At 38.2% G+C, this 72089-nt stretch overlaps 2 protein-coding genes and 1 long non-coding RNA gene across 4 annotated transcripts; 1 reads left to right on the plus strand and 2 right to left on the minus strand.

Annotated features, from left to right (window-relative positions):
* Positions 1-2498: 2498 nt before the first annotated feature.
* LOC137813749 (nudix hydrolase 12, mitochondrial-like) lies at positions 2499-6980 on the minus strand. 2 transcript variants are annotated; one of them, XM_068616163.1, is made up of 6 exons: positions 6640-6980; positions 6420-6495; positions 4580-4694; positions 4408-4491; positions 3334-3483; positions 2499-3115 (listed from the first exon to the last, which is right to left on the minus strand). In XM_068616163.1, exons 2-6 carry the CDS (start codon positions 6488-6490, stop codon positions 2831-2833), a joined length of 705 nt encoding a protein of 234 aa, XP_068472264.1. In that variant the 5' UTR covers positions 6491-6495; positions 6640-6980; the 3' UTR covers positions 2499-2830. The 2 variants fall into 2 exon arrangements, with proteins under 2 accessions (XP_068472264.1, XP_068472265.1); XM_068616164.1 differs by lacking the exons at positions 6420-6495; positions 6640-6980 and adding an exon at positions 6090-6357.
* Positions 6981-11854: 4874 nt separating this feature from the next.
* LOC137815468 (uncharacterized) lies at positions 11855-12795 on the plus strand. The gene is made up of 2 exons (XR_011081757.1): positions 11855-12191; positions 12532-12795. It is a non-coding gene; the product is annotated as an uncharacterized lncRNA (long non-coding RNA).
* Positions 12796-41529: 28734 nt separating this feature from the next.
* On the minus strand, positions 41530-47352 carry LOC137813750 (nucleoside-triphosphatase-like). Its single transcript, XM_068616165.1, has 9 exons — positions 46606-47352; positions 46349-46477; positions 46192-46248; positions 46025-46117; positions 43380-43585; positions 42425-42516; positions 42122-42336; positions 41846-42035; positions 41530-41751 (listed from the first exon to the last, which is right to left on the minus strand). Exons 1-9 carry the CDS (start codon positions 46843-46845, stop codon positions 41609-41611), a joined length of 1365 nt encoding a protein of 454 aa, XP_068472266.1. The 5' UTR covers positions 46846-47352; the 3' UTR covers positions 41530-41608.
* Positions 47353-72089: the final 24737 nt, after the last annotated feature.

A 72089-nucleotide genomic window follows, 5' to 3' on the forward strand; every position in this document is an offset into this window, starting at 1 on the left:
AGAAGAATCAATTGAACATCAAGTAGTTGGCATTAAAATTATCAAACTTGCACCAATCTCCCAGGAAACTAAGAGATATGACCTTAATCTAAGTATATCTCTAATGTAGTTCTTGTCAACTCTAAGAATAAACCAAATGTGAAGTATACATGTGTTTCATATTTTTTAGAATATACATAAATTTGTTGTCCTATATCTTATTTATTTTGGTTGTAGTTTGATATGATTGTATTTACTGAGTTTATTTTGGATGTAAGAAGAATTATGATTATATTTTCAAAGTTTATTTTGGTTTAAATATGAACTATGATGTCATATTTCGGTAGGGATGGCAAAGCGGAGCGGGCCATGCGGGCCGGCCCGCGACCCGCTGGTAAAAAACGCGGGGTGGACTGACCTTTTCAACTCGCTAACCCGCATTAGCCCGCAACCCGCGCGGGCCAACAGCGGGGCGGGGCGGGCTGGCCCGCTAACCCGCAAGAAAAAAAAAATTGGCACTTAGCAGCAAGGCAACACAATTAGGTTTTCACAAAATTTCAAAGAAAGAAACACAATACAATCGCGTCAATAATGTTTATGTTTAATGTTTTTGAATTAATGTTTATGTTTATGTTTAATGTTTTGGAATTAGGTATTTTTAATGTTTTGGAAGTGGAAGAATAGTGATATTTGATATTTATCTTAATGTTTAATGTTTTGATGTTTGGTTATGTTTGAAAAGGAAGAAAAAGAATTTAGGTTTGATAGTACATATATAGGTTTAATTTGACAATTTTTTAAGAACAAAATGTAAAAAAAAAATATTTAATTTAAAAAAAAAACGTGGGCTGGCCCGCAAACCCGCGGACCAGCTCTTATGCGGGGCGGGTTGAGAATTCTAACCCGCAATAACTTTGCGGGACGGGCCAACCCAACCCGTATTTTTGCGGGCTAAGCGCGGGATGGGCCAATGCGGGGCGGGCTAGCCCGCTTTGCCACCCCTATATTTCGGTAAAAAGATGCCCCAAAAAAATCAGTTACCATTCATTATGATTTTTCATAAACTTTCTTATAATTCATAATTTATTGTAATTAACACTTTTAGTGAATGATTCAATTTAAATTTATGTCTAATTTCAATTTATGTTCTCTTACAAAGTTTCTACATACTACTTAACAACTAAAGCCACATTTATATTACTTGTTAAATAACAAAATAGTTACAAATAATACTAAACAACAATCCAACATAAAATGTAGAACATATTTAATGCTGTTTGTTCATTTGATAACGAAGTTATTAACGAAGAGTGACAAGGATAAATATATCAATGACATTAAATTATAAGGAAGTTACCTACCTAAAAATAAGAAGGCATGGAACATGGGTCATGCTTTCCTTATCTCTTTTTAGTACATTTTCTCCTTGCCTCCTCTTTGCATCTATTATTTTCTATTTGCCCTCATTCTCCTGGCCGCACCATTTAATCATATTTGAGCTAGGAAAAGCCCCACTAAGACTTATTCTAAACATTGCTAATTTCACCTAAAAATACAAGGATTAATTTATAAAAATTCCAATACAAATTTTAAGTGAGAGAAAATAAAATGAAAATAAAAACTAAAAAATTACAATCAAAGTAAATTTTATTATAAAAATAAAAGCAATTTAATATATGTATTAATAATAAAGATCTTTTTCATCATTGCACTCATCACAACATCTATGCTTTTTATAAACAAAAATGGTAACTTCGCATTTAATTTTTAACGCTTACAACTTAGATGACATCAAGTAGAAGTGAAAAAAGATGACAACATGACATTCAATTAACGAGGTGAATATAACTTAACAAAATTATTTGCAAAAGAACTAATTTATCAACAAAAGAAAACTTTTGAGACCAAAGTATTATTGAAATTCTTTCAAAGACCAATAAAATATCGCTAATATCTTGTAATTAGGACGCGAATAATACTTAATGTTTGATACTTCATATAACATCTTCTGTTTGTGAAAATAAACCCTAAAAGACTTGCGCAAAAGCTAATTATTTTAGTTTCAATGTTATGTTCTTCAATCTTGCTTACATGTGCATCCACACAACATGATAAAAAAAAGACATGCGCATGAGAGGACACGTCAGAGTTGTGATATAAAATCATTCGAGTGTTTTCACTTAACAGGACAACTAACATAGGAGACAACTTTTCAATCACATTTTCTTAAAGTAATTTGCTTAATTTTGTTGTAATAAGATGAATCTATTCATTTTAGATATGCTATTCTAAGCTTGTTCGTTAGTTCGTTGTCTCATATGATGTTTGATCCTTAGCAAAGTCTTTCGTTCTTCACCGTGATATCAAGTTTTATTATCCTGAAAATTTTATCAAAAAAGCAAAAGGCACGGTTTTTCATGGGTCAGAGAAACGTGAACTTCACAGAAAACACAGCCACTGAAACAGGTAACAAAGGATAGTGCACATGCCCAAAAGAATTTTGAGAAAGAAATCAAGGGTGCTGTCTGAAAAGTGACGTGTTAGAAGGTTATAAATTGAAGGTTGTCAAAAGCAGCATAGTTTTTGCCCTTTGTGACACTACTAGTTTTCACAAATGATGCTATTTTACAAGCCTTCAGTTTCAGTGGGGGTGAATCAAACAACTGTTAAGTCCATATACAATTTCACCACCACACTTTTACATCACAATCACATCGGACAGAAAGAAAAAAACCCGACAAAATGAGGTTGATGATTGCATGTGCATCCAAGTCATAACTTCACAATTTGAAGAGTTACAGCACAATGTTGATCCAGTAGATAAACATTTTAGCAAAGTGTCATGGTGATGTCAATAACCAAAGTGGATGGCTATCTCTTGAGTAGCACGTGACAGAAGAGTGGCCGTAGGAGGCATGCCATGGTGCTGCATGGTAGAGGATCTTTTATAGCAGTTAGATGACATACTTTGGCATTCTGGCACATCTGCTACTGTAATTGAAGGTGGTTCAAGTTCAATATTCTGGTCTTTCTCCTCATCAAGCTTTCTGTCTTCTTCCATGACTCTCAAAAACGCCTCAAGGGCATTAGACATCCAGTCATATCTGCTGAGTCTGAATGCCTCTTTTATGTTTAACTAGGAAGACAAAATATGAACTTTGACTCGGTTTAAGTTGTTCTCGGAATGTGAAAGCATTATCATGCTTCATGTGATGTCGAAAAATACAAATTTATTGCAATATATTTATGCAGGTTTAGTAATTGTAGCACATTTAACAATTTGAAACTTGAATTATGCACTTCTCCTAAGGGTGTGTAATTCTTTAGGGACTTATTCATAACACTAACACATACCCATTGGCGAGCACGATTGTTCTGCTCTGGCCATGTCTCAAGTTCTTCAGTCACCTCCAAGGCAAACATGTATCCTCTGCAGCCTCCTTCCATGCTACACAAGTCTTGACTGCTTTTGCTTCTGAACTCCCATATTCCTAATGGAATTTCCTGAAAATGAATGCAACGCAATTAGATAAAGAAGATTCATAAAACTCAATACCATATTTTGCAAGAATGAACATCATCTCATCATTATCCCAATTGTTACATCGAAGAATCATTACCACGTTCATTCAGTTATTTTTTATTAACCAAAACAAAATGATGTACAGGTAATGGACCATTACCTTGATTTTCAATTAGTTATTCTTGCAGTTAATGCTTCATGATATGGAAGCAAGTTTCATACATGGATTGTGATGTTTATGTGGAACAGTAGAAGAATAATCTGTATCCTACCCTTTTAAACTGCAAGAAGGGTGATTCAGGGGGACTTAGATTATTCTATTACTAGTTTGGGGCTTAACCAGGTGACTAGAATGAAATTTCATGTAAATATATGCTACCAGAGATGGGTATTTTCAACAAGTCCAAGACCAAAATTTACTCCAAGTACATAATATCAAGTGGTAAATCTTTTACGCATCATGCTGAATCAAATCTGAGTTTCACATATACATGGAATTACAGTATAAGTAAAGAGTTTCCATGCAAGCAAAGAAGTTAGCAGCCAATAAAGGTTGGTTTTGAGAATATTTGAGCACTAACAGCTTTGCATCATTGTTTGAGCTCAGAGAAAGGTTTCACCGCATCTAAAGAGCTGGAGTTAGGTGTGATATCTCATATCTTCCATAGATGGTTAAGTTTTCTTAAAGATATAGAAAACTTACAATATGAAGCTGAAAGCGATGAGAAATTTATGGCATAGGCAAAATGTTTGGATGATATCATCATAATCATCATTTCATACACAGATTATTGAATACTATCGATTCTTCCTTTTGTTATGTCATTCTAATTAGTATGTTTAAACATTCTATGATGGAGATGGATTTTAACCAATACTTCAACAACCAAGAAGGATGAACCTACTCTCAGTATTCCTTTAACTCCTGCTTCCTCTAGAGCTTCGCGGCAAGCAGCTTCTGTAACAGTCTCATCATCCTCCCATCCACCCTTGCAAGAGAAGAAATAGAAATTTTCAATATAAAGGGTTTCATGTTAATAAAGTTCATTAATCATTAGTGCAAACAATATGAAGTACCTTTGGGAATACAAGGTCATCACGTTTTGGTGAAGAAATCATTAGTACTTCTATTATCTCCTCAGTTTCTCCCATTAGATCTGTGTTGTCCTTTCTCCATCTATAGGGAATACATCTATTAAAATGCATAAGAAAAAATAATTAAAATCACATTGGTGATAAAATTCTGTAGTAACTAGTATTAGATGCTAGTCCTTAAAACTCTACTAGAAATAGTGTATTGCTTGAAAGGGGTTCTGCAGTCTCATTTCAAAATCTATATCTGTAAGCAACAATGGTTACTGTTCAAAATAAGCTCCGAATATTTATCTCAGTTAGATGTTACCGACATCCAGAAATCCAAAATTAAGATTAAGACAGGTTGGCTTTTAGCTTCTTATTGTTCTTCTTTCATAAATCACTGGTTGTTTATTACCCTTGAGTAAAATTTTCTTTTGGGTAGAAACCTATAGTATGAACACGTGATCTTTGTTTTTTAAAATAGATTCTTCTTCTGGGGAATATATAATTATGGTGTTATAGAATTTGAACCTGTTATCCAACTAGATATCAAGGCATGGTTTTCAATTTAGGAAAAGAAAAAAGAAAGGAACAGTAAAAGTAACACGTTTTCATGCTGTAAGAGAACTGTTGTGGTTTTCATGTTTCCTATTCAGTTTTGTAATACCAAATTTTTAGAATCCATGATATATGTTAAGATAAAAAGAAAAATGTTAAAATGTCCAAGTGAAACTTTAAATTATTTCTTTTACCAAATCCCACCGATTCATTGTTTCTTTTTGTGTAGCCAAAAGGTTTAAAAATTTGATGAGTGGCTTTCCCTAGTTTAATCCATTTTTGTGTTTAATTTATGGCCACTTGGATCAATGATTCCATCCTGATAAAAAGGAATAGATCCGAAATTTCCCTGCAACTGCTAATAGCAGGCTGAATCCAACCTTCAACCACAAACATGTTTCCCATGACTTGCATGGAAAGTTTTATTAGTTTTATAAACAACACCACTACCCCAGTTAACTACTCTGCATGCGCCACAGTGTTGTTACCGATAACTCTCGAGATTGTCCCGTTATTATATTCAGATAAAGCCAAAACAGATCACGCAATTTGAAGCATTTTATTATGTAGACATTAAGTCAATGTCATGGCCCACTATTTTGATATATGATTGTAATGGACACATCCGCATGAAAATAATAAAATAGTTTAACATCAGACAGAGAAGACAATTATGCATAAACAGTTTTAAGATGCCCCTCTTCTATTCCATAAGAAAAAACCATTTAGATTTCTACAACTGAATATGACTTTATTTACGAGACAAGAGCAGAGAAGGAAGGGAGGAAAAAGATAGATTTTAACCATCAAAGACACAGATGCAGAATTGGAACCATATTTTGAAAAAGCACCATAAAATGCATGGCTATAACAAAAAGTAGCGATACAAGTCAAAAAGGGTGGTAAGGAACAGAAGGGAAAAAGATGAGATTTTGAAGGTTGTTAGATATACCATCTTAGATTTGATCTGTAAAGGTTCTTAACAAACATCTACAGCACCTCCAAAACATCTAAACCACCTCCAAGTAATTGAAGTAAGCATGTGGAACTTTCCAACAATTACTTGATGCATTTTTTCTTGGATATGCATATGGTTGCAAACAAGACTAATATCCTTCAAGGATCTGAAGCACTCAAGAAATTTTCTCCATAGAAAAGTGTTAGGAAAAAAGGGATGAGATTTAAATACACGTTAGGTACCTTAAACTAATGACAATTGATTTTGAGATGAAATCTAAGAACGGTAAAGAAGCCATGGCCTTAAAATAAAATAAAAACTTACCCAGAGACAAGGCGCAAATTGTCTTCATAACGCTGTCTTTGTCGCCCTGTTCGTGCTGGCACAGACGACATATGTTCTAGCAAAAGACAAAAAGCAGTGGAAGCAGACAAAGGAAAACAGGGGAGAATCAAAACCAAGGTTGTGAATTGAGAATATGGGGGTGGCTGAAATGGAACAAATGAAACAAAAAGCGTGGAAACAGTAACAGGTGAGGCTCAACCCTGAACACAAAGAAGCTCTTGAATGAGAGAGGCTTTATGGTTGAGGTGCTGTGTTGGTCAACACTTGGTTTTGTGTTTAGGTTGAACGATTGCTTAGATGAAGGTTCAGATGTTAAAGTTTCAAGAACCCTTTCATGATAATGGTTTTGTTTGTTTTCATAGCATAAGGTTACTACAAATAGCCGAATGAAAGCGTAAATGGTAGCAACCCTTTATCCCTTTTGCAAGGACAGAAATCTAGAAGAAAATATGCTTGTTTTAGCAGAATGAATGAATGAAAAAAACGACAAAGGAAGAAAGGCTTCCACGGAAAAAAGGGAAAGAGAGTGATAGAGCTTTCACCGGGTGCAGCAATGGCATCCTTTTATATAGCAACCATCTCTTCAGCTTCATATACAATAGCCTGTTTTTCTTTTTAAAAAATAAACTGGTCATTGTGTTTAATTATTCTTTATTCTGATTCTGGCAAAAACAATTTTCTTTCTTAATTTAATTATAAAATACTTACCTTATTGCTAAGTTTAACCAATAATACAATGTAACATGATTGAGAAATTACCAATTCTTTTTAAGCATAGGATCTAAAAATTACTAACAAAAATGCATAACCATTAGCAATCACTTTCAAAAACTATGCTTCTTTTCAAAAATATTTTAATGTGTAATTTGAATTTCTTGAGCATAAGATTCACCAACACTCTAAAAAGGTTTTATGCTTGCTTTTATGAAGTGACATGATGCTTGATGAATGTTTTTAATGTGGTTTTTAATTTATTCAAAATTATTAAATAAGATGTAAAAATAAAACCATAGGAAAGCATATATATATTACTAATCTTAATTAGATTTCCGGTTTCCAAGTGGAACTATCTCCATGAGTTTCAACACTTTTAAACCAATAATAAGACTATATTTGATCCGAGACTTAGTCATATTTAACATTCCCCATCTTCTCCAATATAAAAATTGAAGTCAGGTCTGTCATAGAAATTAAACATGTGTTATCAATTAAGTTACTATTATTATGATTTATGTTAAGAAAAATAAAGGTGTACATTAACAGGTAATTTCATTCATTTATTTAATTTCCTTAAATTAATGTGCTTTTTTATTTAATTTTTAAATATGAAGAAGTTATTATATAGAATATTTTTTAAAAGAAATTTAACTAAAGGTTTTTCACCATTAACAAATTATGTATTTCTTTTTAACAAAATAAAAGTGATAGAATGGGAGAGTAGAAGTCCCACCTTGAGGATTATTGAAAGATTTAAAGTAGAAGCAGTGAGTCAATTCCAGCCACTCAACAAGTCCACGAGATGTTTAACAATTAAATGTTAAGGAAAAGACAAGGGTTTAGTATTTGAGCCCTTTAACATAATGTTGAGGTTTGATCTCCGAGTAACATAGTATTTTAAGGTTTGATCTTCCATTTAAACATAAAGTGACCACTAGACTAGACGTACCACTCTACAGGCAAATTCCATAAGAGAGTGACTATTTTGTTAAATATACATCCTAAATTTCGTCTAGTTACAAGCAAAAATAAAGGTTTTTGACTGGGAGTTCATAATGATAATAATTATTGTTTTCGAACGGAGTTGGAACTAAGAGAACTATTGAACTACTTCTTGGTCGGTCGGTCTGCACCTCACTCCTTTCTCTCTGACGAACTCCTGCAACTCTCACTATCTCACTCCTCGACTCCATGGACTCCGAGTTGGGATGATACCTGCAAAAGGCACTCCGACACTCAAGTCAAACTTCGGCATTCGACACTCAATGTTTAGTATTAGATGATTGTGTCCCTAATCTTTTGGGATTTGTGCTTATTATATAATTAATGTGGACTCTTTGTCGTTATTGGGCCTAATTAAAGCAGATTAATTGATACTAGATCATTGATTAGTTTCGTCATTAGTCATGTCAGTCGGCCTAGACCGAGTGCTGAGTCTCATGCTCGGTCGAGGGGACTCGAGCGATACACTTGCCCCCAGGCTTGAGGATGTTGAATTCGAAGAGTCTTCATCTGAAATCTTTGTGACGGTTGGGATTCCCGATATGAGATGTGACGCTGGCGGCACCGAATGCGTGACCTGACGCGTAATGATGGCTTAGGTTTTTTGGTGCCATCCGTCATGGATCGTTGGATCGAGGAAGATCCAACGATTGAGATGTGAGGGACACTCAGTCTTCCTCTCTTCTCTGAGACTATAAATAGTGGTCCCCTACTATTTCGTCTTACTGCTCCCTTACTCCGACTTTCAAAACTGAATCATTATGGCGAGGTGTTTTCCCTTCATCTCGAAAGGTTAGTCATGTCTTCCCTTAGCTCTTCGTCTTCTCCTTCATCTTCGTCTCTGTCCTCTTCTTCTCCTGATTCCTCCATGATTGAGTCTTTGTCGGTCGGGGCAATTCAAATGTTGCCCCCCGTGGAGACTTCTGTGAGGGTTAATGATCCGGAGGATGTTGCCAATCAGGCAAATCATGTCAAAGAGTCATCCCATTGTTTGGGATTTGATTGGGTTGATCCCAAGGTGACTGAGTTCATCTCTGTCTATAGGGACTCGTGCTCCATGGGCTCCTTTATGGATAACCATAATCTATTGAAGCTGGATACCGCTAATGACATCTTGACTATTGGTTATTGTCGTCCGACTGACACCATTTGTATGGGTCAGGCTTCCTCGGAGGGTACATTCTTCTTTGTTTACTTTTGTCCTTTTCTAGACCTGCACATTGCTTTGCCTTTCGATGATTTCACGATGGGTGTCCTTCAGGCACTCAACGTTACTCCTTCACAACTCTACTAAAAAACATGGGCTTCCCTCTAAACCTTTCGGCTCATTTGTGATATGTTTTGTCTCCATGCAACTCCATCCATTTTCCTCCATTACAATACATCCCACTCGGCCGACCCTGTCAGCTGCTTGTCTCTTGTTAGCCGCCCGGGTGACACACTATTTCCCCCCTTCACATCCTCGTACAAAAACTTGAAGTGGAAATTTTTCAAAATTTTCATTAAGCCTGAGGGTAGGGAGCTTTTCTTTGACGAGGGCGGCCGATCCAATTCCCCTTGTATTGGACCAAGACCCCCACTCGCTTCAAGAAATGGCCTCGTTCGGCCTCCAACGCCGAGGAGCTAGAGGTCTATGCTTTATTTGATAGCCTCTCAAGAAGGTTTCCTACCCGGAAGCTCTTGTCTGTTTATAAGTCATTCCAGCGATAGATTAACTTTCATGGTATATTTTTTTATTTTTTATCATTCCTCTCCTCGGTCGACCTATATTGTTAACTTACAAATTTTTCCTGTTGTAGGCATTATGACGAAAGAAGCTCTACAACCCTTCCCCTATCGGGGCGGCCGGTCCTTCCACCGTCCATAAGGAGAAGAAAAGAATGATGAAGGACATTGCCACAACCACCCGGTCTCCGCGCGACACTCTACGACGACCCCCTCAACCCTCTCCCATTCGGCTCGAGAGTCCCTCGCCGACCAGGGCCCCTTCGACCAATGTTGCTGCTGCTAGCCACCCTTTGGTGCTCATTGGAGGAGATTTTAAGTTCTTCAGGGGCATTCAAATTGAGTTGCATCACTAAGAGGTCTCAGCTATCCGCTAATACTCGCAACCGGAAGGTTGAGGAGATATCTCGGCTAGAGCACGAGCTGTCTGAGGCCACCACCTCCTTGAAGTCGTTGTTGGAAGCAATATCGACTTATGAGTTGAGGGTGGCCCAAGCTGAGACCGAGCTCGAGGTGAGCAACATTCGGTGCGCCGAAGCTGTGGCGCGGGAGAATAAGGAAAAGAAGAAGGTGGTCGAACTCGAGAAAGCCATGGAGGAGCTGAGGCTGGAGAACTTGGCCTTAGAATCTAAGAAGGTGTTAGTGGAGGACAAGCTCGACACTCAGCAAGGTAACATCTTATTGATGTTGGGTTAGACCTTCAACCAAGCCGTCCGACAAGCTTACCTGTTGTACAAGGGTCCACCTCCAGAAGGTGCCTTTGACGTCAACAAAGACGTTTATGAGGGTAAGATGGTCATCTTTACCGAGTTGGACGACCTTTGGAGCTCGATGTCGAGGACTTGTCTTATGTAATGTTTAATGCAAAAATTGTCATAAATTCCACTAGTTGTGTTTTTGAATTTTTTTTTTTAAATTTTCACATATATTAGAGCTCTTGAATGGTTTTAACTTTTATCTTTGAGTTCTTAAATTGCTATTAGATCATTAGCAATTTTCTTTAGAATTAGGTTTCCATTATCATCTTCTTCAAATTTCAGTTTTGAAAAATTTAGGAATTTTTCCAAAACAATTATGTGGTGCGAAAAGAAATATAGTGATGTGAACAGTAATCTAGATATATTTTCCAAATGTGATGAGATATGTGGTGCAAATAGAAATTCTAGTGGTGAACATATCAATTTTTCCAAAATTGTTTTTTAAGGGTTTCAGTTACCTTCATCCAGTGTTTGAGTTTTTGGTGCGATTTTTCAATATCATAAGCTTTAAAATCCTCTTCCGCTCCATCTGAATTGACTCAAGTCTCAAACTTCATTCGGAATAGTTTGTGGTGATAAGAACAGTGCTTCCTGTTGGTGGTTCTTGATAGCTTGAAACCTCATGGATTAGCTTGGGTCTTGGCTTGATGGAGTGATTGGTAGTAGCAATGAAGAATGGAGGTAAAGGAGGAGCTGCAAAGAGCTCTTAGTTCTTAGGAGTGTCAAGAAGGTGTGAAGAGGGTGTGAAAAGAAAGATCAAAGAATGAGTCTATCCACGGAAGGGAGACAAGAAAAGTTTTGCTAATAATGTTGGCAGCATAACACTATACATTTTTTTATCTGAATTTTCCATACCCAAGCACCTCCATTTATAGTAGAACGACTGACCAAGGATACAAGGAAAAAGAGTGGGAAATTTGAATGAAAATCATTCGAACTTTGGCGTCTATTCTAAGTCACAAAGTAAGTGTGATAGTACGTGGATAATGTGATGTGACTAAATTAGGTCTAACGATCAACCTAATATTTAATATTGACTATAATTAAGCCTAATATATCTTGGGTAGATTTTAGAAACCTAACTCTAATCCTAATTTACTTAAAATAAAGCCAAAATTTTGTAACTTTTAAGCAAGAAATTTCAAATCATATTCTTTATATTCCTACGTCATGACTCCTTCAAATATGTATAAAATTTTGTAGTTTAAGCAAGAAATTTCAAATCATATTCTTTATATTCCTAGGTTATGACTTCTTCGTATAAAAGAATGTTTCTATTTGAAGTAACTCAGTTCCACTTTTCTTAAATTCTCCTGGCCATTGCCTAGTGGTTAAGGGCTCTGTCATCAGTTCTATTCGAAATTCTTCATTTTTTATTCGAACTTTGAAGCAATTCATTTTGCATGAACGACAAATTATTCCAGTAATTGAAGCTGGAAGCGTTGAATTCAGTGAAGAATCAGTGAAAATCGATTTGAGAGGCAGTGAAGGACTTCTGTTGTGTGCTGAAATGGAACATCTGTTGGATTTTTTTTGTGCGTGATTGAAGGTATGTGGTGTTTCTGCATGTTTGTACAAAGTAGAAATTGAAATAAGTGAATACCAGTAAATCATAACAATCAAGTTTTGCATTTATCATTTAATTTTGGTGCGTGTGATTTGTTGTTCGTTGCAGTGAAGATTTGTTTTTCTCAAACAGTTTAGCGCAGATTTCATGCATATTGGCTTTAATCACTTAAATTTTCAATGTACGGTATCTGTTTTGAATTTAAATGCCATTTCATTTTGTGATTTGATTCTTTGGTTGTGTTTTTGGTATTGATCGGTGGTGTTGTTCGTGAATTTGTAATTGGAATTGATTTAAACGTTTTATCAAACACTTTGTGCAGATATATGATATTTGAATTGTTCAAATTGACACTGGAACATCACCAACATGGTTTGATTTTCTTGATCAAACAAATGTGCCGTGGTTGAATTTTGATTTGTGAGTTGATGAATTGGTGCAGTAGACGTTGGAGCCATAATTAAGTTCTGCAAAATTGTAAACTTTGTTGTTCATTTGATTCAAAGGGTGCAGAATTTTCTGGTTTATGTGCTGCAATTACATTGATTCAATTATGGTTTAGCAATTGGTGCAGGTTAACGTTGAATTGTGAAATTGGATTAAAAAAAGTCACATAAATTGCTGCTGGAGTAGGTTTCAGTGCTAACTCTTTTGGTACAGATTTGGTGTAGCTTTCAATTTTAATTTCAATGTAGTGCTGGCTGAAATTGGCAAATAAATTGAATACAAAGTGGTGTCCCTGGTTGTTTGAAAGCTGAAGCATGAAAATTATAGTGAGCAGGAGAGTTAAACAAGCAAAATGCTGTCAATTCTGATTTTGCTATTCGTGAAAATAATTGAGCAGTGGCTGAGGTTTTGGTTCGGTGATTAGTTGGAGAATTTTATTTGAGGCAATTCACTTCAGAACTTGCGTGATAAATTGGCAGCGTAAATTTGATGACAAATTGGTGTGCAAGCAGCGTGAATTGAAGTAAAAGTTTGGCAATTGGAGATTTCTTGGTGTGGGGCCCATTGAACACTGCACGTGATAGCTTGTACAATGGATCAATTTGTGCCATTTTCATTATTGGGCATTGCAGCATTTTGGGCCAAACCGTGGTTTAGCTGCACTTGGGCTGCACAAATTCTAGCTGGCAATTGCTTCCTACCTTATCACTGCACCCGATTCTAGCGGAAAAGACGAAACCGTCTTTAAAAAAATTTCCGAAATATGTGTTTTGGATTTTTTTTCCGGAACGAAATTTTATATTACGGATTTTTTTATCTGGAATGGGTTTTTCATTTTTTTTCTGGATTTTCATTTCCGAAACAGAATAATCTCTTTCTGGATTTTTTTTTTCTGGAATGTATTATTTTTAATTCTGGATTTTTTTTGTCCGAAATAGAATTTTAATTTTAATTTTCAGATTTTTATTTCCAAAATTAAGGGCATTTTTGGAAATTAAAAAAATATGTTGGGTGCAGGTTAAAAATGATCGGGTGTAGGGAGCATTTGCCATTCTAGCTGAATGACACTTATTACATGGCAATTTTTTCCTCCACATTCGTAGTTTCTGCTGCACCTCAATACTTTTAGTGAAAAGTTAGATTTACTCCTATCGAAATTAAAAATTAAGTATAAGTTTTTATACCCTCTGTAGGGATATCGTATACTGAAGCGTGATAATTTAAACAAAAGATTATGAGAAATTAAAGTAATAAGAAAAAATGAGAATGATACCAGAAAATTTTAGGTGGAAAACTCCTTTGAATAGAGATAAAAAACCACCGACCAGAGAGCCAAAACTTCCACTATAATGGTAAGCACCAAAACAAATTCTCTCTATATGGGTTAAACACTTACACCCAAGAGAAGAAATAGAAAGTATAGGAAAAGAGAGAGGAAGTGTGTGTGTTGTTGTTTGTTGTGTGTTACATTGCTTGAAGGAAGCCACTATATATAGTGGTTATAGGAGACAAGAATAATAAAATCAATTAATGGTAAGTAACCTCCCTTTGATGACAATTAATTGTAGTAAGAAACCTCCATTTGATTACAATTAATTGTGGCAAGTAACCTCCAAATTATGTCAAGAAAATGGAAAGGTGAGTCATAACCCACAAATCTCCACCTTGTTGATCTCAATTCCTAAAATTATCTTGGCAGGACCTAAGTCCTTCATGTCAAATTCACTACTAAGCTGGGTCTTTAACTTGTTAACTAAAGATTTATCTCTTGCGGCAATCAACATGTCATCAACATATAACAACAAGTATATAAATGACCCATCGGATGTTTTTTGAAAATAGACACAATTATCATAACTACTTCTGGAACCAACCATGAAAGAATCAAACCTCTTATATCATTGTCTTGGTGATTGCTTCAAGCTGTAGAGAGATTTCTTCAAACGATATACATGGTTCTCCTTTCCAGGAACAACGAACCCCTCAGGTTGCTGGATGTAAATCTCTTCCTCAAGATTACCATGAAGAAAAGCAGTTTTCACATCTAACTGTTCCATCTCCAAATCATACAAGGCAACTAAAGCAAGTAATATATGTATTGAAGTATGACGAACAACAGGAGAAAATACTTCATTAAAGTCAATACCTTTCTCTTGATCAAAACCTCTTACAAAAAATCTTGCTTTATTCTTTGTACTCTCAACACCAAGGATCCCTTCTTTTCTCTTAAAGATCCACTTGTAACTAATGACTCATTTTCCTTCTGGTAACTTCACCAATTCCCATGTTTCGTTTTTGAGAAGACTCTCAACTTCTTCTTGCATAGCAGCAATCCACTTTGTTGAGTCGTCATTGGAGATAACTTCAGAGTATTTCTTGGGTTCATCTTCTTCACCCATCTCTTGTCCAATGGTTAAAGCATAAGCAATGTTGGTAGATTCTGCAATTAATCTTTGAGTCGGTTTTCTTGGTCTCTGTTGTGGAAGTTCTTGAGCCATAGACCACGACTCTGGTAACCCTCGTCGTTGAGGTAGACATTGCTCATATGGAGTCACATGTTCATTTGTACCATCAATAGCAGTGGCTTGATCATCTTGAGTGCTAGAGGAATTCGGAACGTTTTCCTCATGAACGGGTGTTTTAATCTCAAACTCCACCTTCTCTCGAGCATCTTCCTGGTCACCTGTATCAATTGAGGAAATGACAATATCTTTTACAGAAGAGAGCATAGCATTTTCATTAAAGGTCACATTCCGACTGTGAATTACTTTGTGAGATTCTGGGTCATATAAACGATAGCCTTTAACCCCTAAGCCATAACCCAAGAAAATGCACTTCTTAGCACGAGATTCTAATTTTCCCTCGTTTACATGAGAATAAGCAGGACAACCAAATATTTTAAGATTAGAATAATCAACAGGGTTACCTGACCAAACTTCTACTAGAATGTTGCAATCAATTGATCTGTTAGGAGAGCGATTTATCAGATAACATGTCGTTGAAGCCGCTTCAGCCCAAAAAGATTTGCTCAAACCAGAATGGGAGAGCATGCAATGAACTCTCTCCAGGATAGTTCTATTCATTCTTTCTGCAACCTCGTTCTGTTGTGGAGTCCTTGGGATAGTGAGGTGTTTGGAAATGCCTTCCTTATTGCAGAAATCATTGAATTCATTCGAACAGAACTCAAGGCCATTGTTTGTCCTTAGCCTCTTTATCTTCTTGCCAGTTTGATTCTCAATCAATAATTTCCACTCTTTAAAAGTGGAAAATGCTTCATTCTTATGTTTGAGAAAATACACCCACAATTTTCGTGAGAAATCATCAATAATTGTCATCATATAATGATATTTACCTTTGGAGGGAACTTTTGACGGACCCCAAAGATTCGAATGAATATAATCCAAAGTACCTTTGGTTCTGTGTATGGCTTTAGAAAAACTAACCTTTTTTTGCTTACCAAAAATGCAATGTTCGCAGAAATCAACCTTTCTAGTATAGTGGTTACCAAGGTGACCCTTCTTCTTGAGGATTAGAATTCCCTTCTCACTCATGTGGCCTAATCTCATATGCCACAACTTGGTGTTATCTTTGTTGGGTGAGGCAACAACTGCAGAACCTGTAACTGTTGAACCCTGCAGCACATACAAACTATCACATCGAATTGCCTTTAGTAACACAAAAGCTCCTTTAGACACTTTTAAAACTCCACCTTCAGTTGAGTATCTACACCCATGAGATTCAAGAGTGCCTAAGGAAATGAGATTCCGTTTCAACTCAGGGACATATCTGACACCTGTGAAAGTTCTAACAATTCCATCACGTGTCTTGATTTTGATTGTTCCTTCACCAATAACTTTGCATTGAACATCGTTTCCCATCAAAACAAGACCATTATAAACTGGTTCATATGTGGTAAACCAATCTCTATTGTGAGACATGTGAAAAGTACAACCAGAATCAAGAATCCATTCAATTTTAGACCTTTGTTCAGTGTTGGAAGCTACAAAACAATCCCCATCAGATTCAGTTTCAACAATACTAGCTTCGGCAAATTTTTCTGGTTGCTTACCATTTCCCTTATCTTCTCTATCTTGCTTATTTTTCAATTTATAACATTAAGAGATCTCGTGTCCCTTTTTCTTGCAATAACGACAATATTTGGAGTTCTTGCCTCTAGATTTTGACCTAGATTTATATTTACTGTTCCTACCTTTCTCTTGGTTTCTCCTTCTAACTACTAATCCTTCACCAGAACTTTCAGAATGAATTTGAGTATCAAATTTTTCTTTGGCTAGTAAATTAGTCTTGACATCATCAAAGCTTAAGGTAAGATAATTACCGTATAACATAATTTCTTTGAATTGTCGACGCGAGGGTGGTAGAGAAACAATAAGTAGAACGACTTTATCCTCATCATCAATTTTAACATCCAAATTTTCCAAATCAATTATGATGGAATTAAATTCATCAAGGTGAGATTGGATGGGAGTACCTTCGGACATTCGGAGTGTAAAGAGTCTCTCCTTTAATCGGAGCTTGTTTACAAGACTTTTTGTCATGTATAGACACTCCAATTTACTCCATATGCCTTTTGTAGTTTTCTCGTTGATGACCTCACGCAACACCTCACGGGACAAGCATAATTGGATTGCAGACAATGCCTTTTCATCCATCTCATCCCACTGCTCCTCCGTCATAGTGGCTGGCCTCGTCATTTTACCTGCCAGAACTTTCTTTAAACCATTCTGGGTGAGAACAGCTAGCATCTAGACTCGCTAGATAGTAAAGCTGATTTTACCATCAAATTTCTCAATATCGAATTTCGACATTGTTGAACAACAGATCCTGGTTGAATTATCGAAAAAGCTCTTATACCAATTTGTAGGGATATCGTGTACGGAAGCGTGACAATTTCAACCAAAGATTATGAGAAATTAAAGTAACAAGGAAAAATGAGAATGATACCAGAATTTTTTAGGTGGAAAACCCCTTTGAATAGAGGTAAAAAAACCACCGGCGAGAGAGCCAAAACTTCCACTATAATGGTACTGGGAGTACAATGAATTCCTCTCAGGCTAATAGATAAATAGCCCCAAAACAAAATCTCTCTATATGGGTTAAACACTTACACCCAAGAGAAGAAATATAGAGTATAGGAAAAGAGAGAGGAAGCGTGTGTGTTGTTGTTTGTTACATTGCTTGAAGAAAGCCACTATATATAGTGGTTCTAGGAGACAAGAATAATAAAATCAATTAATGGTAAGTAACCTCCCTTTGATGACAATTAATTGTAGTAAGAAACCTCCATTTGATTACAATTAATTGTGGCAAGTAACCTCCTAATTATGTCAAGAAAACAGAAAGGTGAGTCATAACCCATACCCTCCATCATCTAGTATTATGAATTTTACAATTTGGGAATTGTAAAATTAGGAAGTCATTTCTCGAATTATAGAATTTAAAATACAGGGTTGGTTTCCAAATTTTACAATTCGAAAACCATATTCTAGATTCAGATTCTATAATTCGAAAGTCATTTCTAAGTCTAGAAAATGACTTTTGAATTGTAAAATTCGAAATACAAATTTGAAAGGGTATTTTTTGGAATTTTAATAATCATGGAGGTGCAAGAAGAAATTGCCTTATTGGATACATATTCTTAGTCTTTATTTTTTAAAAATTTTGTAATCCAATTATACTGTCTATCTTTAGGTGTTTCTTTTATTGCCTACTTCCTTGAATAATTTAAATTACAGTTGTCATAATTTTTGGATAATCTTTGTGTCCTGCTCTAATCTCTTGAGTTTAACTTTCTTAATTTTGAGTTTTTCTTGATTTTGAATTTTCTTGGTCTGTGGAGATGAAAATTATCTTTTAGTGTGTGTTTGCTTTTGGGGGTGATGGAGGTTGAGGTTGAGGGTGAATGTGTGTCACCCTTGTTTGCTTCTATGAGAGAGGGAGGTTGAGGGTGAGAATGAATGGAAAGTTTAGGGTATTTTGGATCCTCTCATAATTGAAGAGAAATGAGATGAAAAGACCATGGTGCCCTTACTTTCTCATACAATAATATTAATAATGGAAATTATTATTAATAATAATTTTGTGTATATATATATATATATATATATATAACATAACATAATTTAAAGAATCATAAATAATATTAAAATTATCTAAATAAATTAACTTAAGTAACAAAATTAATTTAAATTAATAAAATGAAAAATAATAAAATTATACTTACATTTAAAATTATATTTAATTATTTCTTTGAATTTTACATTTTTTTCTTTTATTTATAAATAAAACTTTAAATTATTTTAATTAACTAAAATATGCACAAAATTAATAATTATTTATTCTTTTTTTATATATAAGGGTAAATTTGTAATCTTATAATTTACACTATTCAAAATAATTTAAAATACTCTTAGAACCATCACATCACTCACGTATCTAATAAACTTTCTTCACACATTCACTCTAACATACCATAATCTAAACACACTAACTTTTTTCACACTTTCTTCTCACACTCTCACTCTCCCACACCCTCAACTTTTCACTCCCCAATCCAAACAAAACCTTAGTTATAATCTTAGGAAAATGCTGACTAAACTTGTTAGGTAGCATATTGGAAAAGAAAAAGAACAAGCTAAAGATGATCACTTTTTAGAGAACCAACAAGTAGAAGTTCAATCTTTATAGTTGACATTTCTTTGGTCTTTGAGACTCTCTTTTTTTTTCATAAAAGCTTTCATGTTAGGCATCAATATGCAACTTGACATTGTAGCTAGGCTGACACCTCAGGTACCAACAATCATCTACCATCACATGAAAAAAAGTATTATTAAAAAATAAAAGAAAGAAAGAAAATACAATAAAAAAATATGAAAGACTACACCAAAACCTATATGTTAACAAAAGCGATACATATGTAGATGTACTGGACATGAGTGCTCGGGACCTCGGTCTAAGCACTTTGGTAGGGTCAACTCGATTTTTTGGCCAACATGGGCCCAAAAGGTGGGCCATGAAATCGGTCCAAGCACTGGTAAGACAACTAAAAAAGATAGTTAAAATAGAAGGAATTTTTTTGTTTATTTATAACACATGCAAATTAAATGTAAAATAAAAGTTGTTAAGAATAATGTTGTTAGCACCCGAAAATAATGGTGCACATGTAAACATAATATTTTCCTGTTGTTAGCACCCGAAGATAAGAGGTGCACGTGAACATGTGGTTTTTTTGTTATGATTATATGCTTTCTGTTGAGATTATCTTCTCATTAGTAGAAGTTGTTGAAGGAAAATCTATAAAAGGGGCTTGAGACCCCTCGTAAAGGTACGTTGTTTCTGAATACCTAAGACTGAAACTGATTACTTATTTTGTATGTTCTCATTGACTTGATCTTCGAAGTGTGATCAACAAGTAGAGCCCCCTCTGTCCCAGTGGAGCGTTGTTCCAGTGCACCAAGAGGAGACAGACCAGAAGAGGAACTCTCCATACAATCCAATCGAGGTCAACCGACAAGAACAATAGACTATACCTATTCATAAATAATTCTAAGAACATACTAGATGGAACCCTATTATATCAATGAAATGATTCTATAGGAATAAATCCTAAATTAGCCAACTTATCAACACATGCATTCCCTTCACGAAAAATATGAGTAACCCTAAACCTGATTTTCTCATGGTAATTAAGACAAGTATTCCATCGATTATGAAACATCCACAGAACATTAGTTCTATCAGTAAACACAACACAAACCAAGACAAAATCACATTCATGCCAAACATTAGTAAGCCCCATCTTTTGAGCTTCCTCCATAGCATGTATAACTCCTAAAACTCAACAACCATAACAGTCTGAACTTCAAGAAACACAGAGAAAGCACCAATAAACTCCATCATACTCCCACAAAAAATACCTCCACAAGTAGCAAGACCAGGATATCCCCTAGCAACCCCATCAATGTTAATTTTAACCCAGCTGGTGAAGGGAATTCCCATCTAACAGGAAGAGGATGAAGAACTTTACCAATACGAGTATTAATACAAAAAAAACTTAATCACATTGAAATCCAACATATCATTCTTCATTGAAGCTTTAGCCGAACTACCCATTAGACAAGTTAAATCTTTAATTACCGAAATAGCCCTAGAAACCTCAATCTTATCCTGAAATCTAGCATAATTCCTCATACGCCATATCATCCAAATAGAAAAAGGTATCACATCAAGCTTAATCAATTTAACCAAAGGACTATCATCAATCTTAATAAAAGAAAGAATATCATCCTTATTAGAGAAATGAAAAGTAAGAAAAAATTGTCGAACCCAACTCCAAATATGCAAAGCATTAGAACATTCAAAAAATAAATGTTGAATAAATTCCTTGTGCTTTTTGCAAAGTGTACACATAAAACATATATGCAAACATTTATTCTGAATATGTTGATCTGTAGGAAGCCGCTAATGAAAAACTTTTCAGAGTACTAGAGTTTTGGAAGGTGAAATAGATGAAGACCAATTGAATTTACCCCAACCACATGAACTCTTGGTTCCAAGAAAAAATTCCTAGCCGATTTAAGAGTGAAACGAAAAGACTCATCTAGAATCCATTAGGAATATCATGTTCCTCCCTAACCATGATATAATTAAAAAAATGAGGCCTCTGCTGTAAAGACAAGGGAATATTCCAATCCCAACCTATCCAAAACTGAGAGACTGTATTCAGAATGCTATGACCATCAGATAATGCTACAATAATTGCTAAAGAAGTAGTAGAGCACCATTTATCATTCCAGATATTAATAAAAGTACCTGTACCGCCCTGGTAGTCGGAAGTGATGATGTGGCACCAAGCTACAGTGTAGGCGTGTTGACAAGGCGCCAGATCCGCAGAAGGGAAGGAAGTCGGGGGGCTCGAGTAGTCGCCAATTATTAAGTTGGCGTGCTCCGATCTCCAGCCTACCAGGCGATCGCCCAGTTGAAGATGAAGTCGCCAGATTGTAAACTCAGGTGACTAAGTGATTGGAGATCGCCGGAACAAGCACATCGCCGAAGATGAACGTGGTGCAGATTATGAAGGCGGCCGGCGAGACCACAGGGAAGGTGTACGAGAGCACCCTAACTCGCCTGTTCCAGTAAAGATCGCGCTCCCAAGTTAGCTATGCACTGGGCAGCACCATGCATAAATAACTTAGCCAAAAAGAGAGTCAGAAGCAGCGCCCAAGTCAAGAAGGCTCCAGATGGTCGCACGTGTACGGCTGGATGCGAGCCACGTGTCCAGGTCTGTAACTGCCAGGAGAGAGAAAGTGACCAGGTATATAAGAGTTCTCAACGAACTTTCTGAGGTACGCACGTTCAGATTACACTCTTTACGCTTGCGAGTTCTAGAGCTTACTGTGAGAGAGAACATTGCACGGTTCCTCGAGATTTCTTGAGTGATTTTGCTCTTAGTATTTGGTGGTTCAGTCACTGACTTGGGCGTTGGAGTGCGATCGGTCGCAGCGGCGCCGCTCTATTCTTTTGCAGGTTCTTGAGGTGGATCTCGAAGAAGAACGGAGGTTTGAAGCGGTGCACACGTCGATCCTTTGACGAGGCAGTTTCCAGCGTTCTGGTCAACAGGCAGGATCATCAGGCGCCCACCGTGGGGCCCTGTAAAACTTGCTCCCATCCACAGCGTGAGTTCTTGGAGGTTTTCGAAGTTTTCTGCGTGGTTGTGTGCTGGTGCAACCATCGCTCGCTGTTTGCTTGAGATTTGTTCGGTGAATTCGCGTTTTATACCGCTCGTTTGGGTTTTTGATCGGTGAAGTGAGGTTTTCCTGCTGTTTACGCGTGATTTGTTTGGTGGAGTTGAGTTCTTTCGCTCGTTTGGTTATCTGTGGGAGAAGCGGTGGTTTCTGGTGGAGTTGCAGGTTTCTTTGAAGCTGAAGTAAGTGTTGTTCGCTGCATTCTGTGATTCGCTAAGTTTCATGAGAAAAATGAGAAGCAATCGTTCAAGTCCGGTTGCGCCCGTCGCTGCTGAAGGCGCCGCCGCCATGACCATGGCGCAGATGGCAGAGATGATGCGTTCGTTGCAGGCAACTGTGGAAGCCTCGCGCATAGAACAGGCGAGAATGCATGAGGACCTGGTCGCCTCTCGCGCCAGGAATGATGAGCTTAGCAAGATGACTGAGGAGCTGCGTCTAGCCCTTCAGGAGCAGCAAGGGCGTTCTACTGCTGAAGAGGTTGCGCCGTCGTCGCCACCTCGTGTTTTTCCTATGCCTTTTGTTCAGGCGATTACTGACACGCCCATTCCTACGAGTGTGGTCCCTGTTAAGGCTGTTTTCACCGGCGTGGAGGATCCTGAAGCTCATCTCACCACGTTCCATACACAGATGATGTTGTCGGGGGGATCAGACGCCGTGTATTGCAAGATGTTCGTGAGCACGCTCCAGGGAACGACGCTGGAATGGTTTGTGAGCTTGCCTAACGGTCACATAACCAGTTTTCAACAGTTCTCGAAGATTTTTGTCGAGCAGTACATTGTGAATAAGGCACCGCCCAGGGTGTCTTATGATTTGTTTGATATAAGGCAATATCAGGGAGAGTCCCTCAGGAACTACCTGAATCGCTTTGGGGCGCAGATGGTCAGATCGCCGGCCAAAGATGAAGAAATGCTGGTCTACGCATTCAAGAAGGGCGTGTTGCCGGGACCATTCTGCGAGGCGTTGATCAGGGCACACCCCGCCACGTTTGCTGAGGTTAGGCGACTTGCGGTGGCCCACATCGCCGACGAGAGCGAAGTCGCCGAGAAGAGAGGAAGCGTGGCTCCCGCTAGGCCACGTGCCCAGACCAGGATCCAGCCACAGAGAGTGCTGGAGACAGCGGCGACCAGAAGGGATCAGAGGACTCGCCATCCTTATGATCCAAGGAAGAACAAAGGCAGGGGCCAAGGACGCCAGCAACCAGCACGCCGGGAATACAATCGCCCGCCCAAGCACAAGTTTGTCATGGGATTGGCGGATCTGATCGCCATTCCCAATATATCCGCTAGGTTGAAGGCGCCAGAAAAGGTGGGCGACAGGGTGCTGGGACCAAAGCCAGACGCCTGGTGTGAGTTTCACCAGGGCTTTGGCCATACAGTGGACTCGTGCTTAGCATTGGGATACCAGCTCGACGATCTAGTAAAGAGCGGGTTCCTAAATGATTATTTGCTGGACAAAAGGACGAGGGGTGCATCGAGCTCCTAGCCAGCAGGTGCTGAAGCTCAGCAGCACGAGATGCCTACGCACGGAGAAATCCATACCATTGTAGGGGGTTTCTCAGGAGGTGGATGCACCGCATCACAGAGGAAGAGGTACACGAGGTCTGTGATGACGGTGGATATGTTTGAAGACCACTCGCCGGAAGTGGATATCACATTCACCAAGCAAGATCTCCGGGATGTTGTGCCTCATGACAACGATCCCATAGTAATTTCGCTGATAACAGCGGGAAGAAAGGTCCACAGGGTGCTGGTGGACCAAGGAAGCTCGACAGATGTGATGTTTTGGCCGACTTTCACGCAGCTAGAGCTGCCCCTTGACCAGCTGAGGCCCTGTGGAGGGTGTTTGTATGGGTTCGCGGGTGACCAGGTGGAGGTCAGGGGGTACATAGAATTGAGGACAACGTTTACAGATGTGGCGGGTTCAAGAACGGAGAAAATCAAATACCTCGTTGTAAACGCTCCTTCAGCATACAACATCCTGTTGGGAAGGCCCACGCTCAACAGGATAGGTGCCATACCATCGACCCGGCACATGAAGGTGAAGTTGCCGTCCATGGAGGGGGTGGTTATCACCATCAAATCCGATCAGAAGGAAGCAAAGAAGTGCTATGAGAATAGCCTGAAAAACAAGAGATCGGTGAGTTACGTAACAACCACCCCGCCTCCTGGTGTGAAGCCCAGATCGACGGTAACAGAAGAGACCGCCGGAAGGGACGTGGAGATGGTGGATGCTGAGCTAGGGGAGGGGAATGCCGGTCTGGAGGAGGAAGAGGCAAGGAATCGCCCTAAGGAAGCGAGAGAACTGGGAATCGCCAGGGCGGTGATCGCCAGAGAAACCAGACCAAAACCCGTCGAGCAGTGGCTCGAGAGAGAAATCGGGGGAAAGATCTTCAAGCTGGGAAGATCCCTGAAGGTTGAGCTCCAGGACCAGATCGCCAAGGTGATTGAGCGGCATCTGGACGCGTTTGCATGGTCCGCTTCGGACATGCCCGGGATCGACCCCGACTTCTTGTGCCATCATCTGGCGATGGATAACTTGGTGAGACCAGTGCGACAAAGAAGAAGAAAGTTCAACGAGGAGAGGAGGCAGGCGATCAGGGACGAAACACAGAAACTCCTCGCTGCAGGCCACATCAGGGAAGTCCAGTACCCTGAATGGCTGGTAAATGTCGTGCTGGTGAAGAAGAGTAACAGGAAATGGCGCATGTGCGTCGATTTCACCGACCTGAACAAAGCTTGCCCAAAGGATTCGTATCCTTTACCAAGCATAAACGCCCTGGTAGATAGTGTTGCAGGGTGTAAGTTGCTGAGCTTCCTGGATGCCTTCTCGGGGTATAATCAGATCAAGATGCATCCCATGGATGAAGAGAAGACAGCCTTCATGACGGAGAGATCGTGCTATTGCTATAAGGTGATGCCGTTTGGGCTGAAGAACGCGGGGGCCACGTACCAGAGGCTGATGGATCGAGTACTTGCACCAATGCTGGGAAGGAACGTGCAAGCGTACGTCGATGACATGGTCGTTACCTCGCCGGAAAAGAGCAAGCACGTTGCAGACTTGGAAGAATTGTTCACGACGATCGCCAAGTTCAGATTAAAGCTTAATCCAGAGAAATGCATTTTCGGTGTGGAGGCTGGAAAGTTTTTGGGTTTCCTCTTGACTGAAAGAGGCATAGAGGCCAACCCTGATAAGTGTGCCGCCATCTTGGCGATGAGGAGCCCAGCTACGGTGAAGGAAGTTCAATAGCTGACAGGTCGGATGGCAGCCCTGTCTCGCTTCGTGTCAGCTAGCGGAGAAAAGGGCCATCCCTATTTTCAGTGCCTGAGGCGCAATAATAAGTTTTTTTGGACGAAGGAGTGCGAGGAAGCCTTCGTCAAGCTGAAGGAGTATCTGGCGAGCCCGCCGGTTTTGTGCAAACCGCTGGTGGGAACCCCTCTCAGGTTGTATTTTGCTGTAACTGAGAGGGCGGTGAGTGCGGTGCTCGCCCAGGATCAAGATCAGGCCCAAAAGCCTATTTATTTTGTGAGTAAGGTGTTGCAGGGCCCCGAGACGAGATATCAGGCCCTAGAAAAGGCTGCGCTGGCTGTGGTATTTTCGGCGAGGAGGTTGTGCCACTATTTCCACAGCTTCACCATTCTGGTCATGACTGACCTGCCCATCCAGAAGGTCTTGAAGAAGCCTGACGTCGCAGGAAGGATGGTGAAGTGGGCAGTAGAATTGTCAGAGTTTGATATTAAGTATGAGCCCCGAGGCCCGATCAAGGGGCAGATCTTTGCGGATTTCGTGGTCGAGCTCTCGTCTGAGGCGACACGAGTTGAAGGGGACGATTTCCGTTGGGTACTCTCGGTGGATGGATCGTCGAACCAGCAGGGTAGCGGTGCTGGAGTCATTTTGGAAGGACCCAACGGCGTGCTGATCGAACAATCTTTGAGATTTGCTTTCAAAGCCAGTAATAATCAAGCAGAATATGAGGCGTTGATCGCCGGGATTTTGCTGGCCAAAGAGATGGGAGCCAGGGTGTTAATGGCTAAGAGTGACTCGCTGCTAGTCACAGGGCAAGTAACAGGTGAGTTCCAGGCTAAAGACCCACAAATGGCGGCTTACTTGGAGTATGTGCAGGAATTGAAGAGTTCCTTTGCCTCCTTTGAAGTGGTGCATGTGCCCAGAGAGCAGAATGCCCGAGCTGACTTGCTAGCTAAGCTCGCCAGTTCAGGCAAGGGGGGTAGGCAGAGGACAGTAATTCAAGAAACTCTGAAGATGCCGAGAACATTTGTAGCAGATCACCTGGTCCTTCAGATAAGCAAGTCGACGGAGAAAGCAGCGAGAAGTCATAAGTCCCTGACGCAAGAAACTCTGAGATCGCCGAGAATTAGAGCATGTCGAGGAGAGAAGGTGAACATGACGCACGTGTGCGCTATCCATGACCCAGACACCTGGATAACACAGTACAAGCGATGCCTGGCAGATGGTCTTCTCCCACTGGATCCGACAGAGGCTAGGAAGGTAAAGAAAAATTCTAGCAAGTACACGTTGATTGATGGCGATCTGTACAGGTTTGGGTTCACTCACCCACTCCTGGAGTGTGTACATGGCGAGAAGTGCACGAGAATCATGGCAGAGTTCCACGAAGGTATATGCGGAAGCCACGTCGGGGGTCGAGCTCTGGCCGCGAGGACTCTCCGTGCAGGGTACTACTGGCCATCGATGAGAGAAGACTGCAAGAAGTATGCCCAATGTTGCAAACAATGCCAACAGCACGCCGATTGGCACAAGGCGCCTCCCGAGGAGTTGAAGTCGATCTACAGCCCTTGGCCGTTTCACACTTGGGGAATCGACATCCTGGGACCATTCCCGCTGGCGATCAGGCAGATGAAGTACTTGGTGGTGGCGATTGAGTATTTCACCAAATGGGTCGAAGCAGAGCCAGTGGCCCAGATCACCGCACACAAGATCGAAGGTTTCGTGTGGAAGAATATTGTGTGCCGGTTTGGAGTGCCCAAGCGCCTGGTGTCAGACAATGGGACTCAGTTTGCAAGCCACTTGTTGAAGAAGCTGTGCGAAGGGGTGGGAATTCAACAAGTGTTTGCATCTGTCGAGCACCCTCAGACGAATGGCCAGGTGGAGTCGGCTAATCGGGTGTTGCTGAGAGGTTTGAAGAGAAGGCTAGAGAAAGCCAAAGGAAGCTGGGCTGAGGAGGTACCCCGTATAGTCTGGGCGTACCACACCACAGAGCAGTCAGGCACCCATGAGACCCCGTTCAGCTTGGTCTATGAGTGTGATGCGATGATTCCAGTAGAGATCCAGGAGAGCTCGCCGAGATTCCAGAACTTTGTAGAGGAAGACTCGAATGAAGAGAGAAGGCTGAACCTGGATCTACTGGATGAGGTCAGGGAAGAGGCGAGATTGAAGGCTGAAGCGGTGAAGAGAAGGATTGAACGAAGATATAACTCGAAGGTGATGCCAAGACAGTTTAGAGAAGGCGACCTGGTGATGAGAAAAGCCCACCAGTACGAGATGGAGAATAAACTGTCGCCCAAGTGGACAGGGCCGTTCAGAATAACCGAGGCGCTCGGGAACGGCGCCTACCGCTTAGAGACATTGGAAGGAGGGGCGATTCCTCGCACTTGGAACGCCACGCACCTGAAGTTGTATTACAGTTAAGAAGCCTTGTAAGTAAAGACAAACACGAAGTTATATTACAATGTCTCTGTTAAAACAGTTTGAAGGGGGCACTCTTTTTTCCCTAAGGAGGGTTTTTAATGAGGCCACCCAATAAAGAGAAGTTTTCGAAGTACAAGTTGTTTTAGATTGCGTGCCTGTTGTTTTCAGAAAATTTTGAAGAAAGACCTTGTCACTTGTATGTGGCTTAAGGCAAGTTAAAGATATATTGCATGCCTTCTAAAAAGTTTTTAAGTCCTCATCGTCTTTCAGCGATCGGAGGCACCAGCTAAAAGACCTCAACGCCCTTGCGCGTCCTGAGGCGAGTTAAGGACCTCCTCGCCGCCGAGCGAGTGCAGGCGAGAAAGAGCGAAAAGTCCTCAGTGTTTCTGGGGGCGAGGAGATGTAACCCCTGGGGCAATATAGAGGCACCAGTGAAAAGTCCTCAGTGTTTCTGGGGGCGAGAAGATGTAACTCCCGGGGCAATGTAGAGGCAAGTAAAAGACCTTCTCGCCTATGAGCGAATTGAGGCAAGTAAAAGACCTTCTCGCCTATGAGCGAGTCCAGGCAAGATAAAATCCTTCTTGTCTCGAACGAGTTCAGGTACGGTGTTAAGGGTGGACGAAGTTTGGAAGGTGGCTAAGGTAGGTTCGAAGAGAACGCCTAGCCACCCGGCCTTTTGTTCTGAAGTTCAGGAAGGTAGAGAAGGATCCGAAAGGCGCCTCTACCCCCAGATAAAAGAGCAATGGCCAAGGCATGAAGCCAGAAAGAAACTGATATCGCCAAGAGTCTTTGGCGACCGGGAAAAGTTCAAGCAGTGGCGAGAAAGTTAAAAGACCCGTTTTGATGAAGCAGATCGGGTGAAGAAATGTTTTAAGCCGGTGGTTGAGTCGAAGTTCGTTGCTTGAAGAGTAATTTTGCGCTAAGGTTAATTGCCTTAAGATTACGAGTTGTTAAAGTGATTATTATTGCTTGAAGTTGAAATGGTCCGAAACAGTTAAGTACAAGATCGGGCCTACAAAATTACTAAGTTATTTCTCTGAAGTGGATTGCGCAAGAGAAATTAAAGCAGCCAAGGAAGTTACAAGAAGAAATACAAAGGCAGTTTCATTAAAGTAAATATCAGTTTGGGGTGCGTAAAAAGAAAAAGAAGAAAGTTCATTACAACTGCATACAAAGATAAAGCATTAAAGTGGTGGATGAGGGGAAATTGATTAGTCTTCGACGGGAACCACCTTCCCATCCACCACCTCATTGTTTAAGGACACCATGCTGAGATCCAGATCGGGGAACAAGCATGCACACTGTTCCCGTGCAGCAGCGAATCTAGCAGCCAGAATTTGGGCAGAACTCATATTAAGATCTTCAATCTGCTTCTGGAGTCCTTCAGTTTGTTCCGTCAGCCTTTTATTCTGCTGCTCCAGCTCCTCAACTTGCTTTTTGAGTTTTTCGTTGATCTCTTGAGCCTGGAGAAGGTCTTCAGCAACCTTCTTGGATTCCGCTTGCACTTGACCCAATTCAGCGGTGATCTTCCCCTTCTCTTTGTTGGCCTCGACAAGCTCAGCCATGGCGTCATCCCTCGCCTTCTCCACCTTACCAAGGAAGATCTCCCGATCAGCAGACCTCTGCTCCAGTTTTTTCACCTTGGCGGCGTCAGTTTTTATCAAAGCTTCCAAGTCAGCCACCTTAACGCGATAAGGCACAATCTTGCTCTCTAGTTCAATCTTTTCTTGAGCCAGTTGCTGCACCTTATGGCGGAGGTCGGTGGCCTCCTTGCGCTCCAACCGGAGCTCGGTGCTCATCGCATCTTCTACTCGGGAGTGCTCAATCTCCGCGAGTGTCAGATTGAAGGACAACTTCTCCACCGCAACCCTCATGGTGCTGTTCTCAGTTTTAAGGTTGAAGAGGTCGTCCTGGAGCTTCCTGGTGGAGCTCTCCACAGCTCTGGTTATGATGGCAGGGATGTCTTCTGCTATCGTCTTCAGCTTAGCAGATAAAGGCTCCCACATCCTCGTGACCTCGAGAGGGAGGTTTGCTGCTTGTAGAGGCGCTGGGTGGGCCTGTTGCTGGTTTTCGTCGCCACCTTCTTTAGTTGGCTCTTCAGTAGGCACTTCTGGGCGCGGTGGCGACGTCGGGGATTCGGTAATCAGGATTGGAGAAGTATGGGAACCTCATCCTCGATTGGAGCGATGTCTGCAGCTGAGGTATTTGAAGGAGGACCCCCTCCAGCTGATACATATGGTGTGGAGGCGCTCGGGGGGTCCTCCAAGAAATTGGTTTCGGCGGCCTCGACCGCAGGTGGTGCAGTTGCCAATGGAATGGCTTGGACAGGTGAGGCAGGAGCTGGTGGAGATGGCAAAGTTGGAGGTGGAGCGGGCGTGGATGGGGGTGTTGAGGTTGGAAGAGGGGGTGGGGCAGGTGGTGAAGAAGGTGCCACCCTCTTCCTCTTTGTAACGAGGCCATCTTCGGTGACCTCGTCATCTTCTTCCTCCTCCTCGTGGACTACCTGGGGAGTTTTCCTCTTGGGCCTTTTGAGGACAAGTTTTTTGCGCTGGGCGGCGGGTTGGGCATCAGAAGGTGCTGGGCCCTTGGGTGGCGATCGACACTGTGCGGCGGCGATCTCCACCACAGAGTTTGGCACTGTTTGAGAACCCGTCGCCAACCCGTGGAGTCGGGCGAGCGTCCTTAACTCAGCAAGCTTGCCCTGGCCCAACATGTTATCTGCATAGAGCAAAAATGCATGGATTAGTTCAGAGAGAAGATAAATGCATAAGGCAGTATACACAGCAAAACAGATGAAGGGTGCAGAAAAATAAAACCAAAGTCTTGCGCACAACGCACAAGACGCCCAGAAACAGTTAACAGAAGCAAGTATTAAAACAAGAGCTTGAATGTTCTAACCTATTCGAATTTCGAGTTGGTCCTCGAAGAATTCGAAGCAGATCAGGGTGGTGGTGAGGAAGGTGATGTTGGCATCCGCCACACTCTTCCAAAAGAAGCAGAGATCCCTGTCCAATGCACCCATGCTATCAGGACTTCTGGGTCTCCTGAAGCAGCTCTTGGACTCTTTGCTCCCTTTGTTTACCCAGTACAAGGGGAAGCCGTCGAGTAGGGAAGTGTCCTTGTCGTTGGGGCGCACTTGGACGAACTTTCCCTTCCAGTCTTTATAGGATTGCTGGAAGATGTAGAGGATTGATCTCCCAGCAATCCCATTCAAGCTTACCCACAGGCGGTCTCCTGGGTGCTTGGCTTCGAAGAGAAACAAAAATACATCTACAGATGCTGGCAACCCCAAATGGTCGCACATCACTTGGAAAGCTCGCACAAACGCCCAGCTGTTGGGGTGGAGCTGGGCGGCGGCAATGTTGAGCTCGGTGAGGAGCTCCCTCTCGAAACGTGTAAAGGGAAACTTTAGTTTCACCTTCTTGAATAGCGTTGTGTAGACGAAGCAGAAGGGCCCGTCATTGCTCGCCTTATCGTCGGCACAAACGGGCAGATCGGGGGGGCAAGGTAGCACTATCATCTTCTCATCGTGCTCCTTATGAAATGTTTGGTGAGGCTCATCCCCCTTAGTCAATCGCAAAACTGCCCCAGCAGTGTTCACGGAAGACGTTTCCTTCAACAGGGTCGAGTTGGCCCAGGGATAGAGTTTTTTGAAGTCTGGTGGGGGGACGGGGGCTCCTCCGGTGATAGGTGGAGTCGCCTGGGCCAGGTTGGGGCGGGAAGGTGCAGGCCTCTCAGCCTGGGAAGATGAAGCGCCACGTACTCGCGGTGGGTCGTGTGCTTGTGAAGAGGGGTTTCGTGATGAAGGAGGAGGATTCAGGGTGATCTTTGTGCGAGCCATTGTTGCAGCTGCAAAGGAAGAAGAAAAGGAAAAATGGTCAGGGGTCACAGAGGCTGACTCGATCATGGAAGAAAGGTGAAAAACGAACGAACGTAGGTTCGTTGCGACGGTTGACGGAGCCCTAAGTTACGTAGAAGGGGAAATGGAAAAAGCAACCCACAACGTATGCACCAGACAGTTACAGGATGATGCGAATCGGTTAAAATGCAGGAAAAACCAGCAGAAGAAGGAAAGGAGGTACCTTTTGATGATCAGGAAGACGATGAAGGATGCTGGTGATTCAGAGTGTTGAAGAACGTAGAGAGCTTTTTTGCAGAAGGAAGTCAGAGCGTTTGCGAATACGAAGAAAAGTGATGGAACAGTGGAGTGAAAAATGGGTTTAAGGGTTTTTCGAAATGGGTTTGGGAAGCACAAACGGTAACTGAAGGTAACCGTTGATGAAGCCACGTGTCGAGCGATGGGTGAGGGGTTTGGTGGAGCGTCAGAGAAGCAGAAAGTACAACCGCTTGGAATTCTGCGCCAGTGCCACGTAGACCGGTGCTGACGTGACTCTTTTAGTCTTTTCGCTGGACTAGTCTTTGCTTAAGACTAGGGGGCTTGTGTACCGCCCTGGTAGTCGGAAGTGATGACGTGGCACCAAGCTACAGTGTAGGCGTGTTGACAAGGCGCCAGATCCGCAGAAGGGAAGGAAGTCGGGGGGCTCGAGTAGTCGCCAGTTATTAAGTTGGCGTGCTCCGATCTCCAGCCTACCAGGCGATCGCCCAGTTGAAGATGAAGTCGCCAGATTGTAAACTCAGGCAACTAAGTGATTGGAGATCGCCGGAACAAGCACATCGCCGAAGATGAACGTGGTGCAGATTATGAAGGCGGCCGGCGAGACCACAGGGAAGGTGTACGAGAGCACCCTAACTCGCCTGTTCCAGTAAAGATCGCGCTCCCAAGTTAGCTATGCACTGGGCAGCACCATGCATAAATAACTTAGCCAAAAAGAGAGTCAGAAGCAGCGCCCAAGTCAAGAAGGCTCCAGATGGTCGCACGTGTACGGCTGGATGCGAGCCACGTGTCCAGGTCTGTAACTGCCAGGAGAGAGAAAGTGACCAGGTATATAAGAGTTCTCAACGAACTTTCTGAGGTACGCACGTTCAGATTACACTCTTTACGCTTGTGAGTTCTAGAGCTTACTGTGAGAGAGAACATTGCACGGTTCCTCGAGATTTCTTGAGTGATTTTGCTCTTAGTATTTGGTGGTTCAGTCACTGACTTGGGCGTTGGAGTGCGATCGGCCGCAGCGGCGCCGCTCTGTTCTTTTGCAAGTTCTTGAGGTGGATCTCGAAGAAGGACGGAGGTTTGAAGCGGTGCACACGTCGATCCTTTGACGAGGCAGTTTCCAGCGTTCTGGTCAACAGGCAGGATCAATACCTATAAGAATAGCCCAAGAAGGATAATCAAGTATAGTAGGATAAAATGCTTAATTCCAAGGCAAAGAAAACCATTCTAAACTCGTATTTTGGTTTAAGAACCCTGGCTTTCAAGAGAAAAGACCAAGGCTTGTTGGTATAAGCAAAGTTCCAAGAAAGCTTAAGAAGATATGCATTATTTTCATGACAAAGAGTAATAATCTTCCAACCTTCATTTTCAAGAGGAGAACAAATTGTATCCCAATTAACTGTAACTATGCCTTTATTTAGAATGTCATCAATCCAAATAAAATTTCGATACCACTGCTCAACTTGATTAAGAAGTGAAACAGACCATATATATATATATATATATATATATATTAAAGCTATAAGCTAGAAATCTAGTAATCACTGGCACGAAGGTGAAAAAGGAAGTGTTGGAAGAGGATTTGGAAGCAAGAAAGGTTTGGGAGCAAAAGAAGTTTGAAACAATGTGAGGGAAATGAATAAAAGTGAAGAATGTATATTCGAAAGAGGGAGATGAAGCGACAACAGTTCCTCACCATCGATGTGAGTTCCACGTGTACGCTCCACATTTAGTAAGGCGAAACGTCTTTTCATGGGACGCTTCAGTAACCGCGCCTCAGCTACCCCTTGAGGAAACTTCATGTCAACTGCCAACACTGGAAAGCCTATTCCCCTTGTCAATCTCGGCTCGAGCCTGGGGGGCTTGTACTGGCCGGACGTGCTCGGGTCCTCAGTCCAAGCACTTAAGTGTAGTAAGCTCGGTTAGATAAGTCATACCCAACTTGGCCTGGGGCAGGTATGGGCCTAGAGACGAGTTGTGAGGTCGGCCTAGACGTTTGGTAGTCTATACGAAGAAGATTCTTAAAGTAAAATTAACATAAGGAATAGATGAATTAATTAAAGCATATATCTTTTAAATGCAAATAAAAGTTATTAGGAATAATGTGGCATAACACTAAAAAATAAAGGTGCACGTTAATAGAATGTTTTACTATTGAGATTATATTCTAATTGCTTAAACAATATTCCGGTTGATGAAAGTTGTTGAAGGAATGTGTATAAAAGGGGTTTAAGTAAAGGTAAGTTATTCTAAACTCGATACTGATACAAAATTATAGTTTGAATGCTCTTAGTGACTTGATCTTCGAAGTGTGATCAACAAGTGGAGCCTCCTTCGTTCCAAAGCATCCCGAACTCGGTTCAACACAACTAAGCAAGTGCACTTCAGATAGGAGCTCAGTTCTGAATACGAACGAGGTTAGCCAATGAGAACATTATTTAAATTATTAGTTAAGTTATTATTTAAATCATCAGTTTAATTATAAATTTAGAATTGATTAATTAGTTACATTATTATTTAAATTATTAGTTAAGTTATTATTTAAATTATTAGTTAGGTTATTATTTACAATTATTAGTTATATTATTAATTACATAATTAGTTAGATTATTATTTAAATTATTAATTAAATACTGTTTTAATTATTAATTAAGTTATTAATTACATTATTAGTTAGTTTATTTTTGAATTATAGTTATATTATTATTTAAATTATAGTTAGATGATTTATAATTGTAAAGTTAGATCGATTGAATTATTAGTTATATTATTTGTTATGGGTAATCACATATAGTCTCAGCAAAAATTGTAAGTGTATCGGTCAAGAACAAATAAGCCACGTTACTCAGTCTCGGTGATCGACCCACCAATTGATCAACCACATTAAAAGAACAACTATAATAAAGGAAAAGTAAGGAAACAACTTATAAATCAAGGTCACACCCCATCAAATCCGGGTGACACCCCAAGAAATCAGCTAACACTGATTTGTTGAAGATATGTTTCAAAGATACCTCCTTATAAATTCAGGTTACACACCGAGAAATCAACTAACAATGATTTAGTGCACATATATGTCAGATACGACCATCAATCAGATGGTCCATTACTAAATATTATAAATAAGCCTTTTACAATGGAGGAAGGTATGCTTTTATTAGTTTAACAATATACACTCTCAATACAGAGAGTACTTAGTCGATCATCGGAGAACTTATGCAAGTTTACTCCCGAATGAGTCCAGAGAGTTAAGAAGAAGAAATTTTGAAGTCTGAAGGAGTGAAGTACTGAAGTAAGGGAACAGTAGGGAGCACGACTGAGCGACCGACACGTATAACAATAGTTACAATGAATCCCAAGTATTGATACAAGTCAAAGTACCAGCAGATGACTAAGGACACATCAAACACTTCATAAAAAGGTCAATCATCTCAGTATACAAAGCCAAGACCCACCAAAACTCGAGAAAGCATTAACAGAAGAAGAAGAAGAAGTTATAAACCAGAATATCAAAAGTTCTTCCTTCTGGTCTTTTCCAGAAGAGAAAAGTTATGCAAATAAATTGGGCTCACTTCGGAGGTCCAAAATAGCAAGATAGGCTAGAATATGTGTCTATAGCATAATAGGGGGTGTAGTTATCATTTTAGCTTGTGCCTAGCACTTTAGGAAGAAAATTTGACCTAGTTTCTAGAAGGACAAGCCTAGGGTGCGGTTATGACTTAGTTAAACCCTAAGGCTGCCCTTTTTTAGTGTTTCCCATCCTACCCTTGCTTTTTGCTTACCAAAGCACCATCTCTTATAAATAAGGTGGCTTACTCCATGTATTTTCAAGTTGAATTTTTTAAGAAAGAAGGAAAACTCTGCACAAATTGTGTGAGGCTTGGTTCTCTAGCTTTAGGTCTTATCTTGAGTGAGTTGAGAGCTCTCAAGTGGTAGCCCTCCTACACAATCTAGGAGGAACCATACTCCAAGTGGCGTGTCCACTCTCAATTTCCCACCATAAGCATTCTTTCCTTCATCCTTTCTTCCATTTTCTATTACACTTTTATCTTTGTGTTGGTATTCTTGTTTTGCTTCATTTCCATTTCGGTTTCCTTCCATATCTTGTGTTTGCTTTCATGTCTTTACATTCCGCACCATACATCATGTTCACCTTATTATGTGATTTTCCAATTTGCCTTGGGAAGTGAACCTTCACACTTAACCACTTGGTTAAGTTCATGTTCAGTGGGTATCTTCCCTAGGTCTCACCATATTCTTGTTAAAAATCTCAATCTTAAGTAAAGTGTCACCTCTAAAATGGAACCATCTAAAATCAACTCACATCATGTGGTATTCAAAGCTTTAGTTTTTTTAGCATGTTTGCTTTGAGTTGATTTGGCACTTTAGTTTTCTTGCACCTTCAAATTATTGCCTTTACATTCAAGCAAATTTAAATTCATCCTTTACTTTCTTGCTTTTTCAATTCAGCATTCTCTTTATTCAATAGCATTCAATAAGCTTTTGAATGTTATTTTGTGTCCAATTTTTGTTCTTACCTCTTTTTTTTGTTTGAGACATATGTTCTTAGTGTTTCTAGGAGTCCTTATTTGGCTTCTACTTATTTTGCTTTTAATTGTGAAGGTATCAAAGTAACTAGAATTTGTTTGAGAAGAAGTTGAGTGAGTTTTGTTCCTGCCGGTTGACTCCCTTCGGCGGTTGACTCTAACAACAACTTTGACCCTTCAATCTTGCATGAGAAGTTTTTGCACTCCGACGCTCAAGTCAGTATTAGGGTAAAGAAACACCAAGTGTGTATATCTGCTTCAGTCTTAGAAACTGCGTACCTTACTAGGGTTCTTGGCACCCTTTATAAAGGCTGAAACTAGGCTTTACCTTTGTGTTGTTACCCTTATCTAGGGTTCCTTGGAGAATGTCCCTGTGCCGCTATTTAGGTAATATTAGCGTATCTGGCACATGGAGCCTTCCTTAACTGGAGTGCAATGAATAACAAAGTGGTCGCTTGGGTACCAACTTGTGCACCTATTCTCTAGCGCCATCTGCTTCATGGGTGCCTTAAGTTTTCACGTGCCATGCATGCAGCTTCCCTGGAAACCATAACCCTAATGGGCTTTAACGCCTCTTAGGATTATTCACATGTGTTGCACCTTCATGCGTCATACATACCACGTGCATGGATCCCTCGTGACTTAGGCTTCCCACATATCTTATGTCTTTAACTGTTAACTTGTCATGGTTGTTGGGCCCGCCTTACGTGGCCTTTTACAGCGTTCAGACGACCGATGTCCGATCTTCTCCCTCTACAGGCGAGGTCCGATATCGATCTCCGACATCAGGCTTAGAATATCAATATCGAAAGACCAACCAATCCCCTGGTAAGTGCGTATGGGGTCCACCTCGTGGCTCCCCTTCCATCACCAAGCATCGATGTGTGATGTCTGAGGTCAGCCTCTGGGGCGATGACCGAGGACAGGTCGGGAAAAGTTCCAAACATAGATTTCAAGTGTTCATTTAATTTGAATACCATTTTTTTTTTGTGACAACTGGAAGTGAATGACAATATGCATGACAAGATTATGGACATCTTTAACTCCATAAACCAGAAAAAGAATAATAAAAAAGAAAAGGACAAGTTGTGCAAACTTCTTTTGCAAGACCAACATTTCTAAAAAGCGGATTCATTTTATTTGGCAAATTGATTTCAACATTGTGGAATTTGATCATTTTGCTTTTACAATTTTTAGCAAGAGTAAAACTTCATTGTTAAAGGTTAAGCAAGTATCTTAGAGCCTTTTTGTGTACATTTTCTTGCTTGTCTTTCTTTAAAAGTTTTGTCATAATCTCTTCCCCAACTTGGTTTAGCTTCTTTATTTTGAGTGTCTTTTACAATTCTTTAGTTTTTTTGTGGTTCTTTTGATATCAAGTGTTAAAGGCTTTGTCCTTTTTCATTTGAGAGCTTGAAATCCCAACATAGACCTTTGTTGAGAGAACAGTCTTTTTAAGTGCTTGGATCTTTTCTCTTCTTTACTGCGCAAAAGAGTGACACAAGTGAGGAGAGGGTTATTAATCTTTTCCACTAATTTGTTTTTTCTCTTTGTGCAATATCATGTATCATCTACCTTCAGGGAAATCTTCTAAATCACAATCTCGTCTAAAGGCATGTCTTTTGGGAGAGCTTGAGGATGCCAAGAGGAGCTTGGCTCACAAAGAAGAAGAAATGAGGCAACTAGTGGAAAGAATGCAAAGGCTAGAAGATGCTCAAGAGAGGAAAACTAGAGAAAGGATATGAGAGTCTAGAAGAGATACTAGACGTCATATGCACCATGGGAGTCAAAAACAAGATTGGAGACTGCACAATTTTGGAGAAAGGCGCCATCAACACCAACAACAACCAAAGAATTCTTTTCATTTTCTAATATTACCTAGTTTTAGTGGGTACAATGACCCTAATTTGTATATAGAATGGGAAGCTAAAGTAGAACAACTCTTTAATGTGTATGTGGTCGCCGAGGACCAAAAAGTTAGGTTAACTTCCCTAGAGTTTTTAGATTATGCCATTCAATGGTGGCATCAAATTGTAATGGACATTGGTTTGAACAAGTGGTCAGTCGTGGTCTCTTGGAACGATTTAAAGGAATACATCCGTGCGCGGTTTGTTCTTCCTCCTTATAGGAAGGAATTCTTGTTGAAGCTCCAACGGCTTCATCAAGGACCTATGACGGTAAATGAATACTTTAAGGACTTAGAAACAACTTTGACTAAAATTAATATGCATGATAATGAAGAGTCAAAGATAGCTAGGTTTGTAAGTGGTTACAGAGAGAAATTTAAGATATTGTAGAATTATATGAGTACTCTTCTTTAAAGAAAGTGGTTCACCTAGCCATCAAGGTGGAATCACAACTTTTGAAGAAAACAACTTTAAAAAATTCTCATAATGATGACTTCTACAAATATTTATGGAAGGATACAAACAAAAATCCTACAAAAACTTCTCCTTCCATTTTTTCAAAATAAACCACTTCTTACCAAAAATTTTCTAAAATAATCCTTCTACCTATAACCCTAAGTCACCCACCAAAACTTCAAGCACAAAATATTTTAAATGCTTAGGTTTTGAGCACATAGCTACCAATTGTCCAAATAAAAGAACCACAATGTTACAAAAGGTAGATCAAGACCAAATTAAAACAAAAGCCAAAAGAGGAAATGAAAAGGAAGAGGAAAGTAAAGCGGGTCTCATCTTGTTGACCCGTACGAAAATCACTGCACCTCTTAGGTATACTTCTTCCTTCTCTTTTCCATTCTCAAATAATTCTAAATACTTGACATCTTTGTTAAAGAAGTTTAGGGATGATCTTCAAAAAATTCCTAAAGGTTATCCCCTTCTAAGAGGATTTTCACAAACAAAACATTACTTCCCTAAACATTCTCTACAAACATGGCCTGTATCTAAAATTCACCCATGTGAACTCCCCAAGCTTCATGTACATGAGTTTGTTTCACATCCTAAACTTAAAAATATCTTCTCTGGGAACAAACTAACTATGTTATTTGCAGGAGTTCTAAATTTGAGGACAAATTCTTACCAACCTAGGAGGCATGATACAAACCAAAGCAACTAGCAGATGACTAAGGGCACATCAAGCACTTCATAAAAAGGTCAGCCATCTCAGTATACAAAGTCGAGCCCCACTAAACCTCAAGAAAGCATCAGTAGAAGAAGAAGAAGCTATAAACCAGAATATGAGAAGTTCTTCCTTCTGGTCTTTTCCACAAGAGAAAAGTTATGTAAATAAATTGGGTTCACTTCGGGGGTCCAAAATAGCAAGATAGGCTAGAATAGGTGTCTATAGCATAATAAGGGGTGTAGTTATCATTTTAGCTTGTGCCTAACCCTTTAGGAAGGAAATTTGACCTAGTTTCTAGAAGGACAAGCCTAGGGTGCGGTTTTGACTTAGTTAAACCTTAAGGTCGCCCCTTTTTTAGTGTTTCCCATCCTACCCTTGCTTTTTGCTTACCAAAGCACCATCTCTTATAAATAAGGTGCCTTACTCCATGTATTTTCAAGTTGAATTTTAAGAAAGAAGGAAAACTCTGCACAAATTGTGTGAGGCTTGGTTCTCTAGCTTTAGATCTTATCTTGAGTGAGTTGAGAGATCTCAAGTGGCGACCCTCCTACACTCATCTTGGAGGAACCATACTCCAAGTGGCGTGTCCACTCTCAATTTCCCACCATGAGCATTCTTTCCTTCATCCTTTCTTCCATTTTTCCATTACACTTTTATCTTTGTGTTGGTATTCTTGATTTGCTTCATTTCGATTTCCTTCCATATCTTGTGTTTCCTTTCATGTCTTTACATTCCACACCATACATCATGTTCACCTTATTATGTGATTTTCCTCTTTTCTTTTGGAACTGAACCTTCACACTTACTTAACCACTTGGTTAAGTTCGTTTTCAATGGGGATCTTTCCTATGTCTCACCATATTCTTGTTAAAAATCTCAATCTTAAGTAAAGTGTCACCTCTAAAATGGAACATCTAAAATCAACTCACATAAGGTACTATCAAGGCCCACTTTGTCCATAAGTACAACAAGTTAATTTCTTCTCATAAAAAAGTTTTAGGTATTGATTATATTGAAAACTTATAAAATCATTTTGTCTTGCAAGATTCTTTGGTTGAGCAAAGCTCCCAAAATAATTTTGTCCCTCATGGTCATCAAGATGTACTTGTTGCACTTATTGGACAAAGTGAACACCTTGATCGTGTGCGTATTGTAGGATCTGGGGTTGACATTCGTTAGTTTCAAAATTGTATCACGACAGTATTCTCCTAAGGCACCCAAGTAGGAAGTCATTATTCAATTAAGACAACAAATTAGTCAACATGTGACAAAGGAGATTACTTAGAAACTGAGGCAAGCGTTTGAGCAATGCTTTGTGATTCCCAATGTTAGATTGAACACAAAGAGGAATTACGCATATGATGCACCATTAGGGAATGAAATTGACTTGATAAGTCAATGTGAGTTATTCGATAAATGAATGATTCCTTTGAGTGTTCTTTTAAATGACAGATATTAGGCGATGATTGATAAGTATTTTTATCTATGAGATATAAATAGGCAGCGATTCAGACAATAACCGTTATTTATATAAAAAATATAAATAACGGTTTGAATTATCATTTATATTATATTATTTTAGACAAAGTCGTATAGATTACGATTTTAAAACCGTCACTTAACTGTCTTTAAAAATCGTAGTTTAAATATTTTTAGGGTAGTGTGGGGGCATTTCTTCCGCCACAAAACCTCACCTGCATACTCTGATCTTTAAAGTAGAAAGTTTCATTTATTTCTAGTAATTGGATATCACTAGCACTCGCATAAGTTCTACACATATATAGAAGCTTACATAAAATACATAAACCGTTTAAATTTAGGCAATGATGATATAGCTTCTATGGCTGTTCCAAGAGGCCATGCTGTTTCCACAACAGCATCTTGATATTCAATTTCATTAGCCAGTGTAATCTCTTGCAAAGGATCAAGGCCTGGAAACAAAATGCAGAAGCAAATACAAAATTACATATAATATTAATAATAATGACCAATTTGTATGAAAACGTGATCATAGTGCAAACCTACCAAATCCATCAACCAGCAACGCATACTGGTATGTAAGGTCCATGCATATAAATGGAACTCTTTCTTCTGCAACACGTGGATAACTGGATTTGGCATCTTCATATGTTTTTCCACAAGCTTGCTTAGCCAGGTTTTCAAGATCCACAACACGAATAATGGCATTTGGAGCTTCTGCATCAATGAGACCAGCCTATAGAGCAAACAATGAAATTACTATTAGTGTAGCCTGAGGAAAGAAATCCAAATTAGAAAGTTGTGCTAAAATAATGTACATACCTGTTCGGGCAGGTAATAGAATGATGAAGTAGCATAAAGAGTTCTTTGTCCACTTCCTTTTCCACCGTCCCATATCCCACCAAATGTGCAATTGGGATGAGAACATGGCTCGTTCAATTTGATAGCCCTAAGGACTATCTCTCTGCATGCATCATAATTGGACCCTGAACTTGGAGGGTACACTGCATACTCCACTCCTGAATATGTATAAATCCCTATAAAAAATAACAAACTCACTTCTTATTGCCATCTTTCAACATATTATCAAGAAGTGAGTGACACAAAAGCAATGTGTTAGTTTACCTTCATATCCAGCCAAAACGCAAGGGTTAGCTGAACCACCGGTGACCTTCAAAATCTCAGTACGAAAGGATTCTCTACCATAGCGCAGGTAACTGAAAAAGATATTATGATATTTAAAACTAAATATTAACCATGACTTGGTTCATGTGTATAAAAAATATATAGCCATCTGGGAAAATATACCATGTATAATTTTTCGAAAAGTTTATCAAAAGAAACAAATTGTAGAGAAATTACAAAACTGTGTAACACGTGTTTGCATAAAAAACATTTTAATTTTTATAACATGGAAATCGTATTTGATATATGTTTAATAGAATTATTTTCTTAAAAAGTTGTGTTTGTTTTATTGTATTGAAGTCATGCTTGAGTTTATTTTATTTTTGTATTATTTCACTATAACTTCAATATAAAATAAATAAATACACCGACTTTTATTTATTTTTACTTAAGTCTTATTCCAATATGAATTCAGTATAAAAAATAAACAAAAATCACTCTTATGAAACATAAATCATACTAACCAAACATGACTTCAGGAGAAAAAAAGAAAAAAAAATCAAAATCGTACTTACCAAACACAATCTTAAAAAACACAACAGAAGTCGTGTTTAGTAGTTAAACATTAAACATAACCTTAACAAAAAATGTTAAAATCATGTTTACTAGACATAATTTTAATAAAAAAAAATTTAATACAAAATTATGTATATTAAATATTGTTAAAATTAAAAAGTTGAAGCAAAAATTCCCAATTTTATAATGGTGCATAATTCCCCAATTTTATAATTGTGTATAATTTGCGAATTCTAGTAATTTTCTTTAAGAAATTACGTTGGAATCTTAGTAAATTTTTCGCCATCTACACTTGACAATTTACTTGGTATGTGTTAAATATGAAAATGATGTGAATCTAAAGTTGTGGAATGAGTATAGGGAGAATAAGAAATGAAACCTGTGAACATAGAGATCGTATTTTTTGCCTTTGACATATAGTTTATTTATGTATGGATCCTCTCCATCGGGTACTAGTGGGGCATTTTTTGCTGTGTTCCTTGAGACGGCATATGCCATTTGAACTGATCCACCTCCAAGATCAACTACTCCCACCGTCTTTGAAAACCTTTTGCCCAACCTCCCCAATAGATAATTCACTGCCACCTACAACACATACAAAACCTCCAACTTACTTATATATGCACCACTCAAATACACAACAATATATGAAAAATATTTCCCCTATAATTACCTCCAGAACTAATAAATTATTTATTCATCCCGTTAACCTATTTTATATTATAAAATTAAAACATTATACATATATAAGTAATATCTATTTTTTTTTTGAGAGAGACATAAATAAAAATAATAAGATATAAATTAATAAAAATAAACAAAAGCTATCCAGTTCATATCATTCAACGCAATTAGCTACAATGTGGATAGAGAGAGAAGGTAAGGAGTGAAGGTAAGAAGATGTCAGATTTTTCGTTCTTTTTCACTAATTTTCAAGAGTATCATGTGAAGGATATGTGGAAAATTTTCAGATGGGGGAGAGTATTAGATGTTTTAATTCCCAGAAATCTTAACTCTGGGAATAAGCGTTTTGGATTTGAAAGATTTTCATGGGGTGAGGGACGTGGATATGCTGGAAAGAGAGCTAGACTCAATTTGGATTGGCTTTAGCTGCAGGTTAATAAAACAAAGTTCTCTAGGAGGGAGCCCCCAAAGCAAAACCGGGTTCTTAGGTAGAGGCCTGCATTTTCTCAGAAAGTCTGGAGCAAGAAAGGTGAACAAATCGTTTGCACAAGTGGTAAAGAGTGGATTGTGTGGCCCTAGTTATGGATGGAGCCAAACACCACTGACGGCACCAGTGACAAAAATGAATTTGACGGTTGCTAGGAAAATGGATTTGACGGTTGGGATCAACTAAAGAGCGGGTTATGAAAGGAGGTATTAAAGTCTAAATATGGTGGTTGGAGATCTTTGAAAGAATTCGGGTTGAGCAACGATGATTCACTTTGGTGAAGGGACTTGAAGGAGATTTGGAAGATGGAAGAGTGGGGTAGTGGGAAATTGGTAACGGGAAGGTTTTTTTTTTATGGGATGACAGGTGGGTGGAGGTGGGTGGGGAATGTTCCGTTGAAAAGTAAATTCTCGGGGCTTTACTCTCTTAGTTTTGTTAAACATATTTCGTTGAACCTTTGTGGGGATTGGAGTAACAATGTTTGGGTGTGGAATTTGATTTGGAGAAGGATTTATTTGAGTAAGAGAAGCTTCAGGTTTGTCAACTTCTTGAGGTTGTGCAAGGTTTGAGCCCCGTTTCGTCTTCCAATGACAGTTGGAGTTGGCAAGTTGGTGAGTCTCTTTAGTTCTCGGTTAATTAATTCTGCTTATGACCTTTTAAAGGGTGAGAGTGAAGGGGAAAACTCACGTTTGTTTAATTTCTTTTGGAGGATTAAGGCTTTACCCTCATCTCAAGTTACTGCTTGGAAGATGTTGGAAAACAAGATTGCGTCTAAAGTTAATTTGGCTAGACGCGAAGTTGTGATTGATAATATTTTTTGTTGTATTTGTAGGTTTAAAGAGGAATAAACTAATCACTTCTTTTTTTGGTGTAGATTTTCTTTGTTTGTTTGGAATCTGTGTTTTACGTGGACAAGGGTGAAGGCGGTTGCCCCCCAAGACTCTTACTCACATTTCTTACTGTTCAACATTTGTAATGCTTATGAATCAGTCAATTTAGTTTTGGAGAGTGTGTGGATTGCGGTCGTAAGGGAGATTTGGTGTCATAAAAATAAGGTCATTTTCAAAAGCGGTGTGATGGATCACTTAGAAATCTTCTCTTTGACTCTATTGAAGTCTTGGTCTTGGGTCTCTTCCAAAGTCCAAATCACCATGTTTCTCGTTTTCAGATTGGTTTCTTGATTCCCTAGTATGTCTGGATTTGATTTAGTTTGTTGGTTAAATGTTTGGTTGGTGGGTTGTTGTTGCGGGGTGGATTTTGTTTGATTGTTCCTTGTATGGTGTTTTTGTGAGATGGTGGTTTGTGAGGAGACATGTTTTTGGATTTTTTTTCCTTTTTTTTTGGTGTTTGTTTAAGACTTTCTGGATTGGAGGTTTTCTATGGGATTTTAGGTCTAGGGTCTGCAATTAGGTGTTTTTTTAGTTATGGATTGGAATCTTTGAACGGATTATATCTATATAATAAAGATTAGATTATTCGTGAATGTGAAGTGATTCTTATTTATTTATTTTTTATTGTTGATAAAAAAAAAATTCAAATCAGGTTATTAGATCATGGGTCACAACATGTCCAATGTTTTTCCAGTATCAGAGCAATCTTGTGTTGATCGACTACCCATATTATAAAAGTAAGGTTAATTAAAAACAAAGATAGGTAAAGCAAAACGTGGTATCTTTTAATATAATATCCGATGACATATCCAACAAACGGTAATAATATCATGTATGCTGTCGCATCATTATAGATATTTAAGTGTGTGTTAAACGTTGTGCACTTTTAATATTCTTAAGAGAAAGAAAAATGAAACGTGAAATCAAATGAATAAAGCAACGAAGAGAAAGATCATATCATACCCATAGATAAGAACCTTCCTGGGTTCCATCGATTATAGTTACTGCATCTGATTGAACGTTCAGGGTACTTCTGTTCTTGAACATATCCCTAACCTACAAGATAACAAAATGAAAACCGAAGAAGATGAAAGACTATAGTTAGAAAAATGAAGCTCATGGTTAGTTACCGCATTCAATATATTTTCAGCAGCATTCCCTTCCAAAAGTCTTAAACCTGCCGTTGCCTGCATCATTAATAAAATGAAAAGACATTATGTGAAAAAGTGGTTCAGATTTTCGACCAAACTTTATTCATGTTATAGAGAAGAGAAGAGAAACACCCACGCCAAGCTTAAGAGGTGTCTTGAAGTGCAGATCCTGAGGGACAACATTTTCAGCTGCCTCTAAAAGTGGAATCAAAGATTGTGCAGCTTTTTCAGGTTCATCCGCATATGAACTCAAACCGGGTGCGACCTACAGCACAAGAACGAAAGTTATGTCTTAAAGAACCAACAAGAAGTGAAGATAGAATGATTACTACCGTTTAGATGCATGATTATAGCTTATGAAGCAAAAAATTAGATGCCGAAAAGATGGTATACCTTTTGTTGAAATTCGAGATTATTGCCAATGTGAAGGAGATCTAAGTTCTGGTCAAAATGGAAGACGTGCACTCGACTTCCAGTGCTACCAGCATCAAAAATGGCAGCATAAGAGGTAATGGCTTCTTCTTGTTTGGGGAATATCTTCCTATTAGATAGAAGGTTGTTCCCAAGATACTGGGAGGAATAGACTGTAGGCAGTAGCAAGAGTAAGAAACTAAAGAGAGATTGAAACCCCATTCTCAAATCACTCTCAACTACCAACACTAATTAACATATGCCTCGTTTATAAAGAGAGAGATCTACACTGTCCGGTATAAAGAAATGAAATTAAAATTTAATGTATAATATTTTAATAACTTTTTTTTGTTAAAGTTAGAAACAATTTTTCAATTTTGTAGGGACAGCTAGGCCTAGAAATGAAAGTTGAATAGAATTTTAAACTCTTTTTACAACATATAAACAAACCTATCTACTAGATCATCTAGTTAAACAAAGTGAAACCTTCTACCAATTAACAAAGTAGAAAAACAACAAAATAGATTTTATATTGGTTCACTAAAACATTTGATTACGTTTAGTTTAGTTCTTCATCAAGTAAATAGTTTAAGAAGTTTTACTAATCAAATCACTTAATTAGGAGTTAATAAACCTCTCAAGGTTAAAACAAAAAAAAAACGAGTTAACAAATCTCTCCAAATTAAAATGAGTTAACAAACATCTCCAGGTTATAACTTTTTAATTTCCTTTGAAGTTAAGAACTCTTAACATATAAAAACACCCTCAGATATACTTGTAGGGTATAACTTTATAAAGTGAAGAATTTCAATATTTAATACACAATCCAAAAGACTCTAGATGTACAAAATCTTCATGATAAAACTTGTGTTGTAGAAAAATGTATTTGATTTCTTGGTTGTGTATCTTTCTCTTCGACTTTTCCATTTTATATAGTATTTGAAAAGATAAATTAATAAACTAAACCTTGATTCTTCAAGATCTTTTACTAGTCTTCAAAGCATATCTTTATCTTTATAATATATGCTCAGAAAGAAAATTTTAGATATAATGTTTCAATGTGCTCTTTCTTTGAATCTGATTAATTAAACAATTAAAAAACATTCACAATATATATATATATATATATATATATTTTTTTTATCAGCAATGAATAAATAAAATTAAAGGGATACTTCAGGGGTATCCCAACCCATATACAGTAACCAGAAGTGGACTTCCTAAATCATCCACAAAAGAAGCTCTCCTTTATGGTTGGAGCAGAACAACCTTAAAGAGAGAAAACCATACCCAAAAATATAACCAACAGGTTACCTCAAAGCAACACTCAACTATACCGAACTCCCAAGACCGAGGCCACCTACATTCACCTCGCCACGCGACTACACACATATGGAGAACGCCGCTTCATCGATCGCGATCATGTTGACCTATGGTGAACGTCGCTTCATCAACCGGCGATCATGTTGATCTTTGCATACCTTCGGCGACCACCGACTACGCACGCATGGAGATCGTCGTTCCATCGACCAACGACCTTAACTTTGACGACCACCGACTACGCACGCATGGAGATCGTCGTTTCATCGACCGGCGATCATGTTGACCTTGTGTAACTTCGACGACCACCGACTACACACATATAGGGAACGCCATTTCATCGATCGGCGATCATGTTGACAGCGCCGCTTCATCGACCGGCGATCATGTTGACCTTTGCATACCTTCGACGACCACCGGCGATCTCCAAAACCTGCGTTCAGGGATTCAAGGTACCAAGAGTCATAACTTTATACCAAAGTACCAGGACTGCTCCATCAAGCCAGTTTAGGGCTTAAGCGCCGTTTGCGATCTTGACCTTCCACCACCTAGCAGCTGGTCACCTTCCGTCAGATGGGCCCCATCCCCATAGTGGACATAGTTGACGTTGCCCAGGCAGAGTTTTGTTATATTGCAGCTATTCAGAACTCCTTCTACTTTGGTCCCACCCCACATCATCAGCCCAGGCTCTTCGTAGGGGCATCGTCCAACACCACCTTACACCTACCACCCCAAGAAAATCAGACTGGGCCACCCAAAACCCCACTTAGCTTGGCTACTACAACCTCCTACTTATAGCTGGACAAGCAGGGGTTTGGATTTAACATCCAATCTGTAAGGGAGTACGAAAACCTATCCCCTTTGTGCTTCAACCACAGCCACGACCTTAGTTAGGCCTTATATAACACTTCTTCTACATCTACTACACCTTGGTTAAAGAGGACAACATTTCTTTGTTCCCACAAACACCACACAACAGCTGCCCACATCCCTTTCCATACTAAGTTTTGCTTATGGTTTGCTTGGAACAGATGGAAGCTCTCTAAGTGGGCCACAATGTCATTATGTTGCACAAAATCAACTCCAATCCATTTGAAACACACTGTCCATACTTTCCAAGCCTGTTCGCATTCAATAAAGAGATGCTGATACGATTCATCAACAGTTCCACACAGCACGGATAACTCAGAGGTTAACTGGACGCCTCTCCTACTCAACGCCACTAGTGTCGGAATTCTGCCCCTAAGCACCCTCCAAGTCATGGTCAGCACATTGGGGAACATCTTGACCTTCCACAAAAGCATGAACACCTCTACTTGGGGGCCCCTTTCAGAGTCCACTAAGCACTCATAAGCCGACCTTACTGTATAGCACCCAGACTCTTCGCACCTCCACACCTGGACATCGTTCACGTCCTTTACAACACAAGCATTAGCAATATATAAGCGAAGATCAGATTCCAACTGTGTTTCCCATTCGAACCTTGCTCTTCTCCAACTTAAAGACCACTGCCATGTCAAACCTACCCACACTCCAACCTCCTCCACCTTCTGGCCTTGGTTCATAGAGATAGAGAACAACCTTGGGAAGAGGGTTTTGAGATTCGAGTTCCCAACCCACACGTCCTCCCAGAACTTGATTTTGTCACCCCCCCTAATTTCCACTCAACATGATCTTGGAACCACCCTTCTCCTCGCCCTTCCTTACATACCTTCACCAAGTCTCTCCACCACCATGATTTGTATTTCTCCCGAAGCTGAACGTTATTATTTCTCAGACCATACTTGGAGTCCAACACCTCCTTCCACCTCCCTCGCTCTTCTGAGATACACCGCCACTTCCACTTTGCTAGCAAGGCGTAATTGAACTTTCTGATGTCTCTGATCCCCAACCCACCTTCCTCTCTCTTCTTACATAGGTCCTTCCAGTTGATCCAAGAGATCGGCCTCCTCTCCTTACCCCATCCCCACAAAAACCTCCTTTGGATGCTTGTTATACCCTTGCACACCTCCTCCGGTGCTTTATAGAGAGACAGGTAATATAGCGGTAGGGCATACAAGACAGATTTGACTAAGCATAATCTACTTGCCAATGACAGGAACCTCCCTTTCCACACAAAGCCTGGATCTCAGTTTGTTCATGACAGGGTCCCAAAACTTTTTCTTCCTCGGGTTACCCCCCACCTCAAGACCCAAATAGCTAAAGGGTACACCCATCTGATCGCAATTTAGCGTCTTCATATAGCAGACCATGTTCCCTCTTTGAACATTTATACCTGCTAGCTTTGACTTATGGAAGTTAATCTTCAGTCCAGAAGCTAGCTCAAATCCCCTAAGAATGGCCTTTAGGGTCACCACATTTGAAAATATATCCTGACATAAGAACAGGGTATCATCGGCGAACTGGAGCACACCCAACTCAACCTCATTCCTACCGATTCTTAGGTCAGAGAGGAGATTAACCTTCTGCGCTTTCCTAACTAACCCAGCAAGACCTTCAGCAACCACAATAAACAAGAATGGGGCTAGAGGATCCCCCTGTCTAAGCCCCCTGGTCGGCTTGAATTCCTCTGTGGGGCTCCCATTCACAAGCACAGAAATAGTTGCACTCTCAAGGCAACCTTGGATCCACTTAATCCACTTCCCATGAAACCCCAATATGTTCATCATATAAAAGAGGAACTCCCATCTGACAGAGTCATAAGCTTTCTCGAAGTCTACCTTTAGGCACAACCCTGACTTCTTTCCCCTCCTTAAATCCTCTAGCATCTCATTAGCCATCATAACACTATCAAGAATCCCTCTATCCTTGAGAAAAGCGGATTGACACTCATCAATAACGCCTGGGAGCACTTTCTTCAGCCTTCCTGCTAGCACCTTTGAAATGATTTTATACATAGCACCTACAAGGGAAATAGGTCTATACTGCTCAAGACTGGTTGGGTCCCTCACTTTGGGAACAAGAGCTACAAATGAGGCATTACACCCCTTAGGGATCACTCCTGTCTTATGAAAAAGAGCCATCGCCTCCACAACGTCTTCTTTTATGAACTCCCAGCATTTCTTTACAAAGTTTAGATTGAACCCATCTGGTCCTGGACTCTTCGATCCCTCACAATGCCAAACTGCCTCCCTTATCTCTTCCACAGTGAAGTCAGCAATCAAGCCCTTATTATCATCAGAGGTAATCTTCTCAAACTCCACCCCGTCAAGTCTAACTCCAAAGTCTCGTGTGGCTTTAAATCTATTCTCAAAAAGCCTTTTCGCTTCAAAACGCACCGTACTTGGTTCCTCACAACATTGACCCCCAACCTCCACCCCCTTGACTTCATTCCTGAGCCTTCTCCATCTCAGGGACGAGTTGTAGAACTTAGTGCACGAGTCTCCATTCTTGAACCAGCATGCTCTAGCTTTTTGACAGATAAGGGAATCAATCTTCTTATCAATAAGCATTAATTTACCTACCAGATCATACCTCCTCAGGTTGTCGGGTTCCGTAAGGTCTTCACCACAATCTTTACAGTCCAAGACCTCTATCTCCTTCAGAATTCCTTCCTTTGTTTTATGCAGATTTCCATACACATCCCTATTCCAAGTTTTCAGATCCCCCTTTAAGCATTTCAGCTTCACCTTCATCTTCTGGAGCGCACTCCCTTGTGTCACATAAGACACCCACTTATCCTCAACCATCTTACTGAATCCCTTCTCCATAAACCACGCATCTATGGAGCGGAAGGGCTTGGGCCCCCAATCCTTATCCACTGCCTTCACCACAATAGCACAGTGATCCGAGACTTCCCTCTTTTGGACATATTGTTTGCTCATAGGCCACACTTCCAACCACTCATCCGAGACTAACACTCTGTCTAGTCTACTCTTTGCGGACCCATCTGCTTTGAACCAGGTGAAAATTTTCCCAACAACAGGCAGATCAAACAGAGCATTCAAATCAATGAAGTTGTTAAAGCCTTCAATCTCCCTTGACTGAACCTCCCTATCCCTTATGCCTTTCCTTTCACTACGGTTTCTCACAGCATTAAAGTCACCACATACTACCATGACAAGCCTGCTTTAGAACAGTCAGCTCCTCCCACAACGTCTTCTTCTCACTCATATTACAGGCAGAGTATACGTTTACCACAACACAACTAAGATTAGATTTGCGTACCTTACCGAAGACGGCAATGAACCCTTTACCCATCACATGAATCTCGTAGCTGAAGACGTCCTCACACCACATTGACAGCAGACATCCTCCTCCATTGGCACCTTCATGATGAAGCCAACCAATTTTATTACTCCCCCACAGCGAATAGCATTTCTGTTGCGATACCTCTTTGGCTTTAGTCTCCTGCAGGCACACAAACTCTATTCCTTCCTTCTCAACAACATGACGCAGGTACCTAGCTTTGGTACTCCCCCCGATACCTCTTATATTCAGGCACAAAATAATCATTAGGACACATTCCTACCTCCAGCCTTAGAGCCCATAGCAACCTCTTCATCACGGTTGTCGAGACACCCGTATTCCTTTACTACTTCCTCTTCTTCCTCGCAACAGGAGATCCCGATTTGCTTGCCAATGGCCCAAACTGAAGCTGGTTCCGCCAAATCCACCTTTGCACGAATATGGGAGTTGCATAGATTAATATCCACATCAGAGACAGAAACAGAGGGCATCCCGGTTCTGAAGAGCTCTGAAGGCCTTGCAGAGGCAACTCTAGAGCTCAATCGAGCAGAACGTCTCGGGTAAGAGTATGAATCCCCTAATTCCAGCAAACCTTTCTTTATTCACCTAGTGGGGGGGGGGGGGGGAGTTTGATCTGCACTTCAGATTAGGGCCTTCCAGACCTGGCTGTGGTGAAAGGACCTCGCCCATCGGCATAACCCCTACCAGCCCATCATCAGCACCGCCCCCTACTCTCGTCTACTACTGCCCTCGCCGTAATCCACCCATTCCATAGGCGTTCTGGTTCCTTCTAGTGACTTACTACCTGTGGACCGAGTTGGGAACGATGCCTTCCGACCTCCACAGCTACCACTCACCTCCAGCTTTTCTTTTGATTTGTCGTTGACTTGGTGGACTGAACCTTTAGCACCTCCACTTCCAAAGGCCTGCTGGTTCACTTGGCCCAAAAGTTGCTGATGACCTCCAACCTCCTGAACTTGGGCCCTAGGCCCACACTCTCCTGACTGAGCCTTTGACACCTTGGCCCATTTACTAGAAAGCACTTTTTGGTTTATAGAGCACTCGATGTCTACTACAACTTTAGCCGCCTCTGACACACTAAGGATACTATAACAAACCCTATCACATACTAGGTCAGAGAATTTGACAGGATCAGAACCAAAACGTTCCTCACGTCCCTTTCGTCCTTCTTTCATAACTGAGGGTCTACCCCTACCCTGACTACCCCTGCTTTTCGAACCAGACGCCTCAACAAGAACGATTGACTTCTGCTTGCACTGATCTCCTTCCCGCACCTCCTCGTCACCACCGTCGTCCCCTTCCAACCGCCAGTCCTCACCGTCCTCCGGCCACTCCCTGTCCCTGCCATTCTTCATTGACAGAGCTGATTCTTCAACATAAGTTTCCGAGGAGGACACACTATCAGAGGATTCATCACCGCCGAAGTTGGCCCGGTTCCCCCTCCCTACGACCCCAGTGAACTCCTCCTCAATGAGGATACTACACATAAGTCTGTTTATCTTCACTTTCCTTACTAGCTTTGCACTGCCAATATTCTCTAGGCGAACTTTCAGTCTAGCGTATTCCACAACCTCCCAAGATAGTGTTAGCTCATCAATCGACACCAGCGTTGCCGTCTTGGACATTTCTCCAATAACTTTGGTAAAGCAATCAACGTTCCAAAAGTGTAGGGGTACCCCATAACATCGCACCCACACCACTCTATGGCTTGCTCCACTGCCTTCCGACCATGGCCTAACGCTACTAAAGACATTATTGAACCAGGCTGTGTTTGACTTCATAACATCTTCCATCGCCACCCCTTCTACTGGAGAGAGGAGGACCAGATCATCCCCTAGGAATCTCGCCCTTACCAAAGACATTCCTCCCTTCACTAATTCTTCTTCCAACTTTTCGAAGTCCATGTCACCTGCTAATTTCCCAACAACACTTTTAGCCAGCCACGGAAGGGTAGAATATGGAGATTTGAGCGATGGGCCCTTCCATTCCTGATGGGGTTCACCTTTTAGAACCCCTGCATAGGACCTACTCCTATTCTTATCCACCCACGTCTCTTTACTCCTTTGCTTAGCATGGTTCCAGACCTCCTTTTGTTTCTCCTCATACCTCACTCCCTGCATCCTCCTATCCTCCCTTCTGGATCCCACCTGGTTCCTCCTATACTTTGGGATGTTGACATAGAGTTTCCTTCCACAAATGTAAATATGATCAAGCTCTCTTTCCAGCCACGTGACATTTTTAACACCGTAGAAGCTAACAAATCCGAACCGCCTTCCCCATCTATTGAGTTTGCGTGAGATGAAGACCTCCTTAACCCTAACCCATTTTTGAAAGACCTTGGTCATATCCTTCTCACTCAGGCCATGAGAGAAGTTCGAAAAGAAAAAGGTGAAGAAATCATGGTCGACCATCGGATCTCCATCCCCGCTCACCGCTCCGTCCCGAAATCATGACTCGTTGTTTTTATGACGCTTCATTTATGGCTGTGCAGAGTATGGCGATCTTGGTGAGGAGCAACCACTGGTATGCCACAATTTTAACACTGGGCCAAAAGAATTATAGTGTAATTCCCAAAAGAAAATATGAATCTTTTTTGCACCCTTAACTTTCACACTATATGATGGTTAAAGCATCTTAACGCATACTCAACAATTTTTTTTTGCTTTTATACAAAAATGATTATAAGACCATTGGCAATTAAAAGTTCTTTAAAATGGAATTATATAGTTGTTGAATATTATGTTTTCATCATTTGTATATTTATCTAGAAAAAAAAAATTAAACATCCTGTTTTCATCTAAATAAATTCATTTCATCTTATAAGAACTTTTGTCAATGTTTGGTCTAATAGATCGTCATGAACCAAAGTTATACACTCTTGGATGGTCAACTAAGAACTACAACTGCACAAAATACTGTTAGCACATTTAAATGATAAAATCCACATTCAATACTTAGAGTTTTTTTGTTATCACCAAAACTCAATAGATCTCACAGATGATCTAATATTATCAGATCGTCTAATGAGATATAGATAATCTAGAAAGGTCCTAACTCGTTTAAGATCTCAATAATCTCTCACTTTTTGATGATGACAAAAAAACTATAAGCACATAACATGTATCAGAACATAAACAAGAATCAAAGCATAGCATGCATAAGAACATAAGCAAGCATTTGGGATAAAATGCAAAGATAGACATTAGTGCAAAACAGGTAAGATGTATATGTGTTTTGTGAACCAACTCTTCTTATAACTAATAGACTTTTTGCATGAGCAAGTTAAACTTCTCACACTTATAATTCTCCCCATTGTTTGACATAATAAAAAAAGGTATCCTAGAAAGAAATCGTCACTACTGCGGTGAACGATTAAGGATTTAGGAAAAGGCTTAGGTTGAAAGGGGATTGTTTGGAACATAGAGCAAGTTGGCTTATTCACTAAAAAACAATCACTTCTTCAATGTTTTGATTTAAAAAATATCATCTGCGAATTTCAAAACCATAAGAACTAATGGTATGGGAGATAAGGTTATCTGTTAGGAGCATGCCTTTATGATTACTATGAAAACACCAACTATAGTAACAACTATAGGATAGTTTAAGGATACCATAGACTCTTTTTAAACTATTTGATTGTTTTAGCAAAGGTTAATTGTTTGTTTTTGGCAACTGTTGTGTGTGGGTTGTTTACAAAATAATAATCAATCCAAAATTGTAGCTTAGATCATGTTCAAAACTATTGAAAACCAAATCCTAAATTGTCTACTACATAAAATATTTTGAATGGTTAATGCATTTCATATTTCATCAATCACTCTTCAACTAAGGTCATGCCCAAAAGTGTTTTCAGACGATTGAATCTCTCTTCAACAAGAGCTTTTGTGAATATATCAACAAGTTGATAATTTGTAGGCACAATACAAATCCACAGTGCCCTTTTCTAAATGATCTCTTTTAAAGTGATGCTTGATTTCAATGCGTTTAACCTTAGAATGAAAAATAGGTTTTTTCGATAAACTAATTATAACACGAATGACACAATAGATAGGCATTTTACTCACCTGGACGTTATAGTCTTCTAACTAATTCTTCATCTATGGCAGTTGTGAACAATAATTGGCATCTGATATATATTTAGCTTCTACAACGCATAGAGCTATTGTGAGGTTCTTTTTAGTCATCCAAGAGATTAAATTTGCTCCTGTGAAGTGGCAACCTTCACTTGTGTTTTTCCTTTTCTGTCTCCTTGTCTCCTGCATAATTTGCATCATAGAAACCTTGCAAATGGAAACTCTCTATTAGTTTATATTACAAACCAAGATTAGTAGTACTTTTTAAAAATCTAAAAATTCTCTTTACAAAAGTTAAATGAAGTTGCCTTGGTTCATAATGAAAGCGAGCACACAAACAAACATTGTACATAATGTTAGTATAAACTCCAAACGATAGAGCAAGGATTCAATCATTTATCTATAAAGAGTTGTGTCAACTAGATTTGACTTTTTCTCTAGTCCAAGAGATGTTGGATGCATTGGAGTCACCCATCTCCTTAACATTGTCTATATTAAACCTTTTTAGTAGCTTTCTTACATACTTTGTCTAGTGTATATAGATTAGGCCATCTTTATGCTTTATCTACAATCCTAAAAAGAACATAAGTTCTCCTATCATGCTTATTTCAAATTGAGTCTACATAAGGCTTGAAATATCTTGACAAAGAAGCTCATTAGTTGCACCAAAGATAATGTTATAACATAAATTTGAACTATAATTTTTATGAAACAAGGTAGTATATAATTTCACAAGTTTAAATCATTTTCAATTATAAAAGTGCCCTTATGCTCATACCATACGTTAGGAGGTTACTTGAGTCCGTATAGAGCTATATTTAATTTAAAAACATGGTATGGAAAAGTAGAACTCTCAAACCCATGGGGTTGTTACATATAGACTTCTTCCTTGATGAAGCCATTGAAGAATACACTTTTTACGTCTATTTGATACAATTTCATTTTACCGAAGACAAAAATGCAAGTAAAATGTGTTTAGGCTCGAGACGAGCTACATAAGAATAGGTTTCGTTCTAATCAATAAAATTTTTTATGAATGACCTTTGGCTACTAGCCTGACCTTGTTTATCACATTCTTACATTGTTTGTCAAGTTTGTTCCTAAATGTTAAGACACTTGATGGTCTATCATCCATCAGACAGTCTCATGATACGATAGTTTATATGTTTTGATGATAACAAAAACTATAAGATATGTTAAAAAGTCTAAATTTTTTTACTAAGTGTGCCAATTTAGTTAAAGACCCATTAGACGTTCTAAGTTGTTTAAACTCGTTAGACTACCTCATCAAACGATCCTTTAGCCTTTGGTCATAATAGAAGATCTCGTCATACGGTCTCTAAAGAATCAACTCTAGATGATCTAATGTTTATCTTAGCATCTGATGACCTAAATAAAAAATAAGAGAAAGAATTAATAGACGAGAAAAACTCACTAGACGATGTCACAGTGAAAAGATACATTAGGAAATCTAGTAAAGTCATAACAGAGAACCTAGTCTTTGTCTCAGTAATAGACAATCTATGAGTGCTTATATGTTGCAAAATGAGTGTGAAACGATGACTATAAGGTAAATCCGTGTTTTAGACCAAAGTGCTTGGTGTACAAAGGCAGCTATGAGTCATAGCCGTTGTCTTAGAGCAAGCACTTGCTCTAAGATGGCGGCTACCACTCATAACCGCCTTTGTACACCAAGCGCTTTGGTCTAAAACAACGCTTTAACTCATAGTTTTCGTTTTAGACTCGCTTTAATTTTGAAAATGCCACTGCGTTTTGATGGACAACGTTTGACAGTAGAAGCGCTGTGAATGTATTGTCGCAAATAAGCCTTTTTTTGCACTAGTGTAGGTAATGCATCTTGTCATTGCATATGGATTCTTTGTTTTTATGTAATTTTTTTTTGTATATTATTAATATTATTATAAAGATTAACATTATTATTTTATTATTATATTTAATAATATTATTATTAAAGTAATAATATAACTATTAATAATAAAAATATTAGTAATAAAATAATAATAATAATAGTAAAATTAATGAAAATAATAATAGACATTACATATATACAATGTGGTCATATATAAGTTATCATTAGATATGATTTCTTTTATGTATAGAATTGATTTCTTTTATAGTAGTCGGACAAAGTCTATGGTTATGGTTATATTTGGTTAAATTCTCAACCCGGAATGTGCTCATAGATAAGGAATCAAGTTCTTAGATATGATTTATTTTATATATAGAATTGATTGTTTTCTAGTGGTTGCACAAAGTCTATAGTATATGGTTGGTTATATTCTTTTAATTCTCAACGTTTTGTATGCACATGTTTCAGTGTAAAATATAGTTTAACTTAATTTACACACACATCCAATCACCACTTTTTTCTTAAAGCAATGTTTTACACGAGTTAATTTCTAATATTGCATTTTAAATTATAAAACTTGAAACATTACTTTTCTCCTTCTCTAACTTACACATATCCTCCGTATTTTCTTTCTTCTCTTTCTGCGTATTTCATTCATTATAATAATTGGTCAAAACACTTATCATTGAACACCCTTCCTTTACTGTTTAATTTGAGGTTTTTTTTCATCTCTTTTAATTTACGTTTTTTATATCTAAATTATTTTTTAACAATTTTTAAAAACTGTCAATAGTTAACTTTACCCTAAATAAAAACTATTTTTAATTAATTTTAAAACAAACAAATACTGTGTCATTGTGATTTTTGTAGTTAAGAAACAAACGCTATGTTATCGTGATTAATAGTTAAAGAAACAAACATGGGGCTCCACCCATTATGACTGTACGCGTGCTACCATTTGGATTAGGACGGAATGAGTTGTTTACTTTATTAATATTGTTATATTATTTTACAACATTATGCGTACACTTGACAATATAAAATTATTTATTTTTACACTATTTACTACTTTGTACTTTATAAGATCATGTGCAAGCTATGTGTTTATTTATTATGAGCATTGGAATAATCGTAATTTAATATTAAAAAGCCTCTTTAATATACCTTTATCTGAACTCGTATTTTAATATTCAAAAGGACTCTATAATATATCTTCATCTGAACTCGTGTTCCAGGAGGACTGTTAATTTAAGGATTTAGAACATGTTGAGGATGAATAAAATATTTTTTCGAACGAGCCATGAGATAGAACATGTTGAGGATGAATAAAATATTTTTTCGAACGAGCCATGAGATAGAACATGTTTAATCCGTTTCATATAGTTTTATTACTTTTCTAAAAGAAATTCTTAGCTTTGATATTTATTAACATTTACAAGCTTTGAAACGATTTTTGTCACTAACAAACAATGGCGTGATGTAAAAATAATTATATCATCACATTGTACGTGTTACAAGAAAATTTGCAGCATCTACCAAAAAGCGATACAAATAGGAAAAATTAGATGTTGAATTGTGCTTAGGGTTAGTTTTGTGTTACCAAGTCTCCAACGTTTATGTCTCCTTTCTAATGAGATGTTATGTCGATTAATCTCATGTTAAGTAAAACGTTATATATTAAATATTAATTAATTTGTTTGAAGGTGTATTGACATAGCCGACTTAAAAGATATATAATTTAAATATTTATTTAACGTCATTATAATCGTTTTTAAGAGAACTAAATATTAAAAAAAAATAGAATGTCACAAAAATGACGTTTAAAGGAGTAAATATAATTAATATATAAAATAGTATGAGTCTAGTTAACACCTTAAAATATAAAAAAAATTATCATAAAGTCAGTCTGGTTGACGCTATCCAAGATGAATAAAAAAGTTGCAGTTCTATTTAAAAACAGTTTGCATGCTATTGTCATCCATTTTATAACACATTTTACACCAGCCTATAAATATGAATCTGAATTGTAATTAATTCCAATCAAATTACAATTAGAAATAAGAAATGTAGACATAGGTATATGAAACTGAATTTTAATTAATTCCAATCAAATTGCAACTGGAGATGAGAAATGTACAAATAATTATAAGAGTTGTAACTGGAGTTGAAATTGTAATTTGAAATAGAAATTCAATTTCAATGGCACTACATGTTAATGAAATTTAATTCAAAATCTAAATAAAATTATAAATACAAATCCAATTTCAATTGAGAAAGTCCAAACTCAAATTTAAAATTCCGTTTCAATTCCAAAATCCAAATTAAAATTCAATTTCAGTTGTAGTTCTAAATCCAAAAGGAATATAATAGTTGTGTACCTGTATAGACCAATAGGGCCTAGATAGTATGTGGAATTATTGGTTGCCTCCTCGTTCTTCACTTCAAGTCTTCTCCTTTAATTGGTAGAGCTCGGTCGGGGTTGACTTGAAAAAGGTACTTCGATGATCGGTCGGGGTCTACAACATGATCCCTGATTCATAGGGAGATATATTGGTATATTGTGTTGGTTCTTAATTCAGATTTTATTATTATTAATTCAAATTTATTACCCTTAAATTATTTACCGTTATTATTGCATTAATTATCAGTTTACAGTGCTGATAGAATTCCTATTTTATAGCTTCTACTATTTGTAATTTTATTATATATATATATATATATATATATATATACTAGTACGTTGACCCGTGCATGTGAATTTTTCTAATATTTTGTATTTAAATATTAATATTAAAAATAATAAACTTATTTAGATATATATAAATTATTAAGTTGATGAAATGAAATGAAATATATTGCAATAGTATAAGTTTCTTTTAGTATATTAATGAATTTAATATAATATAACATAAATAATTAAAAATTCATGAATATATTTTTGCCATAATAAATACATTACAATACAATATCAATACAATAAAATAATTTGAAGAAATAAATTATTATATAAATAATTATCTAATACTATGTATCTATTACATATTTATGGTGAAGTCCTCTTCACCAACCTCATGTTATCCTCATATTATAATTTAATCTGCAAAAAAAACTCTCCAAAAAATCTTTGCAATTAAAAAATAGAATTCATTAGATTATACCAAGTACAATTATACAAAAAAAACTATCAGTAAATGTGTGTTTCTTCCAGTAACAGATTGTAGGCAAAATCATATTAAATTATGAATTCACCTTTTATTATATAAATTAAATTAAAATGTAATGTAATATAATACAAATAAAACATAATGAAATATAAATACAATGAAATACTATTATATAAATAACTAAAGATCTTAAAAACCATACAACAATAATAAACATATATACATTATCAGGTTTCTAGATAAAAAAAAGCAACAATTATAAATAATTTGAACAAATTTACATTATATAAATAATTATCTAATATTATGTTCCCATAAGATATTTACGAAGAAAATGAAGTATTGTTCACCAACTTCATGTTAAGTTAATATGCAAAAATCTCTCAGAATAATTATTGCAATTAAAAAATTAATTCATTATATTATACCAAGTACAGTTATAATAAAAGTAATAAAAAAATGTGTGGTTCTTTCAGAAACATATTGTAGGCGAAAATCATATTAAATTATGAAGTCACATTTTGTCATATAAATTAATACTTGTGCACATAAATCTTTATTGTCAATTTATATAATTCATAATTATATAATATATAGATTTGTGTCCATGTGTCAGTGTCTATGCTACATATATTAGTAGTCCACAAATTAATTATAAATAAAAAGGAATGAATAAATTTTTGCCATAACAAACACATTACAATAGAAAAAAATAATTTGAACAAATTTACATTATATAAATAATTATCTAATATTATGTTCCCATAAGATATTTACGAAGAAAATGAACTACTGTTCATCAACTTCATGCTAAGTTAATATGCAAAAATCTCTCAGAATAATTATTGCAATTAAAAAATTAATTCATTATATTATACCAATTACAGTTATAGTAAAAGTAATAAAAAATGTGTTTCGTCCAGAAACATATTGTAGGCGAAAATCATATTAAATTATGAAATCACATTTTGTCATATAAATTAATATTTGTACACATAAATCTTTATTGTCAATTTATATAATTCATAATTATATAATATATAGATCTGCGTCCCGTGTCCCCGTGTCCCCATGTCCCGTGTCCACGTGTCAGTGTCTATGCTACATAGATTAGTAGTCAAAAAATTAATTATAAATAAAAAGAAATGAATAAATTTTTGCCATAACAAATACATTACAATAGAAAAAAAAATTGAACAAATTTACATTATATATATAATTATCTAATATTATGTTCCCATAAGATATTTACGAAGAAAATGAAGTATTGTTCACCAACTTCATGCTACATTAATATGCAAAAATCTCTCAGAATAATTATTGCAATTAAAAAATTAATTCAATATATTATACCAAATACAGTTATAGTAAAAGTAATAAAAAATGTGTGTTTCTTTCAGAAACATATTGTAGGTGAAAATCATATTAAATTCTGAAGTCACATTTTGTGATATAAATTAATACTTGTGCACATAAATCTTTACGGTCAATTTATATAATTCATAATTATATAATATATAGATTTGTGTCCTTGTGCCCCCGTGTCAGTGTCTATGCTACATAGATTAGTATTCTAAAAATTATTTATAAATAAAAAGGAATGAATAAGTTTTTGCCATAACAAATACATTACAATAAAAAAAATTGAACAAATTTACATTATATATATAATTATCTAATATTATGTTCCCAAAAGATATTTACGAAGAAAATGAAGTATTGTTCACCAACTTCATGCTAAGTTAATATGCAAATATCTCTCAGAATAATTATTGCAATTAAAAAATTAATTCATTATATTATACCAAGTAAAGTTATAGTAAAAGTAATAAAAAAAAGTGTGTTTCTTCCAGAAACATATTGTAGGCGAAAATCACATTAAATTATGAAGTCACATTTTGTCATATAAATTAATACTTGTGCACATTAATCTTTATAGTCAATTTCTGTAACAGCGTGCCTTTTTTAAAAGCAACAGAAACATTCTTCCCACCACCACAGTACCATTTTTTTTCTTTCTCTCTCTCTCTCTCTATATTCTCTTCTCTCCCTCTTTCCTAATTTTCTCTCTCAAACTTCATCTATTTTGGAATCTGATCATACCACGCTGTAGCAGAGGAGTTAAGGAACATTTCTACTCGATCAGATTTTTAAACAGAGTAAGTTCATTTTTACTCTAAATATCCTTTGTTCTCTGTTTTTCCTTAGGATTTAATCATCAATCTTGGTGGGGTCAGTTGAGAAGTTTAATCCTCTCAACTTATTCTATAATATACTGAATTTTTGTTCTGTTTGGATAATTTACATTAGGCCCGTAAATCTATAAGCTTATCCAAACGGTGGGGAATAAAATTCTAAAAGTTGCTTGAAAAGCAAGCAATTGAGGTAAGGGAAGCTAAATTTAATTTTTAATAGCACCCTAGGATAGAAGATCTGAATGCGGAAGGGATGTGGTCCCAATATTCATTTTTTTTCTTGCAGGGATGTTGTGTGTTATATATATTGGGTTGTTTGTTTATATATTATTTAAATTTGTGGAAATATTAGGTTTTGATGATATTAAAGTATTATTTTTTTTATGTCAAATAGACTTTTGAATATTGTGGATAACATTTTGAAATGATATTGTATGACGGAATGGTATGGAATTGAATTCATACATTTCGGATAATGTATGGACTGATGTTTGCTGTGTATTAAGTATTGATGCCTATGTGGTAACAGAGATCTCCGAGCTTCACTGATGATCTAAGTCACATAGACTAAGATATCAGGTGGTGAGAAGTTGATGGGGGAGTTCATGCACACCGTGACATATGAGATGCACGACTTGGGTTGTATTGAACTTACCCTGATCCTTTCTGTTGGATTCGCTGGTAATCTTTGGATCAGGTGTTAGTCTCTGGTAGGACTTGCTTAATACGGGTCTTCCGGAAGACGTTGTTTGTTGAATATCTTGGATGTGTAGATCCATGTGAGATCTATGTAATTGTTTTAATGTTGAGATTTGAAGAAGATTGTATAATTTGATAAATTGATCATGTAACTTGGTTTTCTCTTTTGATTTAATTGCGTATATTATAAAATTCTATTTTCACTAGCTTACCCTTGGTTTTCTTGCTGTGTTTGAACTGCGATGACTGTACTACGTACACGAGCAGATGATCTTACAGGTGTCTGAGGATCAGAAGAGTTTTAAGGCGTTGATTTTGAAACTTATATTGTAAATATTTGTATTTCCATATGTCCTAATCACGTATTAGGAATGTTTTGAAAAACTGTAAGCTTGTACGGAAATATGTAAAACCGGTATTGTAATAGTTATATGAAAATTATGGGGTGTTACATTTAATGGTATCAGAGCGGTTCATCCTTAGGATAACCTGAGGGTAGTGGGTTTATTCTGTTTCTCCTGCGTGTAGATTTTTGGTTACGTCTAGCCTCAAGACTTAGTTAAAAGTTTCTAATAAGATGTTTGACAAAGTTGTTTTTCTTGAAATCTTGTTTGTGTTCGAGTCAAGTTAATTGTTATGAATAAAGATGAAAGTATTAAGAATGAAAAGAATCTTGATAGAGTGGTGAGGGTGCACACTCATGACTAGATCAAGATTATTTTCTATCTTAATTCTAAGTAGCTAGAGTACATTTTAGGGATAAGTTTTGATTGGTTTTTACTTGTTTCGTATGATTATTTCTTTGAAATTAATTTGTCTTAAAGATGTAGTTGAAATTTTTTAGTAATTTCTAATCCAATTGTTTATGTGCTTAGTAGATGGCATGTAGACCACCTACTCCTCCTCCACCAGTAGATATGCACAACTTAGCTCGGGCAATAGAGATGATGGCAATAGCCTTGCAACAACAGAGTGCTACTATGGCACAACAACATCAGGCCGCCCTTCATCAATTTGAAACAGCTATATTAGCAGCAGAAGCATCTCAGCATCAACAACCCCACACCTTTAGTCTGGAAGATTTTCTGAGACACAATCCATCCAAATTTAATGGCAAGGTAAATCCTGATGGAGCAGACCAGTGGGTGAGAGACATAGAAAGAATCTTTGAAGCTACTCAATGCCCTGAAGAGAGAAAGTTATCCTATGCCATTTATGTACTAACCGAAGAAGCTGAATTCTGGTGGATAGGCATGAAGCAAATGATGGAAGACAAAGGTGAAGATGCTACTTGGGAGAATTTCAAAGTAAGATTCCTAGAGGAGTATTTTCCTGATAGTGTCAGGTATGCAAAAGAAATTGAATTCATGCAGCTGGAACAAGGAAATCTTTCAGTCACTGAATATGCTACTAGGTTCAAACACCTAGCTAGATTCTACACCCAGACCATGACTGAGGCTTGGAGATGTAGAAAATTTGAATTTGGGTTGAAGCAAGAACTTAAAGAAGTGCTGATTCCTATGTCCATTAGAGATTTCCCTGCTCTAATGGAGAAAGCAAAAGTAGTGGAGAGTTTTAAAAATAGTAGCAGACTTGCTAAGCCTCAAGTGGGAGGACCTTCTAAAAGCATGCCTAAATATGAAGATAGAAAGAAACCTTATTTCAAACCTCAATCTTATAGCAGTGGAAGACCCAGTTCTCAATCACCACCTAGTTTCAAATGTTTTAGATGCGGTGGGCCACATGTTGTTAGATTTTTCCCTCATCCAGTGTCAAATGTGACATGTGATAGATGTCACAAGTATGGTCATGCAACAAAAGACTATCGTGTCCAATTGGGAGCTCCAAATTCTGGCGGAGTGCAGCAAGTATAACAAAATAGTAATCAAAAACCCAAAGCTGCTGGCAGAGTTTTTGCTCTTAGTGGAGTTGAAGCTTCACAGTCTGATAGCCTTGTTAGAGGTATTTGTTCTATCCTTGGAACACAATTATCTGTATTGTTTAATTCTGGGGCAACCCATTATTTTATATCTTTTTATTGTGCTAAGAAACTTAAGTTGCCAGTCCGAGAATTAGAATTTGAGTTGGTGGTATCTACACCAACAAAAGGTATTATAGTAACTTCTTCCATGTGTGCTGAGTGTCCAATAATTATAGATGGGCAGAGATACAAGATCAACATGATTTGTATACCTCTAAAAGATTTGGAGGTTATCTTGGGAATGGATTGGTTGTCTGCTAATCATATCCTTATAGATTGTGGTCGGAAGAAGTTAATTTTCCCTAAATTAGAAGGAATGCAGGTTATCTCAGCTCATCAGTTTGAGAGAGAGATACAAGAAGGTGCAAAATGTTTTATGCTCTTGGCTTGTTCTATAGTTACTGATAAAGTACAAAAAGATATGTTTGTAGTTCAGGAGTTTATGGATGTATTTCCTGATGAGATTCCTGGACTTCCACCTAAAAGAGAGATAGAGTTTGCAATAGACTTGATTCCTGGAGCAGGCCCGGTGTCAATTTCTCCATACCGAATGGCACCAACAGAGTTAGCTGAATTGAAGAAACAACTAGAAGACTTATTGGAGAAGCAATTCATTCGACCTAGTGTTTCTCCATGGGGAGCTCCAGTGCTATTAGTGAAGAAGAAGGATGGTTCGTCACGTCTATGCATAGATTATAGACAATTAAACAAGTTAACAATAAAGAATAAATATCCTCTTCCTAGAATTGATGACTTGATGGATCAGTTGCATGGGGCAGTTGTCTTTTCTAAGATAGATCTGCGCTCAGGTTATCACCAAATTTCAGTGAAAGCAGAAGATGTTCAGAAGACTGCTTTTAGATCAAGGTATGGTCACTATGAATTTCTGGTTATGCCATTTGGGGTGACTAATGCTCCAGCTATTTTCATGGATTATATGAATCGGATATTCAGACCTTTTCTTGATAAGTTTGTGGTAGTGTTCGTAGATGATATCTTGATCTATTCTCGTACAAGGGAAGAACATGCAGAACATCTTAGAACCGTCCTGAACATTTTGAGAGAAAAACAGTTATATGCTAAACTTTCAAAATGTGACTTCTGGATGTCAGAAATACAATTTTAGGACATGTCATCTCTGCACAGGGAATATCAGTAGATCCTTCTAAAGTGGAGGTTGTACTTCAGTGGGAACGTCCTAAAACAGTTACAGAAATTAGAAGCTTTGTCGGGTTAGCAGGATATTACAGGAGATTTATAGAAGGCTTTTCTAAAATAGTGGCTCCTTTGATCCAATTGACTAGAAAGGATCGTCCTTTTGCATGGACTGAACAATGTGAGAAAAGCTTTGAAGAGTTGAAAAGAAGGTTGACTAATGCTCCTGTATTGACAATCCCTGATACCAATCAGTCTTTTGAAGTTTTCTGTGATGCTTCCTATCAGGGATTGGGTTGTGTTTTGATGTAGAATAAGAAAGTTGTTGCCTACGCTTCTCATCAGTTAAAGGTGCATGAAAGAAATTATCCAACTCATGATCTAGAATTGGCAGCAGTTGTCTTTGCTTTAAAAATATGGAGACATTTTCTTTACGGAGTTAGTTTTAATGTGTTCAGTGATCATAAAAGCTTGAAGTATTTGTTTGATCAGAAGGAGTTAAATATGAGGCAGAGGAGATGGATTAAATTTTCAAAAGACTATGATTTCCAACTAATATATCATCCTGGGAAGGAAAATGTTGTTGCAAATGCGTTGAGTCGTAAAAAGATACAAATGTCGTCGCTTATGATTAGAGAGCTAGCATTGATTGAAGATTTCAGGAGTATGAATTTGGAGGTTTCCATGTCTTCAAATTGCATTAGTTGTAATACACTTGTTATAACTAATGAATTTTTGGAGAAGGTGAAGGAGAAGCAGTTGGAAGATTCAAAATTGAAGAACTTCATGGGCTTATTAAATACTGACAAAGCTAAAGACTTCTCTTTAGGATTGGATGGTATTTTGAGATTCAAAAATAGAATATGTATACCATAGGATAATGAACTAAAGCAAACAGTGTTATCTGAAGGTCATAAAAGCAAACTCAGTTTACATCCAGGAATGACCAAGATGTATCAAGATCTCAAGAAGTCTTATTGGTGGCATGGCATGAAGAATGATGTATCTAAGTTTGTAGCTGCTTGCTTGACTTGTCGGAAATCAAAGATTGAACATCAACGACCTGGAGGCATGTTAACTCCGTTAGACATTCCAGTGTGGAAGTGGGATAGTATCTCAATGGATTTTGTTACCCACTTACCACGTACTTTGAGCAAGCATGACTCTGTTTGGGTCATAATGGACAGGCTAACAAAGACGGCACACTTCCTACCTATAGACTTAAGAATCTCTATGCGGAAGTTGGCCCATATTTACATAGATGAAATAGTCAGATTGCATGGTGTACCCTCCAGCATAGTTTCAGATAGAGATCCCAAATTCACCTCCATATTCTGGCAAACACTTCAAGAAGCTTTGGGGACTAAACTCAGACTTAGTTCAGCATACCATCCTCAAACTGATGGACAATCAGAGAGAACTATCCAGTCCTTAGAAGATTTGCTTAGGACTTGTGTGTTAGATCATTTGGGCAGTTGGGATGAAATTCTACCATTGGTAGAGTTCACTTACAATAACAGTTACCAAGCTAGCATAGGAATGGCTCCTTTCGAGGCATTGTATGGAAGAAAGTGCAGGACACCTTTGTGTTGGTTTCAGGATGGTGAAAGTGTGTTAATTGGACCAGAATTAATACAACAAACCAATGAGAAAGTCAAAATGATTCAGGAAAGATTGAAAACATCTCTTAGCAAGCAAAAATCTTATGCAGATCAAAGAAGAAGACCTTTAGAATTCTCTGCGGGTGAGCATGTCTTTTTGAGAGTTACACCGTTCACTGGTGTAGGAAGAGCACTCAAATCTAAGAAATTGACTCCTAAGTTCATAGGACCTTATCAAATTGTCAGGAGAATAGGCCCTGTGGCTTATGAAATTGCTTTGCCTCCTCCTTTAGCTAACATTCGCAATATTTTCCATGTATCCCAGCTACGAAAGTATGTACCTGATCCCAACCACATTCTAGAGTTTGATTCCATCCAAGTGAAAGAAAATCTGTCATTTGAAGTGAAGCCAATCAGAATTTTAGATTCACAAGTGAAACAACTTCGTGGAAGGAGTATTCCCATGGTGAAAGTACTGTGGGATCTCATATCTGGAGACTCCACTTGGGAAATTGAAAAGGAGATACGAGCATCACACCCTAATCTCTATATTGGTAAGTTCATTTTCGAGGACGAAATTTTTTGTAGTTGGAGATAATGTAACAGCGTGCCTTTTTTAAAAGCAACAGAAACATTCTTCCCACCACCACAGTACCATTTTTCTTCTTTCTCTCTCTCTCTCCATATTCTCTTCTCTCCCTTTCTCCTAATTTTCTCTCCCAAACTTCATCTATTTTAGAATCTGATCATACCACGTTGTAGCAGAGGAGTTAAGGAACATTTCTACCCGATCAGATTTTTAAATAGAGTAAGTTCATTTTTACTCTAAATATCCTTTGTTCTCTGTTTTTCCTTAGGATTTAATCATCAATCTTGGTGGGGTCAGTTGAGAAGTTTAATCCTCTCAACTTATTTTATTATATACTGAATTTTTGTTCTGTTTGGATAATTTGCATTAGGCCCGTAAATCTTGAAGCTTATCCAAACGGTGGGGAATAAAATTCTAAAAGTTGCTTGAAAAGCAAGCAATTGAGGTAAGGGAAGCTAAATTTAATTTTTAATAGCACCCTAGGATAGAAGATCTGAATGCGGATGGGACGTGGTCCCAATATTCATTTTTTTCTTGCAGGGATGTTGTGTGTTATATATATTGGATTGTTTGTTTATATATTATTTAAATTTTTGGAAATATTAGGTTTTGATGATTTAGTATTAAAGTATTATTTTTTTTATGTCAAATAGACTTTTGAATATTGTGGATAACTTTTTGAAATGATATTGTATGATAGAATGGTATGGAATTGAATTCATACATTTCGGATAATGTATGGACTGATGTTTGCTGTGTATTAAGTATTGATGCCTATGTGGTAACAGAGATCTCCGAGCTTCACTGATGATCTAAGTCACATAGACTAAGATATCAGGTGGTGAGAAGTTGATGGGGGAGTTCATGCACACCGTGACATATGAGATGCACGACTTGGGTTGTATTGAACTTACCCTGATCCTTTCTGTTGGATTCGCTGGTAATCTTTGGATCAGGTGTTAGTCTCTGGTAGGACTTGCTTAATACGGGTCTTCCGGAAGACGTTGTTTGTTGAATATCTTGGATGTGTAGATCCATGTGAGATCTATGTAATTGTTTTAATGTTGAGATTTGAAGAAGATTGTATAATTTGATAAATTGATCATGTAACTTGCTTTTCTTTTTTGATTTAATTGCGTATATTATAAAATTCTATTTTCACTAGCTTACCCTTGGTTTTCTTGTTGTGTTTGAACTGCGATGACTGTACTACGTACACGAGCAGATGATCTTACAGGTGTCTGAGGATCAGAAGAGTTTTAAGGCGTTGATTTTGAAACTTATATTGTAAATATTTGTATTTCCATATGTCCTAATCACGTATTAGGAATGTTTTGAAAAACTGTAAGCTTGTACAGAAATATGTAGAACCGGTATTGTAATAGTTATATGTAAATTATGGGGTGTTACATTTAATGGTATCAGAGGGGTTCATCCTTAGGATAACCTGAGGGTAGTGGGTTTATTCTGTTTCTCCTGCGTGTAGATTTTTGGTTACGTCTAGCCTCAAGACTTAGTTAAAAGTTTCTAATAAGATGTTTGACAAAGTTGTTTTTCTTGAAATCTTGTTTGTGTTCGAGTCAAGTTAATTGTTATGAATAAAGATGAAAGTATTAAGAATGAAAAGAATCTTGATAGAGTGGTGAGGGTGCACACTCATGACTAGATCAAGATTATTTTCTATCTTAATTCTAAGTAGCTAGAGTACATTTTAGGGATAAGTTTTGATTGGTTTTTACTTGTTTCGTATGATTAATTCTTTGAAGTTAATTTGTCTTAAAGATGTAGTTGAAAATTTTTAGTAATTTCTAATCCAATTCTTTATGTTCTTAGTAGATGGCACGTAGACCACCTACTCCTCCTCCACCAGTAGATATGCCCAACTTAGCTCGGGCAATAGAGATGATGGCAACAGCCTTGCAACAACAGAGTGCTACTATGGCACAACAGCATCAGGCCGCCCTTCATCAATTAGAAACAGCTAGATTAGCAGCAGAAGCATCTGAGCTTCATCAACAACCCCATACCTTTAGTCTGGAGGATTTTCTGAGACACAATCCACCAAAATTTAATGGCAAGGTAAATCCAGATGGAGCAGACCAGTGGGTGAGAGACATAGAAAGAATCTTTGAAGCTACTCAATGCCCTGAAGAGAGAAAGTTATCCTATGCCATTTGTGTACTAACTGAAGAAGCTGAATTCTAGTGGATAGGCATGAAGCAAATGATGGAAGACAAAGGTGAAGATGCTACTTGGGAGAACTTCAAAGTAAGACTCCTATGTTTCTATGTCGAAAAGTATCTATTTGGTTTAACTAACTTGTTCTTCTATCTTTCATTTCAGGACAATTGTACTTGCTCTAAAAGAATGCATTGGATATCTATACAACAACCATTCACATACGATTTTTTGGTAATTCATGCACTTTATGTTGAACCAAATGGTGTTCAAGCTTTGAAGAATCCAAAACCCTTTGAAGGATGTTGAAGGTTGTGCTTGTTGTTGCTGAGTTTTCTTAGATAGGATCTGGGGTAGATTGAGTTTTGTAATCCACTCTTGATTGAATCCAAAGCATAGGCATTCTCAATCTTTTTAAAAGAAAAGTGTTTT

Source organism: Phaseolus vulgaris, chromosome 1 (genome assembly GCF_000499845.2).
Source record: "Phaseolus vulgaris cultivar G19833 chromosome 1, P. vulgaris v2.0, whole genome shotgun sequence".
In the NCBI taxonomy this organism is placed as follows: Eukaryota; Viridiplantae; Streptophyta; class Magnoliopsida; order Fabales; family Fabaceae; genus Phaseolus; species Phaseolus vulgaris.

Coding starts and splice junctions, on each gene's coding strand:
- LOC137813749 (XM_068616163.1), bottom strand. CDS start 6,490: ATGTCGTCTGTGCCAGCACGAACAGGGCGACAAAGACAGCGTTATGAA. Junction 3,484..4,407: donor GAGTTAAAGGAATACTGAGA/GTAGGTTCATCC, acceptor ATTCATTTTCAG/GAAATTCCATTAGGAATATG. Junction 3,116..3,333: donor ACAATCGTGCTCGCCAATGG/GTATGTGTTAGT, acceptor TTGTCTTCCTAG/TTAAACATAAAAGAGGCATT.
- LOC137813750 (XM_068616165.1), bottom strand. CDS start 46,845: ATGGGGTTTCAATCTCTCTTTAGTTTCTTACTCTTGCTACTGCCTACA. Junction 46,249..46,348: donor AGACACCTCTTAAGCTTGGC/GTGGGTGTTTCT, acceptor TTAATGATGCAG/GCAACGGCAGGTTTAAGACT. Junction 43,586..46,024: donor AGGAAGGTTCTTATCTATGG/GTATGATATGAT, acceptor TATGTGTTGTAG/GTGGCAGTGAATTATCTATT.